The sequence below is a fragment of the Chenopodium quinoa genome, unplaced genomic scaffold (genome assembly GCF_001683475.1).
Source record: "Chenopodium quinoa cultivar QQ74 unplaced genomic scaffold, ASM168347v1, whole genome shotgun sequence".
In the NCBI taxonomy this organism is placed as follows: Eukaryota; Viridiplantae; Streptophyta; class Magnoliopsida; order Caryophyllales; family Amaranthaceae; genus Chenopodium; species Chenopodium quinoa.
The window spans coordinates 1,580,995-1,653,083 of record NW_018744284.1 but is presented as its reverse complement, the minus strand read 5'-3'; the positions used below and the strand labels follow the sequence as shown (position 1 = coordinate 1,653,083).

Below are 72,089 nucleotides of genomic sequence, written 5' to 3'. Positions count from 1 at the left end.
AGGGACCTGATAAGTAAAAAGGCAGGCTCCCACAAGGGTCAGTCGGCCAAAAATCCATCTCCTTCTGGGAAGAAGCCTACTCCGTCAGGGAGGAAGCCTTCTCCCTCTGGGAAGAAGCCGATGAAAGACTGGGTTTCAAATCCTCATCCAAAACCACATGGACCGGATTGGCCCATGATGGACCTCTCAAAATTTCGCTTCCCCGAAGCGGGGAAGAAGAAGCCCATCCGGCAAGTACATCCGGATGGGTCAAAAAGAACGTTCTCTAATGCTGGGATGTTCCTCCAGCAAAAGAGGAGTCAACAAATGTCTGAGTCGGCTTCAACGTTGACATTCACAGACAGTCTCCCTAATACCTCAATGGGGTATACGGAGACGAACCGAGAGAGTCAGTCCGGCGGCATGTCCGCCCGAACTGGCCCTCAGATTATCCAGCTAGCTCCGTATGTGCCCCAACAGCCATACTTGCCGTATGGATCTCCTTATACATAACCGGTCCTCTGTGGGGGTCAGGCGGCGCAAAATGTCCAACCTATGGACTGGCAGCTTCGACTGCTAAACCTTGGGGAACAGCCTTCGGCTTTCTCTAGGGAGATAACCGAGGCGGCTCAGCCGGCCAAGGTCAAGAACGTGTTGGTTGGTGCCTATGACGGTACCATCAACCCGGAAGATCACCTTATGGCGTACACCAACCTCATGTACTTGCAGGGGTTGGATGATGCCGCCTAGTGCAGATGCTTTCCGGCAACATTGAAGGGCATAGCCCAACGATGGTTTGGTAACCTGCCAGCTGGTTGCGTCAACAACTTTAAGACACTGGCATACCTGTTCGTGTCTAACTTCTCTATGAACATCCCGGCCAAGAAGACAAGTCTCGATCTGGGGGCTATACAGCAGGGAGATAGAGAAGGGCTGTGATCCTATGTCAGGCGGTTCAATCTGATGAGAATTCAGATTCAGGGACTGTCTGATGAAGTTGCTTACACAGACTTCTTCAAGGGCCGAAAAGACGGGTCGACCTTCAAGTTCGACCTAGTCAGAAAGAGGGTGGCAACCCTTCAGGAAGCCTTGATGGAAGCCGAAGCCTACATACAGGCAACGGAGCTCTATGCCGTCAAGCAGCCGTCGGACCCAAAAAAGTCCGACAAAAGGGACAGCCGGCCAGCTCAGCCGGTCAAATAAGAAGAGAGTAAAAAGAGAAAAGAAGTCTGGGTGGCTGACCACTCTGGCCAGTCATCCCAGAAGAAAAAGAAAGAGTTGAGACCGTACGTCCCTAAGTACGAGTTCAACAAGGGTTGCTCCTCCATCCTCATGGAGGTCAAAGACCGGTTGTCTATAGAGAAACCGGCTGCAATGAAGAGTCCCATCAAAAGTCGGGACAAGTCTAAGTTCTGCCACTTTCACGAGGACATAGGCCATGACACCAATGGTTGCTATAGCCTCAGGCGGCTACTGGACTGCCTGGCTGATGAGGGGGTTTTAAAGTCCTACCTTGTGAAGCCCAAGGGCAATCCTCGGGTAAACAATAAACATCCGTCCAAGAAGCCAGACAACCTTGCTATAAGCTCTGAAACTGATGAGGAGCAAATCATGACCATAGCAGGCGGCTTCGCCGGCGGTGGTCCAACTATCCGGGGCAAAAAAGATAACATCCGGAAGCTGGAGGTCAACTCAGTGGATGAGGGCCAGGCGTCAAAAGACACCTTCCCTGAGGTCATCATCTCAGAGAAAGACTGGGGCAAGGTCAGGCGGCCTCATGATGACCCCATAGTCATCGAGTGCAAAGTTGCCAACTAGCGAGTAGGCCGGATCCTCATTGATACCGGGAGCTCGTCTGACCTTATTAGCTGTAGGTGCTTGACAAAGCTCAAGTACAAACCTAGCAGCATGCACAAGGCCTCCCACCCCTTGGTCGGTTTTGGGGGAGGAGTGGTGCATCCGGTGGGAAGGATTGACCTACCCAACCGGCTAGGTGAAAAGGGGAAAGGGCGACATATGGTCGTCAAATTTCTGGTGGTCGAAGAATTGACCGCCTATAACCTGATTTTTGGGCCGTCCTACCCTCAACGAGCCCAAGGCAGTCATCATCCCGTCTTTCATGTTGCTGAAATTCGAGAGGGATGATGGGTTAGTAGGCTCCCTAAGCGGGGATCAGAAGGCGGCGAGAGAATGCTATCTCTCAGACGTCAAACCCACTGTGGTTGCAGCTTGCCAAAGTGGGAAGTTTGCTGACCTTGACGACGACCTTGATGACTGTCAAGAAGCCACCCCTGCTCCCAAGGCAGCCGACAAAAAGAGAAAGGCGGACCACTTAGTGGTCGTCAAGAAAGAAAAACAACAGCAATCACTGATCGGGGAACGGTCAGATGCTCTCCGTCCCCAGCCGGCTGGTGAAAGTATCGATATTGTTCTGGACGACAGTCAGCCAGAACGAACTGTGAAGGTGGGGACGGTTGCCTTTGAAAAGTTGGGTGCAGACTTGCACCAACTGTTGAAAGAATTCAAAGACATTTTTGCCTTTGAAGTGGAGGAGGCGCCAGGCGTAAGCCCGGATCTTGCTGCCCACAAACTCGCCGTGGATCCTAAGAGGAAGCCGGTTAGGCAAAAGAAAAGAAATCACGGTGAGGAAAGGTCTTAGGCGGCTGCCGCCGAGGTCAAGAAGTTGATGGATGCTGGGTTCATTCGGCAATGTTACTACCCGGATTAGGTACCCAACGTTGTTCTGATGAAAAAGCCGAATGGAACCTGGCGGATGTGTGTTGATTACACAGATCTGAACAAGGCATGTCCAAAGGATAGTTATCCACTTCCAAAGATCGACAGTCTGGTCGACTCTACAGCTGGTCATGCCTTGATGAGTTTTATGGACGCCTACTCAGGCTTCCATCAGATACCCTTGTGGAAAAAAGATCAAGAAAAGACGGCATTCGTCACTGATCAAGGGCTATTCTGCTATACGGTGATGTCGTTTGGATTGAAGAATGCGCCTGCTACCTTCCAGCGTATGATTAACACCGTCTTCATTAATCAAATTAGGAGGAACGTAGAGGCGTACATCGATGACATGATAGTCAAATCCAAGCTGCAAAAATCACCTTGCTGACCTTCGAGAAACCTTCACCACCCTCAGGCGGCATAAAGTCATGCTTAATCCAAAAAGTGCGTCTTTGGTGTTGAGTTTGGGAAGTTTCTCGGGTATTTGATTGATCAAAGGGGAATAGAGGCCAACCCAGAAAAGGTACAGGCGGTAATTGACATAAAGTCACCCCGCACTATCAAGGAAGTCCAAAAATTAACCGGTTGCCTGGCGGCATTGGGGAGATTCCTCAGCCGATCGGGCGACAAATGCCTTTATTTCTTTCAAGCAATAAAAAAGAAAACAAGATTTGAATGGGGGGAGAATGCTGAGGCGGCGTTTCAAAAGCTAAAAGAGCACCTTCACTCCTTACCCCGGCCGGTCAGTCCTTTAGCTGGGGAGGTTCTCTACATGTACTTGGTCGTCTCAGATCACGCCCTCAGTGCCGTTCTCCTGGCGGAAAGAGACGGCAATCAGCTCCTAGTGTACTTCATTAGCCATGTGCTCAGAAATGCTGAACTACGGTACCCCCTGGTTGAAAATTTTGGCCTTGCCTTTTTCATGGCCATAAAGAAGTTGAAACCATACTTCCTGGCACATCCAGTGGTGGTCTACACAGACCAACCCCTCAAGCGGCCAATGACAACCTTGGAGTCATCCGGTAGGATGCTAAAATGGGCTATTGAGATGCAGAGCTTAGAAATAACCTTCGAACCGAGAAAGGCAGTGAAGGGTCAGGCGTTTGCTGATTTCATTGTTGAAATGACAAGGCTGGATCAGCCGGAAAACATTGATCAAGTTTGGAACGTATACGTAGACGGGAGCTCTACAATGAAAGGTTGTGGTGCAGGCATAATTTGCAAGTCTCCGGAAGGGGATACGTATGAATATGCACTACGGTTTAAGTTTCAAGCCTCAAACAATGAGGCGGAGTATGAGGCCCTGCTAGCCAGAATCCACATGTGTAAGGCAACAGGGGCAAGGAAAGTTGACGCCTGTTCGGATTCTCAGTTGATCGTCAGCCAATACCATGGTGACTACGAGGCCACCCATCCGACAATGATCAAGTATCTGCAGGCGGTCAAAGATGAGGCCGGGACACTTGACTAATTTCACCTAAGTCAAGTGCCCAGGTCAGAAAATAATCAGGCGGATGCCCTGTCTAAGTTGGCATCATCTGCCACTTGTGATGCGCCTAGGTCAGTCTTTTGGGAAGTAATGGAAAAAAGAAGCATTGAACATGATCCCATTGGAATTCTTGACCGAAGCTCTACCTGGATGGACCCCATCCGGAATTATTTGGTAGACGGCACCTTGCCGGATGCCCCTTCAGAAGCGGCAGCATTGAAAAAGCGAGCTTTAAGCTTCGAGATCTACAAAGGGGAGCTCTTCAGAAAGGGTTACCTCCAACCGTTGCTGAAGTGTGTTAACCCTGAAAGGGGGAAAGAGGTTCTAGAGGATTTGCACTAGGGCTTTTGTGCATCACATATAGGCGGTAGAACTCTAGCAAAAAGGGCCAGGCGACAAGGCTACTTTTGGCCCACTCTTGAGGCAGACGCCATGGAAATGGTGAAGAAGTGTGACAAGTGCCAGAGATTTGGTCGGCTCATACGTCGTCTGGCTACTGACCTGACGACAATCTACAACCCGGTTCCATTTGCAAAGTGGGCCATGGACATCTTAGGTCCTTATACGCCTGTTTCAGGCGGAAGAAGATACATTTTGGTGACTGTAGATTACTTCACCAAATGGGTAGAAGCAGAGGCGGTCAAAGACATTAAGACAAAGGACGTCATGTCCTTCATTTGGAGAAACATTTCACCCGGTTTGGGGTTCCTATGTCTATGGTTTTTGACAATGGCCCTCAGTTTGAGACGCCTACCCTCAAGAGTTGGTTGGGAGATCAAGGGATCTCACATTGCTTTGCATCCGTTGGCCGCCCCCAGGCAAATGGTTAGGTTGAAGCCTTTAATAATCTCATCTCACACGATATTAAGAAGAAAATTGAAAGGGTTGGCGGTCTATGGGCAGATGAGTTGCCTCATGTCCTATGGGCCATCAGAACAACTAAAAAAGGGGAAACTGGTGAAACCCCGTTTCTCATGACACACGACACTAAAGCCGTCCTGCCAATTGAACTTTATGATCCAACACTCCAAATCATGCTCTATGATGAAGAGGCAAATTGGGAGGTCATGCGTCTAGCATTGGATACCCTCCCGGAGCGCAGGGGCAACGCCGCCTTACGTCATGAGATATATCACCTGAGAATGACTAGAGCCTACAATAAAAGAGTGCATAAGCGGCCTTGAAAGTGGGAGATTTTGTGCTACGAAAAATGGAGGCAACCGGCAGGGCCAATGAGCAAGGGAAGCTAACTCCTAATTGGGAAGGCCCCTACCGTATTTTTGACGAAGTTAGAGGCAGCACCTACCGCCTGGAAACTTCAGACGGCAGGCAGCTAGCCATAACTTGGAACGTAGATAACTTGAAAAAGTACTACTTCTAATGTAGGGTTTCGTAGTGACCCGACACTACGCAGAAGGAAACCCACCAAGACCTGCCCATTAATTAAAACAATTAACAAGCATATTAAACTTAATTTAACAAGATTAAGAACAAGAATTATACCTTTGACACGTGCTTCGCTCCCAAAGAGCTCTTACTTCAAAATCCCGAAAACACGAGATCTCAGACGGATCGTACCCTCGACCCGACCCGAGCGTCCTAAGTCTTGAAGGTTAGTCAAGACCCGGACAAAATAACTATGAGTTTTACGAATCAAAGGTTTACTCTTTCTTAGAGTTTCCTTTTTAATTCCACTCAAGGATGTATTCTCAAAATCCCAACTAAGTGGGTATTTATAGAGAATGGGGACTTGAAACCCCTTTTCATGATCAATGTGGGATCATGTGCAATTGCAATAATTTATTTAATTCCAAAATAAATAATTAGGCAAAAGCAATCACAAGGAAACAAGTGGCAAGAGGAGAGAATGGGTTAGGTGAGGACCATATCCCATGGGGGGACCACTGCCTTGCTCCCCAAGGGAAGCTTAGAGGCTTTGGTCCCCACCTCTCCTAAACCGCCACTCACAAGGCAGCTGGGCTGGCTGCCACCTGGTACTGCCAGCATGCCTAGCCAGCTAGCACCAAGCTGCCTAGCAGCTCCCTCTCATGCATGGTGCTGGTGCGTGCTAGCGCTGGTGTTGGTGCGTGCCAGTGCTAGGCGCTGGTGCGTGCTGGCGCTGGTGCTGACCCTCGCATCCCACGCACCACACGCATCATTGCTGCACCCTTCGCACATGCTCGCACACCCAGCCAGCTAGCATCACTCGCCCATGCTCGCACAGCTACGCGCATCCAGGCCAGCACGCACTAGCGTTGTGCTTGGTGCGTGGCCTGCGATGGTGCCTAGCACACACGCAAGGCCAGTGCTTCCTGCCAGCTAGTTGTGCTTGGTGCGTGGCTTGCGATGGTGCCTAGCACACACGCAAGGCCAATGCTGCCTGCCAGCTTGCTGTGCTATGGTGCACACGCACACGCACACACGCATGTGCCTAGCACTACGATGGTGTTGTGCGTGGTGCTAGAGGGGCTGCGATAGTGCTCACGCTTATGCACACACACATGGGTGTTGTGCTTGGTGCGATAGGGCTGCGATGGTGCCTAGCATCATGCTAGGGCTACGATAGCGCCTAGGCATGATGCTAGGGCTGCGATAGTGCTTAGCACACCATGGTGCGCCTAGCACACACATGGTGCGGCTAGGCTTGCGATGAGCTAGCCTAGCCTAGCTACGGTTACGCTCATACTTGTTGCTTGTGATTTTGGGACACTCGGTCTCGACGCCCTAGGCTCGATATCCAACGTCTGTATTCATAAAACTCTGCTGACTCATTAAATCCTTTCGGATTAATTCGTCGTCTCGGATCGGTGATTTGATTGGGTTCGACCCGAAGGGTTCAGTTAAGATTAACCTGTAACATCAATTGTACATTGATATTACTGATCGGAAGCGGCCTCCACCTAGGCATTCCGATCACTTGACCTTACAGAAGAATTAGCTCCGTAATAATTCTGAACCCTCTATCGGAAGAATACACTTGTTGGAAGGACACCATTCCTTTCATCTAAGACTTGTAATCTTTTGTAAATAGAGTATTAATGAAAAAATGCTTTATTTAATTTTTGTTTTGTACAAATCCCCGGTTATGTAATACACAACCGGGCCAAATTTGAGGCCAAAGGCCAGATTTTCTTAATAATTGTACATTGTAGTTTGTTTGTGTAACACACAACCGGGCTAAATTTGAGGCCAAAGGCCAGATTTTCTTAATTATTGTATATTGTAGTCTTGTTTGTGCAATGCACAACCGGGCAAAATTTGAGGCCAAAGGCCAAATTTTATCTTAAACAAACCGCCTGCTTCAACATGAGCAGGCATCCGGCGACGTCCCGTTGGGTGAAATCGTCGAAGAGAACATCTCCTATTTGGGTGGTACATTATTCTATCAAAACGTACAAGCGGCTAAAAACTAACCGTCCAGGTTAAAACAGTCGCTTGAGTATGCAATTGAAATCGAGATACCTCATGTTGCTCCCAAGTGGCACAAACGGTTCCCGAAATCTCGATCAGAAATACCCAGCTTGTGCTCAACAGCATCACAGCCGGTCTTTCGCCAATCACATCACTTAAAGAGAAAGGTTGAGACGCAGCCGCTTGATACTCCAAAGTAGCACCAGCGGCCACTTAAAGGCGTCAGCCGGTTATTAAGCCAATACCATTTAATTGACTCTAACCCAACCGTATGTCGTCCAAAAGTGGCAGAGCCGGTACTTATGGTCTGGATCAGGTAAAACCGGTTCTCACCTAAAGGTATCACAACCGGTCAAAGACTGGTTACCCGAAGGGTATCAAACAGTTGGATAAGCGATGGGCATGAGGAAATTCCATCTTCCATCTCTACTTAGCCAATTTAGCGACTCTCAATATGGTCAAGAAACCGCATGTTGATTCCTCGGATGCTCGTTTAGACGATTGCGTGCTTAAAGTAGGACAACTACCACGCACACAACTGTCTAGGGGCAAGGAAGCTCACACATCCGGGATATTGCATACAAACCAGAAATGCAAAAAATTGAAGATGCGAAAAATTGAAGCAAACAACGAAAATTGAAATTGACACAGTAAATAGAAATAAAGCCGACTCAGCCGGCAAATGTACAAATTGGCTTATAGCCAAAAGAAAATTGTTAACTAGACCCATGTCCGGGAAAGAAAAGATACATGTAAATACACGACACGCAGGCCGGAGAGTTAAATAAAATAAGCTTAAGATTGAGCCGGGTCCATGGCGGCGGCTTCAGGAGCAGGAGCGGCAGGGGTCTCTTCAACTTAGGCCGCCTCATTTTCAGCTTGGGCTTCTTCATCCCCGTCGGCGCCCATTTCCGCCTGCATAGCCTCGATTTAACCTCTTGGCCCATACCTCATACGGCTCTGGAGCCGGCTGGTTTGTTTCCTGGGCCAAAATGGCAAGATCTGCGTATTTGTAGGTTAGTTCCTAGACAGCATAGTCCGCCTCCGGATGTACCAGGGACCAAGCCATTTGCATACAGTTTTCGCAGTCTTGCTCATTCTCCTCAATGAGCCGGCTCTGTTCAGCTTCCAAGGTGGATTGGAAGTTCTGGTTGGCGGAAGCTGCCTCCTTCTTCAGGCGGATGTTCTCCGTCAGCAGCGAGGAGTTCTCTTTCTTGGTTACCTCCAAAAGCTTGAGGGAATCCGCCGCCTTCTTCACCTCCTCTTCAGCATTTTCTTTCTCCGCCTTGAGGTTGTGAATCTTTGTATGGGCTTCACTGAGGGACTTTTGAAGCTCTTTGATGGAGCCCGCCTGTTGCACGATTATGCTTTTAGTTTCTAAGTCATGCACAATCATGGAATATTGAGCAACGTTATGGGACTCAGATGCATCTCGCTTAGCCCGTCTTACCTCCTCCTGTTTCCTAGCATAGGCTCTCTTCAGCCCTTCCACGCGCAGCATGGACTGCAAAGGCACAGACGGTGTTGATCCCTGAGATTGCCTCCTTATCCTCTTTTGGAATGGACTTCAGCATGGCCTGGGCGTACTGTTGCACATCCGGCCAGCGAGGGGAGAGATCTGCACCAGAAAGAGACGGTGAGAAAGTTACATACGTCCCTCTTATTGACTGCCGGCTGCCAGTAGAGTCTTCTGGCTGGAGCTGGGAGTGTGACTTGACCCGTATGGGCTTGCCAAGCAAAGAGGGGTTGAAGGGTTTTATTGTACCTTGAGAGATAGGTTGAGAGCCTTGATGGCCCTCAACCGGCACAAAAGCGCCTGAAGCCCTAAGCGGCGCAACCTCCCTGGATGCCTCTGGGACATCCGACTGCCTGGAGGCTAGATTAAACCCCAGGCCAGTGTTTTTGACTGTTTTTCCCCCAACAGTCAGACGGCTGGCGCCCGCCTGAGTGGAGGTTTTGCGTGACTTATTTGACACGGCTATCTCCTCTCCTGGCCGGGGCCAGATCAGCTTGGTCAGAGAGCGAGGTGCCTTGCTCCCCTCCTGAGTAAAAAAGACAAGTATAATGATCAGCCGGTATATACTTCAAAAATACAAAAAACTAGGGAAAGGGCGCATGTACCTTGTTTTTTGCTGCCTGGGCAACTTTTTTCTTCTCAGCATTCTCCTTGCGGATTTCGGCGGCTGATTTGGCAGGCATCTTGTGTGGGGGCATCATTGCCAAAGCGTTTACTGTAGAAAAGAAACCGTCTGATTAGAGAAAGATGATAAAGAATGTTAAAAGCATAGCTAAAGCGGCATAATAGAGCCGGGTGCTCCTGCAACCTACGTTTTTTAAACTGGGTGCTTAACCCGCAGGCGGATAAGAAAGCCTCATCTCGCAGGTACTCATATTTGGGTACCCAATTCTTGGGCACGCTTATTAGTTCACCGGTTGAGAGGGCGGTTGTGGTGAGTTCAAAGAACCCCGCCTCTATTATCCTCTCATAGTCCTCATCCGGGACTCGGGGCATCTTACATTTTTGCCCAAGAAGCTCGGGCTTCCGGTTGTAGGTCCTGAACTCCCGGTTCTCCTCTTTGGTGGGAGCAGAAACCAGATAGAACCGGTTCTTCCAGTCTGACCACTTGGACGGTTTGTCCAATGTCATTAAGTACTGGGGATAGGTGGTCAGAGTGTACCAGGCTCTCCACCCGCCTGGGCTCAGGCTTAAATAATGCATATGGACGAAGGCCTCCCAGCCGGCGTTTAGGCCCTGCATCTCGCAGGCGGCAATATAGCCCAAAATGTTAACCCAAGAATTAGGGGTTAACTGCCATATGCCTAGGCCATATCCTCTTAGGATGGCCTTAATGGTGTTATGAAGAGGGAAGCGGAGACCGGTTAGAAAGGTTGCCTCGTAGCAGCCAAAATACCCATTTGCATTGCGTTGGTTGTCTTCCCGGACAATCGTCTCCATCTCAGGCGGTACCCGAATTCTTTACCCCTCTCCTAGAGGCCGCATGAGGATAAATTTTCCTAAGTTCCTCTCCATGCTAGCCTAGTCCTTAGCAGAGACGGCGATTAGGAGGGGATCACCCTTATTATTCCAAGTTGGTCTCTCTTCCTCCTCGCTATCTACAACCGGTGTAAGATAGCTGCTGCTACTGCCTTTAGAGCCGAATGTAGAGGCGGTTTCTTCGCTGCTCTCGTTTCTAGAGGATTCTTTCTCCTCCTCAGCTCCAGCGATAGAGGCGGCATCTTCACCGCCTCCATTATTGGAGGATTTTTCCTCATCAGCTCCAGAGATAGAGGCGGTATCTTCGCCGCCTCCATTATCGGACCCCAGGATTCCATCACTAGGGGTGCTTGGGGTACCTCTTGGGGATTCCCTTGACATCTCAACCTGATATGTTTCAGGCGGCAATTCTTCGGAGCTTTCTCCCTTATACTCCGGATCTACAGCCGTTTTTCTAGTACGAGCTATTGCGTCCTGCACAGAGACAGAGACAGTCGGATTAAGAGATGAACAAGGGGAATCCCAGTACCCAGAGGCGACTTCCCTAGTCCTAGACTCAGCCGTACCACGAAACCGGTTGACCTCTAAATCGTGGTGTGTCGTGTGTGTGTTGGGTGAATCCATTATTCTCTAACAATCTATACAGCCGGGAAAAACTCAAAAAGTTGCAAGGGGCAGAGACGGTACCTTGAAGTAGTAAAAAGCTTGCTAGCAGTCGGATCTTTGAGTTGTGGCTTGAAGATACCCCAGACGGTATCCCTTTGAAGAACAACTAAAACTTGTAGAAGACTTCACCGTTTTCCCTAAAATGTGGCTTGAAGATACCACAAGCGGAAGATTCCGGCTGTGTATGATTTGAAGACTAAAAAACAAAACAAACAGTCAGGCTTTTTTAAAGAAAATCGCTCAAAGATACCCCAGGCGGTATAAGACCGGCTGAAGGTTTATTGGAAACAATTTATGAAGTAAATTACTCGAAGATACCCCAGACGGTATAAGACCGGCTGAGGGTTTATTGAAAGCAATTATTAAGAAAACTGCTCAATAGCGCCTCAGACGGCACAAGTCCGGCTGTGGGTCTAATGAATGCAAGTATTGAAGAAAATTGCTCAAAGACGCCCCAGACGGTATAATACCGGCTGTGGGTCTGTTGGATGTAATTTTTGAAGACTACTCAAAGATGCCCCAGGTGGTATAAGACCGGCTGTGGGTCTATTGAATGCAATTTATGAAAGGAATTGCTTAAAAGATGCCCCAGACGGTGTAAGACCGGCTGTGGCTCTACTTGAAATCAAGAAGAAATTGACTAAGTCAGACGGTACCTTAGTGAGACGATCAAAACTCAACCGATAACCGGACGTATCTGAATCAAAGGAGTTGTTTGGATGCAAGAGCAGCCGGGATCAGAGTTCTCTCTTTTTCTCTCAAGGAAATTCTCTCAAAATTTTGCAGAAGTGTGGAATGAGAGGAGGGGGGTTCCTATTTATAAGGAAACTCTGAAGGCGAACCGTCGCCTCCTCTTTTCAAATTCGAATTCAAAAAAAAAAGGAGGAAAGGAGACGAACCGTCGCCTTCCCAGAGCATGACACGGGTCACAGGTGCCACGTGACACCTGTGAGGGGCAAATGTTTGGGGTGAAATTACCCATGCCACGTGGCCCAATAGCAAGCTGACACGTGTCAACCCCCAAGAGGCCCAATGGGATCCAATCGGATGATGACACGTGGCAGAGTAATCCTAATAGGGGAACAGTTCTTCCTTTACTATAAATAGAGGAAATTCCTCATTTATTACGATTCATGCACAGTCATAAATACAAAATATAAATACCGAGCAATATTAATTGCAGAATCTCCCGGAATCCGAGAGACTATTTACTTTCCGCATCCTTACTCACTCAGACGTGTTCTAACTTTATCGTTGGAGGCGGAACTCCAACCAACCGGAGTCTCCGTGCTTTTGCAGGTACAGGCAGTCGGCTACCAGTTTTGGTGTTGTAACTCTCCCGCAGGACACATCAGAAAACCCCAAAACACTAGTTATTTTTAGTTTTCTTATATTATTATAGTTTAAATCCAATGGTAATCATAGTACGTACTTATATAATTAGCTAATATGAAGTCAATATATAGCCTTACTTCCATCAATGGATGTCTTATGGCTATTAAGTAAGGTATTTTATAACTTAATTAAGTTAGTTTTTAAGTCATTACTTCTCTATTTCAAAAAAAAAATTAATCATCTTATTAATATGATAATATTATCTTATTTAAGGTAGGTTAAAAGTATTACGGCTTGTATTTATCATTAGTTAAGGTTATTCATACGGCTTGTATTTATCTTCCTATGTTAAAAATATGGTAATATTAGTAGGGGTACATGACTTGTATTAATACCTCTTATTCATACAGCTTGTATTAATCATAACTTAATGTGATATTATGTTATTATGGTAGTAACTGAAGGATTTATGTCTTCGTCAAGTGCAATTACTAGATATATAATGGTTCAAATTATGAATATAATTAAGTTCGTTCTTTTGGGTCGTCGTTATATCATCGCTATAGGTACTAACGATCTTTGGGCTTGTAAAATAATCTAAAGCCCAACTGAACGGATCCTATAAGGTCACACAAAGGGCCTAGATTGAGCATAAGAGGAAGAGGCCCATGATGGGCTCACTCCCTCTAGGTGGCCGGCTACATGGAATTGAAGAGTGTAGAGGATTTTTGGCTTTGCTCCTAGTCTAATTATAATAAGATTATAAATAGACTAGGTGCCTAGGTTTTTCCAAAGACAGTATTATTGTTAACCCGAGTTAGCAAACACGAGACCAAACCCTCTCAAACTCTCTCTCTCTCTCTCTCTCTCTCACGACACACTCTCTCTCTCCTTGCGCCGGCTTAGTGTACGGTGGTGGTTGTGGTTCGTGGTGGTGCTGGTTGTCCGCAAAGGTGGTGATCGTGGTGTTTCCCCTTCACTCGACCAATCTAGTATTGGTGGACGGCTCATTCGAAACTCGTGGACTAAGTAGAGGAGCAATGCTTGGGGCTCTATTCTCTCCCTAATTGATAGTCAATCGCAACATGGAAATCACGCGTCAAAGGTATGATTTATGTGATTCTTTATGTGTTATGCTTGTAGATCCTGTTTAGGTGCGAACGAATATGATTTGTGAAATTCCGCAATATAGTACCTCAAAACCCTACAGTGGTATCAGTTAGCCTCTTGCATTTACGCATATTGATCATAATACTTTGATGTCCACAAATTTTAATTCAATTAAGAGGAAGAATAATTTAATTATGGGCCAATTATTATTTTAAATGTGATTTAACACATAGAATCGTTAAATGTGATTTAATTTGCTCGAATTTAGCCTGATTTTGGACCGATTTTGCCCTAATTATGTTCGAAAATTTCGAACACCCTATCCCTAGATCCGAAAATTCAAAACCGTAAATCCTAAAATTTTGATTTTTTGTTCTGGTTTTTTGAATAATTTCGATTGTTTTATGCTTCATGAATTTAATCTATTTAATTTCATGTATAAATTGTGAATTTTGCATAATCAATGTATTTAATTTAAGAATTAAATTAAATTGGAGATTATTTTTCATGAAGAACCCTATAAATTAAAATTAGATTGGGAATTTAATATTAATTGGATGAATTAGCATAAAATTTATATTTTAATTTATCATGGACCACATTAATTTTATTTAACGAAAGTTGCTAATTAAAATTTAAATAATAAAAAAAAAGGTTTAAAGGCTGATTTCAAGCGGCAACTGCAGTAGGGTGGCACAGCCACGGTGGCTACCACCGGTGGTGGTCCAAGAGGGAGGACAGGGGAAAGGGTGCAAGGGTCCATTAGCAAAATAGCAGCAGCAGCGCTGTGCAAGTGTTGTGCGCCACTATTGCCGCTGTTGCTGCACCGCTGCTTCGACAGCGTACACCGTGGGCTGGCCACACCACGGTGGCTGGTGCAAGGCTGTTTTCAAAAAAAAAAAATTATTATTTAGTTTTAAAATTCAAAATAAAATCAGATTTAATTTCGGAGATAAATTCAAAACTTAAAGTTGTATTTTGATAAGTTTTTAAAATTAAGGTTGTTAATTTTGATAAGTTTGTTAGGATATTTTGAGCAAAAGATTCCATATGGATAATAATTGATTTAATAATGAGATTATCCCATAGTTATTTTAGGAGATAATTGATTTAAAATTTTGTGATTGGCTAGTATTTAGAATAGAATCTCCTAAGTTTGTTAGGATAATATCTAAAGATAAATATGATTATCTTTTAAGATTAAAATAAGATTTAATTTTTAAAATATATGATATTTTATTTATGGTCATGAATAATATACGACATTATCTAATTATATGATAAACTATGAGATATTTTAGGACTATGTTGCCTTAATTATGAACATTCGACGTTGTAGTTGGGCAATCATGTTTATGTGATTTTATTATGTGGCAATTTTATAATATAATATATGATATTGTGTTGCTATATAATGACTAGATGACCTAGGATATTACTAAATATGATATGCGCATCGTGATGTATTTTTGTAATCTAAGTACGGTCTGCGTACCGTGAAGTAGTATCTTTGTAATTTTATTTATTTTATTTAAGTAGTAAATAGAATAAAGTAGAATTACAGGTTACAGTTTATGAAGAGGGTGTGCCCATCATTGGGGATCCTCTTCCTCTATGCTCATGGCCCTTTAAAGCCTAGGACTTTACACTTTTTTTTTAAGGTGTGTTAGGATTTGAATTCCTGACTGTTTGGGGGACCTTGAATTAGAATTGATTATATCGTTACGTTTTTTTTTGTGAGAAACTAATAAGGAGTCTCCAATGAGTTTTAGGAAAACTCATAAACCTCGTTCATGCCTTTCTCTCAAGTAGAGTTCAAGGGATATTTAGTATGAATCATAAGTTTACCCATGCCTAAATTGGTCTACTTGTACCAGAAATGAGTTCGGGAGCGAGGGTACTAAAGTAACGTTCCCTTTAGGGGGGAATCACTATTCTAGCTCAAGTGCGGCCTCTACTAGCTCTTCCTTTTTTACAATTTCATCACCAAACAATATATGCAACGTGATATCTAAAACTAAGTTAGTTGATTTTATTTACCAGCGTTGATCACATAAAGATTACATAGCAACATAACGAATGTCGTTATTCTTTGTTATTCAAATTCATGAAAAGAACAAGAAATAAACAATATTCGCCTTGACTTAAGTGATAAAACAACAATTAATTATTCCAATTCTAGTCTTTATTAACGCAAGATACTATGTGAAATTATTTAATTAAAAGTTTGTTTAAAGTGATCAAACAACACTAATTAATCAATTAAAGTTATTTTGGACAAGAAAAGTAATTTGATTTGTCTAAGTGCTTGGGAATTTACCACTTTTCCTTGCTAGATCTTTGATTAGAACATTATGGACTCCTTCTTGTTCGGGAACCTCCACTGTAAGAACAAAACAATTAAAGGGTGAGTGTTTAGGACAAGAGGGATGATTATTGCATAAGTTCACAAAGTTACTGCTGACTTTTTAGGCTAATTTATGTGTGTTCAAAGCTTGTATTGAACCTCTATTTATAGGGAATGGGTGAGTTTAGGGTTTCAGACATTCTGCCGCAGCAAGTGGCGCGCGCAACTCAGGAGGTTGTGCGCGGCTGCTGCGTGCAAGTGATTTGGTTGCGCTACTAAAAGCAGCGCAACCTCTGGTCTTGCGCGTGGCTTTATGGTAAGATTCGATTCAGTATATTTTTGAAATTTTGAATCTTCCGCAAGCGCATCTCTAGGGGTTACGCTGGGTGCAGTGTCACGCGCAACCTTGTGAGTTACATGCGCCAGGCCAGCGCGACTCCTTGAGTTGCGTGCAGTTTTTCCTACGCCAGCCCTAGATTTTAACCTTGGTGCTTCTTAATCTGTCAAAATTAGGTTTAATATCGGGATTAGGCCTAATTTCTGACCGGGCTTAGTATTAACGAGCTTTGGTTCATTTCGTTTGGGTCAAGCTAGTTAGTTTATGTGTTTAGGCCTTAATCGGTAGTCCATAAGCATTCCTTACTCCAATCCAGCACAAAGATGGAATTATTATCGTCATAGCACTTCCAGTCGGGACAGGGGACCAAAAGTAGATGTCTATAGTTAATCCAAGAAGCCCATGACGTGGAGGCCCAAAGGAGCAAGATTGATGGAGATCCATGAAGATACAAGTGGGAGCATTTACTTTATTAGTTTTCTTAGGATTAAGGGTCATACTATGTCTTGTTTCTGCATTAGTAGATTATGCATGCTAGTTTTTATCAATGTTGTTAATGATGCGCTAGAGTTCACTAAATTAATCACTACATAATAAATCTAGGTGTCGGGAATATTGAGATTGCTTTTCCAATTAAAAACCCAACAACCATTTGATAATTAATGATGGGTCATGCCAAAGTTGGGTGTCATTTTTATATCTTATTGGGTGTCATTTTTATATCTTAGGTAACTTAGGGTAAATCAAGTTTTACAATTTTAATTGGTTGTGCTCAAAAAGATTACTTTAAGAGTTTAGAATCTTGAAGTAAAGGGTGATAATTAAACATGAGATGGTTAATTATTTAACCAAGAGTTGCAATCAGTAAAGAGTTTAATTTACTCACCTTGAAAATGTAATGGTTGATGGTAGGGCCAAAGTCTGGTCAATTATTACACAAATAAAGGATCTTGAAATAACTTAATTCATCAATTGGGACAAATCAATATTGAATAAAGTGTGAAAGTTGCCTATGGTTTTAAATTTAGGTTCTTTAAAGATAAACATAGTTGAATTTTGCATTTATTAAATAAGTGATATATATTCTAGTTTTATGATTATATTTTCTCCTCGATTGAAATAACCGAAAATCCCCAAAGAAACCTCCCCCACCATCGAAAACCCTATCTGCTAGGGTTTCAGGGTAAGGGAGGAGTGGTTTGGGGTTTTTGGGAGTGGGGGATTAGGTTTGAAGGGGAGGAGCGATTTGCAATTTGGGGTTTTTGGGAGTGAGGGAATGGGAGGGGGTTTTGGGGAGGGGTAAAAACGATGAGGAATGAGCGGTGGGCTGGCAGTGGGGGTGGGGTTAAGGTGGGCCGGTGGGGGAAGGGCTGGGGTTAGGTGTTTACTGGTTTTTTTTTTAATTTTTTTTTAATTTTTATTGTTTTTAATTTTTTGGACCAATCAAGACTTAACACGTGTCAAGTAACTTGATATAATATGCCATTGACTTTTGTTGACCGGTTTGGAATTATTCCACAATAATCCAAAGTTGGAATTATTAAAAGAAAATGGAGTAAAATTGGATTATTAATATCATTTTTTTTTTTGGGTTGATGTAAAAATCTATAACTTTATACTAAAGGCGAACTTTGAGATGACACGTGTCATCTTCTAATTAAAAATTTTCCCACCTAATTTTTTTTTTCCAAATATAAACTTCTATATTTGACATCAAATTTCTTCCATGTATGTTCTACCAATATATATTTTCATATCTTTCTTACCATTTTTATTGGGCATTATTAAAGTAGTAATTTTCTATAAGACTTTAAATTATTCTACTTTGTCTAATTATATGCATATGTTGTACTTTGTCTAATTATATACATATGTTGTACTTTGTATTATATTTTCAAGAATAAACCCACCAACAATTTTAGATGAAAAGTAAAATAAATGATGTTGTAAGAATCTATACTTTTATTAACATTGCACCTGATTTTGTAAATGTAATACAAATATGCAATCCATAATAACTAATCAAATTATATATTTATACATAACAACGTATTTTTTTGTTTTTTTTTTTTGACAGGAAGCAAAAGCCTTTTATTATACTTCACCTTGGCTTAAATCAACCAAAACAAACTCCGTTACATCACTTGGATATTCCTCTAACCATACTCTAAGATTAGAGAAACGATTACATACTTTTGCTAGACGTTTAATATTATAGGAATATTAGATAAAATTACCCATTGACGATTATAACCATAAGATTCATGACAATAGTACTAATAAAATAAAAATTAAACTCTCCACCATTCACTAAAAATGAAACAAATAATCAATTAAATTACCCACGTGCCTATCAAAGTGTAGGACTAAAAGTGTATCACACGAGTAATGACCTTGATTTTATTGTTATAATGTATTGTATATAATGAAGATTATTTTATTATGTCCAGTAATGTAATTCATTTTTAACATTAATTATTGTAGTAATAACTAATTTAAACGTTGTAGTTTGTAATAAAATATTGTAAAAACCGTGCATTGTACGGGACTTATACTAGTTAAGGCCCTGTTCACTTCACCTTAAAAAAATAATATTATGTAAAAATAATTTCAGTTCATTAAAAATAAGTTCAGTTCAGTAAAAATCAGTAAATGCAAAGAAGAAATATAATAGAGATTCAGTAAAAATAATTTTAGTACAACAAAAATAATTTTAGTTCATTAAAAATAATTTTAGTTCAGCAAAAATAAGGTAAAGTGAACGCGGCTTAATACCATGTCAAAATTGACATTGTTTGACAAAGAACAAACGACAGAAAGGTGGGAAAAGTAAAACCAAAGTATATTCTTATCCATCAATATTCGACTTCAACTTTCGTGTAACACAGAAAAGCATATTCTAACATCTACCATTCTAAATTTCTACCTCATAAATTTCTGCTTTTCGTGCAATTTTTTCTTCACACCTCTATTTCTTCATTCATCTTCAGCTACCTTATTTTCCCTCTTTCTCAAAATTCACGAACCCTAATTAACGACATACTAAAATCAGGGACAAATTCCTCTCAATTTCTTCGTTTAATCATGGCTACCTCTGACATTTTCCAGAAAGACAAAGATTTGCTTCTTTATACCTCCATTTTCGGAGATGATGAAGGTTTGACACCGATTTTCCCGAATTTTTTTCATAATTTTTTTAGCTTAATTATTATTTGTTATTCGCGGATTTCACTTGCTGAAGATTAAATTTGTGATGATTTTGTTTTCATTTTTTTTTAATTTTTTGAATAATTTTTGTTGTTGTTGCAGGAGATACAGTTAAATCTCGGGGCGCTTTGATTGAGAAGAAGATCGAAATGCTCGAGGGCCTAGCTTCCAGTGTAATTTTCCTTTCGTTTTTCGTGCTATGATTTTCTGTTTATTCATGAACTGCATTTTATGCGAGTTAAATTGTCAAATGTTACTATTGTTTTTTCACTTAAATATTTTCTGTTGATATGGAAGCCGAAGCCTGTCATTATGTTTTCCGTGATGGCTATTTTATGTATTCGGCGTATAGAAAGCCGCAAAGGGATGAGGTAGACGGGTTGGGTTCCCGTTCTTGATGGTTGTATATTTTCTTTAGCTCATAACTAATATCTCTGATACTCTGATGGTTATGTGTATCCTAAAGTAATCTATCATCTTCCCAGTTGTTCTAAAATAGTTTTATTCCATATTTTGTGGCAAAACTTCATTCTAACAAGTGTGTATCTTTGCTATTTTTCGTATCAAAAAAGGATTATCTAAATTTTCTTTCCATTCTTCTATCTTCATGTGGGTGGTAGTCTAGATTTCATTAACTTTTGTTCTTGATTTTCATCAGTAAATGCAGAAAGGCAGCATGTGCTGTAGCTAAAAAGTTTTTGATAACATCCTTATGTCATAAATGAAGGTTCTTGGGTGTTTGATAAGGGCCTAGATGCCCTTAGGTCCCCAAATTGGTCCATCCCATGTCTTGTGAATGTTGTTGATGAGGTATTCAAGGTTCTATGATAAGAGGTGTAGCTGGAATAATTTGTGTTCTTTTGCCCCATGAATTTTATTGCTCTTGTTTGGTGAATTGAATTTAGCAGTTGCTATTGCTTATGGTGGAAATTGTGTAGTGAATTCACATTAAGACATGGTTGTCATCATCAATTAAAAGAGTGATAAATTAACGTCACTATTGTAAAGTAAATGACTATTTTGTATGTTGTTAATGATTAGTCTATGTTAGTTAAGTAATGCCTTTTTTATTTTAAAATAATACATAATCGAGTATCATCTAGTACTAAAATTCAATCGACTGTGCTCAAGTGATAAAGCATTCATTATACTTATTAAGAAGAAAATACTCAAATAAATAAACAACAATACATCAATGTATCTAATATGCACAATATAAAAACAAGAGTTGCACTATATCAATATAAGCATAAACAACTAACGTTAGATCGTTCTTCTCAATACCACAATTAATAATAATTTGTGCATAAGGATTATACAAATCGCCCTATTAATTGGGTAGAAAGATCAACCACATATTAAAAGGAATAATCCATTGTAAATACCACCAACATCCTCCGTATCATGACTTAAACACTTCAACAACCTGTCCACCTCGTCCTTTGTAGTAGGAAAAACACTAGCAGCATAACTTGCACATATGAAGATATAATTAAAACTAAATCGCTAGGGTTATCATCCATAGACGAAGAAGGCGGCTTTGGTTAAATCACTGTGATGGCGTATCTAAAACAAGAGACCTAAACTGGTATTTCTTTTGCCTTTGGTCAAAGGTATACCGTACAGGTAGAGTCTAAGGAGTCTAGGTATATTGAATGGGGATTTTGATGTCGACCGAGAATGAAAGGATTATGATGCATGCTTCATGGCTTGTGGGAAAGATTAAGACTTTAGGATTTTGGTATATCATATAGGAAAGACTTCAAACGGGGAGAGGATTGATTGGGTCATGTAAATATATAGATTGGATGATTTAATGTTTGCTAATAAAGGCGTGATTTCGAATTCTTTGAAATGAGTGATTTAGGTCAAAGAATGGAGAAGACTATGGGGCTCGTTCTAGTGAGATAGTTAGTGCTAAATAGAGATCTCAAACTTGTGTAGCATGATATTGGTAGCGGCACAAAGAGATTATCAGTGGAGAGGAGCACTTGGCGTATCCACGTATAACCCATATCATGCTACACAAGTCCATAATCTATGTCTCATAGGTGCTATCTCATTGTTTTTCCATGAAATGAGCCCCGTAGTTTTCTCCATTCTTCGGCCTAATTCACTACTTCAAAGAATCCCAAGGTATGCTTTTATCAGCAAGTATTTTATCATCCAATTTATATTTGAACATGACCTACTCAGTTCCTCTCTCTTCGGAGCCTTTTGTCGTGGCTTCTCCAAGCAATATCGTCATCTTTATGGGTACTCCATTAGATACTATTGCTTCCATGGGTACTCCATATTGCAATGTTTGTATGGATGTACCAAATGATATTTCTTGTGCCAAATGATGACAAGGTTATATAGGAGTTGCTAGTGCCTTTGAGGACGAAGTATACAAGTTGTTGAAGTGTTGTTATACCGATAATGCGAAGGGTGTTGGTGATATTTGTAAAATCACAGCCTTTAGAGGATTTGGCTGATCTTTCTGCAATTTGTCTAATCCTTCTACCCAATTTATTTACTTGGGCAATTTAGGTAAATCTCTGCGATGGCGTATCTAGAACAAGAGATCTAAATTGGTATTTCTTTTGCCTTTGGTCAAAGGTATACCCTACAAATAGAGTTTAGGGAGTCTAGGTATGTTGAATGGGGATTTTGATGTCGACTAAGATGATAGGATTATGATGTATGCTAGGGGTTAGCATGGATCGAATATCCGAGAAGGCGAAAACTGTGAATTCCAGCTTCCGATATCCGATCCGAAATACTATACAATTTTGGATCGAATATAATATCCAAAAATTTTGGATCAGATATACCATCTGATATCCGAAATACTATATAATTAATTTTAATTTTGGATTTTTTTTAAGGCAATAATATATATTTTTTAAGAAAATGTAATTACCACCCAATTTTTTTGGATAATTTGGACCGGATATCCGTTATCCAATATTCGAACGCCGACTTATTTCGGATATATTTAGGATATCAGATATCCGAAAATCGATATCCAAATAGGGATCCAACATGATATCCTAAATTATTGGATTGGATGCTGATGGGATCTTTGGATAGTTTTGCTCTAACCCTAAATTTATGCTTCATGGCTTGTGGGAAAGATTAAGACTTTGGGACTTTGGTATTTTATATAGGAAAGGCTTCTAAGGGGGAGAGGAGCGATTGGGTTATGCAATTGGATGACAAAATGCTTGCCGATAAAGGTGTGCTTTAGTGTATGCTAAATAGAGATTTCAGACTTGTGCAGCGTGATATGGGTAGCAGCACAAAGAGAGCACTTGGCGTACCTCTTACAAAGTTATGACTGAAACTAAACCGTTGAAACTGTTTTCAACACAAGTATAAGCGTATCATGCTACATAATTCCATATTCTATATTTGGCACGCGCTATTTTACTCTTTTTCCACGAAACGAACCCCGTATTTTTCTCCATTCTTCGGCCTAATTCACTATTTCAAAGAATCCCAAGGCATGCTTTTATCAGCAAGTATTTTATCATCCAATTTATATTTGAACATGACCTACTCGGTTCCCTCTTTCTTCGGAGCCTTTTGTCGTGGCTTCTCTAAGCAATACTGCCGTCCTTATGGGTACTCCATACGATACTATTGCTTCCATGGGTACTCCATATTGCAATGTTTGTGTGGATGTGCCAAATGATGACGTGGGTAGGAATTGCTAGTGCCTTTTCTTCTATTGAGGACGAGGTAGACAAGTTGTTGAAGTGTTGTTTTACTGAAAATGTGAAGGGTGTTAGTGATATTTGTGAAATCTGAGCCTTTAGGAGTTGTTTGATCCTTCTATCCGACTGGGGCAATTTGTCTGATCCTTTTGACTGGGGCAATTTGTCTGATCCTTCTACCCAGTATATTGACTGTTCCGATCTGTCTGAGGCAATGAACCATTCCGAACTACCTATCCGTTACACATACAGCAGGAGGCAGAGAGGACAAGGACAAAACTAGCGGCATGGGAACACCACCAACCCACAATCCTCACAAGCATTAACTTAAGCTACTGCAGTCTGCTATCTTTGGCTTATTAGCTTACTTTGTTATTTGCTTTTAGGAAGAGGACAAGAAGTAGTAAATGTAACAATTAAGGCTTTTGCCATGTCATGTTGGTAAGAAGAGTAGTATAAGTAGTAGCATCCATAGGAGAGAGGATTCATTCAGAAAATTGTGTATTGGAACCCTTGGAGACTAATGGCCTAAAGTCATTAACTTGTTCTTGATAACCTTTTGGTTAACATTCTATCTATCAATCAACTGTCCTTTTTCATAATTCGAGCTTATTTCCTGCACATTATCCTTTGAAAGCACTGTCCGTTGCATCTGATCCTTCTGTTTGCTGGGGTGATTGTTTCTTTGAGATTATCGTTCTAATGTTTTTTATTTTTATTTATTTATTTATTTATTTTTTATGACAGCATCGTTCTAATAAAATTTAGTTATGCTCAGATTGATTATTTTCGACTAGCTGTTACTGTGTATTGTGCATATGAAATAAATTGCTTTATTGCTGTGGATTTGTTTGTGTATTTCTTCTTTGTTAAGTATAATAAATGGAACTTTATCAATTGAGAATGCCCTATTATATTTTAGTACTTTTTATACCCGAATGTTCGGTTATTTTTAATTTAAACTTGAGAAGGCATTACTCAGCTAATAATAATCATTAATAGATGGAGTTGAAATTTATTTTACAATTTTGATGTTGAATTATCTCTCTTTTAATAATTTGTGCTTCCGTTGAATGTAATTCAAAAATTATTGTTTGAAGTCAGTAGATTTAATCATTCCTACCTCTAGATTTGTTGTATCATTATCCTTCTTCTCCTCATCTTTTTTTGCTATATCCGTTTCAGGCATCTAAGCCTTAGTTCTGTTTAGGAAAGAAGAATTTTGGATATTGGGGGCAATTATGTAAACAAATGGTCTACTTGCCAACACTAGAACTTAGTTGCCCCACTTATTCAAATACCCCCAAGATACTTTACACTCTTGAAGTTGAATCTTTTTGAATTACAATAGTGTCACTTGCTTTGACTAGGGTTTGACTCATAATAGTATCTGAATTGGGTGGTTGGGCTATGCATTTACTATATTCATCCTTTTATCAATCCTTTTTAATATCTAATTGAATACTTCAATTTTTTACGTACTTATTTTATATGGTCATATGTATATCGCTATATCTGATCTGACTGTCTGGTACATGATGTATGCCCCTTTCCAATGTGCTGAATACCAAATTACAAAGTAAAAGGGGAGGTATAGATTAAGAGCTGAGGAAAAGGGATGTTATTGTATGCCCCATTAGACCTTGGTCTAAAAATCATGTGAGATGTGTCTTTTATTGGTTTGTACATTATAGGGATTATGATCTTCAATATGTTGTAGTCTCGAATAGCATATTGCTTTTCCTAAACTGTTAAAATGTTTTAGTTGAACATAGTTACTAAACTTACTGAATGTACTGTGTTACTGTCACACCTAGGCAATTTAAGTGCCCCTTGTAGGGGCTTTATGCTTAGTGACTATCAATCTAAATTCTCTTATTGCCCTCTCGCTTTTTCCTTTCAAATATGATGCAGGTTGGCAATCGACGGTCACGAAGATTATTGAATGACCGACTTCTAATGGAGCTCGTCCCTCGTCTAAATGCTGAAGAAGTTAGGGGATTGTTTGCTCCACCACCCTGGGGTAAGTTGCTTCATATTGAGAAATTTGTTTTAATACAGGGAGTTTCACTCGGTGCCCTTGGTATTTAGTAAAATTCATTAGGGTACCCTTGACAAATTTGGAATTCACAAGGTACCTTTAAAGCCTTTGAGGTATTGTAGGATTTCATTTTGAGACAAATCCTAAAAAACTTTAACTTAATTTGTGGTTGTTTGAAGTCTGGTTACTCTTAAGAACTACAAATATCATCTAAATAACTTCGTTAGGTTTTAACTCATAATAGTGTGGTTATTTATGGTTCTTGATATTATGTAGGACTTGTATGTAAACATTAGTTGATCAGCTTATGAGTAACATTTCCCCCATTGATGGTTTTATTTCTTGTTATTGATGTATAGCTTGTTTCAGGTGAGGAGGTTCCATTATCATCATTTTGCATGGCAAATGTGGGGGATTGGGACAAAGTTAGGAACACAGACATGGATAAAGAGGTCATTTGCTTTCTTTCTCATCACCACCCTTTCTCGCTTCTTTTATAAACATTCATCTAAGGTAATTAGATTGTGCCTTAACATTGAAGTTTCAGAAATTTTGAGGATCCTTTTTTGTCATTTTGAATGTTCTGGTTTGGGTATCCAGATATTGACAATAGTATGTGATTACTTGCATCAATTGCCTATTATATTGTTACTCTTGTGGGTCCTCGTAATTATGAATAATCAGGACTGGATTTCACAAAAAGCGTTGTTCGCAAAAATATTTAGTTTCCTAAACGAAAAAAGCTGGAAATCCAAAAGCAATACTGAACTAGTTTTAAATAGACAATGTTTTGAAACTTATTGTCATCAACCAACATTGTATTCATGAAAATGAAATTGTAATTTAATAATAGTGTGGAGTATCACTTTATATTTTTTGTCGTACCACGTGCATTTAATGCCTACGAATATATGCATTAATATATTGATAACAATAAATTTTGCTTTGTGGACCATTGAGAACTTGTCAATGATTAAATATTCTGCTAGGCATTCTTATATAGTTAGATGTGTTTACCTCTTATTTATTATTCTTGTATAAAATTGAAGTATGGGAAGGTAAGATTTTTTGAGTTACAAAGTTGATTTATCAGGTTTAGTTTGAAATGAAACCAGACATTAATACAATATGTAAGAGTGCAAAATGAATTGTATTTATATATTATATTTTGCTGAATATTAGTACAAATTATATTCAGTTGATTAGCAAATTTTGAAGCAAGGTATACTGTTTTTGGAAAAAAAGTAAGCTATTATTTTCTGAATAATTGGCAAGGGGACTAGTTTTAGTTGGCAAAAATCTTCTACTTATGGGAGAAATGCCCTCTTCCCTGTGGAATGGTCTCTTAAGGGAAGACACTGTTCTCCAAGACCAAAGGAAGATATAATGAAGTCATTGGATAATGCGAAATCTCTGTGATGCATTCTCAATATCACAAGCTTTTAAACTTGGAGGATCAGTTACAGTCAGAAGTCAGTAATAGTCATTGTTTCAGCCAATTTGTATATGAAATTAGAACTGATGCCTATGTACTGTGGGTAAATGCTAAATTATTGTTTATATCATATTTGAGCAGCACTTGTTTCCAAACTTTGCAACCTCAAATAAATATAGCAATTTCAACAACTTTTTTTTGCTTTGTAGGCTAAAATGTTGAAGGCTGTAAGACCAATTTCTCAGAAGCATAACAGCCCTATTGATGCTGATAAAATGGCAGTCATGAATGCATGGCATAGAATTGATTGTCGAACTAGGGAAGCTTTTCGACGTAGCTATCTACCAGAACTCATTCAGGGCTATGAGGTATATTTGTATGCCAAACAATTTATTTTATGTTTCTCTATGGAAGTTTTGTGCTTATATATTCCCCATATGTTTATGATTTTGCCCATTTATTGATGAGATTAAAGCTTGAACTTCGTTTTAACTACATAACCTACCCTATGAATAAAAATTGAGTGGTAAAGTGCAGTTTGGCTGGTTAGCTTTCAGATTGGGTTGAGCTCACTCAATTTTTTTTAGAATTAGCTATCTAGTGTCCTTTTTTTTATATTTTTTATTTTATTATTATTTCTTTTCTGCTGATGTGCTTTGGTAGAGGCTCTCCTAATTTCCTAAGCATATGTGCCTTGTAAACCTAAGGTATCCTTAGGAACATGATATTACATGTAAAAGTGTCTGATTGGCAATCAACCGACTCTGCTTGTTCTCTTTGCTCAAGTGTTCTATCATTTTTGGTGCATATTTTTAGAGTGATATGTGGTGAACATTATTGTAGCATCTTAATTGACATAAAATCTGTTCCATTATATCTACTTCTACTTTGTGGATCATCATATTGATTATGATCATTTGTATAAAGTCAAATTCTGAGATTTTCTCTTTTGGGTACATGTTCTGAGGTGGTCTGTTAATCACAAGTTATATGCTTTGGGAAGTAAATTATGTTTTTCTACTGGGACATCCGTTCTAAAGGCTAAAGAGCAAGGAGACAACTCTGTGAGGCCATCAAGAACATCATACCTCTGGTTTTGTTAATGTTTCTTTATGGCAGGGTAATTACTGATAAAATCCTTATATTGGTGAAATTTTCCAAGTGCAGTCAATTTTTTTCTTCTTTTTCGTTTTATTTTATTTTACTTTTTTGTTTATTGAATTTTGATTCTCCTTGTTCCTAATTAGAAGATTTAGACCTATATTGATTCCATATCGACTTATAGTTGTTTCTGAAGCTTGGTATAGCAGTAAAGTTCTCTGCTTGTTTTAGTTCCTTCATCTCGCAGCTAAGCCATGAGCATTTTATTTGCAAATTTGTTATTGTTGCTATGCTTCCCCAACCTTTCGCAGCCCCCACATACGTCAATTCGTGCTCCTTGTCTTGCAAATTTCTGATGCTATCATCTCTTCTCTTCCAGAATCGCATACGCTCATTTATTGGGAATGACAATGGTTCAGAAGATCTGTTGCTTCAAGTCCAAGATCCGTTTCACAGGTTGTTGCTTCATGGTGTGTGTGAGGTAATAGCTTCCCTCTTTTTTTTTTTCCGGCAGATTTGGAGCTTGTTTATAAGTACTTCTTGGGTATCTAAAAGGTATAGAGGTTTAAGCAGGAGTTGGGAAGTGAAGATGGTATTTTTATAATCTGTAATCTGGATTAGGGTTGTATAGTTTTGCGGGCAAACTAAAAATATGATCTAAATTTGAGGGATGTTATATAAAATCTGAGATAACTGATATATGCAAGTCATGAAGTAAATGAGAATGTGCACAATCACTGAAGGTTTGTTTAAGTGATGAGAGATCCACTTGGTTAATTGAAAGTCCCAAAGTTCTTGTCCCACCACAGGCTCATGTGGGAAGCTTGCCTCCCCCTCCCTCCTTACAAATTGAGCTTACTCATGGACATGCTTAAATACCTGAGATAGGTGTACAGAGGCACAGACCCCATATGCACCCATCTCCCAAAAATTGGCAGCGATATTGTACTTTTAAAGTTTTATGAACAGAAGAGGGAAAAAGAGGATTTACTGTCTTTTCTTAGAACAATATATGAACAGAAGAGGGAAAAGAGGATTTTCTGTATGGCACCTCCATGATTTTGAACGTTTATCTTTGGTAGACCAAAGAGATTTCAAATTACGTAGTAAATATCGAGTAGCTTCTGTATTTCCTTGTATTACGTCTTCCTTTTTCTGTAAGATGTTAATATTAAGCTTTTGAGTAAAATAGTAACCTCGCCATTGCAATTTTGTTGTGGAACAGTTCTATGATTTGATATCAGTTACAGAGACACAAAGTAGAGGCTCAAAAGTGGTGAAGACCACAAAGATAAAGAAGAAAAAATCAGGTCCCTTGGAGATACCTAGCCTTACACTGTCCCATTTCCTGAAAATGTCCAAAGAAGGGATTTGGTGACCCTGTGAGAGGCGAAATATCTTGTAATTTGCAGAATTGTTGCTATTTCCGGATATGTGAACTCTGTTGCTTAGTCGGAAACTCTTATATTTCTGACTGTCGATTTATTTCAAGGATGTTAGGGAATGGCTGTATATGTAAATAATTAGTAACAATTTATTTTCAATCATTAATAATTTACTTTTAAAAAATAACATCTTTAGTGGTTAAGAGTCTTAAGACTTATGTATAAACATCAAGTTACAAGATCAAAATTTGTACAAAGCGTGTTCTAATTTTTTATTGTATGTGAATGACAAGAAATAAAACTTCTAAAGGGGAAGTTGCCGTATTACACCAAGACTTGTTTAGTATAGATGTTCTAACTTCCAACATTAGATACTATTTTAAAAATTTCTTTATCCTATATATTTTCTTTTTTTTAGAAAGTTTGACTCACTTTTCATTTTAAATAGTTTCAAAACAATTGACTTACTTTTACAACCTTATTTTTAAAATCTCTTTTACTACATTAGTAACAATCAGGTGAAACACACCCTTAATAACTTGCCCTCTGAGTCACTTGACCCATCCCTCCCCCACCATCTACGCACAAAATATTTGTACATTCATTACACTTATTTTATCCACCTATTTCTTACATTCATCATCCAATTTTGACTTCATGTCTCTTACCATTTTCAATTTTTTCTTACATGCATTGTTTCTATAAATTTACACCTAAGGGAAAGCAAAACAAAACTCTTTTTATCTTGCCCATTAGCACAAATGTGTTTAAGTATTTTGGTATCATCTTGGGTAAGAGTCTGTTCAATTCTCCTTATAATAATAATATTAAAAAAAATAAAAAAAAATCAGCTCATTAAAAACTAATGAAGATATCATTTCACTTCAGTAAAAATAAGGTGAACTAAACAAGTTTCTAGGGTGAACTTTGCTTTTCCTTAAAAAAAAGTACTTTATATATTAGCATCACCTAATATCTAATTAATCAGCTTCTAACAACTCTACCTAATATCTTATACAATACTACAATGATAAACATTTCACACTTTTCAATCATTATTGGTTATTAAATTTACAAGAATTGTATATTAAACTTGTAGTCACCTAATTGTTAGCCATACTTTACAATTTAATTCGATAATATAAAGAATAACTTGATAATGATTCGAAATCAAAATGGATTGAGCTATAATTAATCTAATGTCGAACATAACTTGACCTTAAATATAAATGGAAGTTGAGGTGACTCAAATTGAATTCATCCAAATACTCAAATTGATCAAATTTCGAATAATCAAACTGCAATGATTTTTGTGAATTAGATCCATTACTGAATACAATCTCTCCTTTGATTTAATCGAAATATTAGCCAAAATTGACTCAATATTAAACTTAATGACCTAAAGTCGACCCAACTCAATATTACTTGAATGAACCTATTTAAGAACACGACTCAAGTTTATCTAACTTAGATATGACCCAATCCAAATATAACTTAATTGATTACGAAACTGAATTGATTGGCCAATTAACCATATTGGTATAAAAATTAGCACCCTTGTGACATATTGGTATAAAAATTAACGTCAGCGTCATGTTGGTATAAAATTTAGCAAGCGACGACAGATTGGTATAAAAGTTAACCAAGTAGCGACATATTGGTATAAAACTTAATAAATAACGACATATTGGTATAAAAATTAGCGAATGACGACATTTAACCCTTTTTTTAACCAAAATAATAAGCTTGTATTGTACACACGATTTATTCTTATTCTTGTAACTTTATTCATTTTTTTAAAAAAAAACTTTCTTTGCTTCAAATATTCATTGAATATCTTTCAGACACTATTAAAAGACAAAATATAAGCCAAAGAACAAAACAAAGAAGGGATAAAAGAGGAAATATGCATGAGAATATAAAGGAATAATTAAGATTATACGTACTAAGAATTAGTAATTAAGAAAAATTACAAGATAAGCTTTGATTATATATATTCGGTATTACATTAAACTTTCAATTTTTGCAATATGCAATATTTTACACATAAATGTGCTCCCAACTTCTTTATTATTACAACCAACATGTCAATTTCAACTTTTGAGACATTGAAATAATATGAATTTATCTCTTTTTTCATTTATTGAGAATTTTACCTAAGCTTAATTTATTTATTTATTTTTCTATTTTTGTTATCATCATTTGCCGATAATCTTAGGTATATGGGCTTTGAGGAGAGTATTATTTGTCATTAAATGAGTATTAACAAAAATAAAAATATTTCAAAAATTAAAACTAAAATAATAATAATTAAGCACTTGCTCCGGCAAGAAAAATAGGGTTAAATGTCACATCCGATCATTTTTATACCAATTTGTCACTGTTTGTTAATTTTTATACCAATTCGCTGCCGGTGCTAATTTTTATACTAATATCACCAAGGTGCTAACTTTTATACTAATGTGGTCAATTGGCCTGAATTGCTTAGATCTTAATACAACTTTAACCTCAACTCAAATTATCCCAATCTCGCTCAAGTTGGATGAACTCAATTTGGAAATAAACCGACTTGTAATCGGTCAACTTGAACCCACCCTGTGACCCGAATTGACAACAAAAACGATTATTTTGGAAACAATGAATTTAAATGGATATCCAGAGAAATCGTTGGTAAGACCATAACAGTGTCGTTAGGAAACAAAATAAATATAGAATTTGAATTATTTTCTCCACTTGGTATTAAAGGGGAAGCAAATACTCAGTTGTTATCGTAGACTTTTCATCACTCGTCCTTTGTGGGCATGTTTGTTGGTATTGACTGAATTTTCTTCAATCTTTAAATTCCTGATCTCAATTCCAAACTGCTTTAACGAAACAAAGCAAACCCAAAAATGGGGATATCCAAAAAGCCAGTCAAATACGCTGTGGTAAGCAAAATGAAGCAAACTGTTGTACATTCTTTGTTTTTTCATGTGATTATCGAGTTAACTAACTGATATTTTATATTGAATTGGGTTTATCAGATTGATGCATTTACTGATTCAGAGTTCAAGGGTAATCCTGCTGCTGTTTGTTTACTAGAAGAAGAAAGAGAAAGTGATGGCTTCAATCAATTGCAGCTGAATTCAACATTTCTGAAACTAGTTATATTATTCCTCTTCCTGTTTCTGACTCCCCACATCCCAGATTTCATCTCCGTTGGTTTACTCCTGTTACTGAGGTTAGACTTTTTGCCTTTTCCACCTCATTTCTGTATTTTTTTGTTGGGTTTTAATCTATTGCTTTTTGTATTATTTTAGTTGTTCGGTTCATCTTTGATGTTATTCACATACTTCACTTTGACTTACTATACAAATTGATAGTTTCTCCGTTTTATTACCTATGCACTATTGACTATTTGTATACTTCACTTTGACTAACTTTGATGATCGATAGGTAAAGGAAAGATATTGTCACGTACTCACGTGTAATCTTGTTTAATGCGCTGACTAATTTTGATGATTAATGATTAAGGAGGGATATAGTAACGTATTGATTGAAATAATGTTTTGACAAGTGTGAAACAAGAAGTGTTGCAAGTAGGGAAAAAATAGTTTGTTGTTAGAGCATGGTATGTACCAGCTACCAAGTACCAACGACAATCATATGTTTTATTTTTAATACTTCATTGGTTCATTTGGTGACTTGGAGCTCCTTAAACGAGCCAATAAGTTAAACATAGTCTTGAATTGGTTGCACCATGTATATGGTACAACTGTTTGTACAGTAGAAATTCTTTTGTCGTATGCCCGTGGGAATGTTCATAATTGTTATGAACCATAATGTTTTGTTAATTTCTTAGTAAGAGTTTCAGTCGTTTGCAACTTAATTCGCAAATAAGAGAGATTAAAAAAGAAAAAATTGGTAGGATATTAGAAAATTTGAATGACTATACGGAATAATCACTTTTGGCCCATGTAGCCGACCTCACTTATGGGATTAAGACTTTGATTGATTGATTGATTAACTGACTTTTATAACTCTGCCCCAGCCCCAAGCAAGGATAAAGGAGGAGGAGGAGGAGGAGGAGGAGGAGAAGGAGAAGGAGGAGAAGAAGAAGGAGAAGGAGAAGAAGAAGAAGGAGGAGAAGAAGAAGAAGGAGGAGAAGAAGAAGGATGACTTTGATCTGAATTTCACTATAAGATGAGATTGTGGAAAATGCTTGTTGATTTTTTTCTTAGTGGCTCAGTTAAAATTTTGTGATGGTGGAATATATTTTGGGTCCTAGAAACTATGAACTTGTTAGTTTCTTTTGAAATTAGTGGGCAAATGCATTTTTGGTTCAAATTCATTGTGCTTTTGTAGTGTGTATTTACTGAGATAAAGGTAGGACAAAAATCATTACTCCGTAGAATATAAAGATTATTTAATGTCTAAATGTAACAACTAATGTCAAGACTCTGAAGAAAAAGTATTATGGAGATAACTTGCTTCTTGAATGGTTTTTCACTATGATGTTCTACAGAATTGAAAAAAAGAAAAGGGTCATTTGAGAGCTGAAAGCACTTGTAAACAAAATTGTGGTCTGCTGGTCCAAAGTGTGCTAACGGAACTGATCTATAATAACTGTTTGCTGAACTTTGCAGGTAGAACTCTGTGGCCACGCAACCTTAGCAGCTGCGCACTTTTGTTTCACCTCCGGTTTGGTAAAGGAGAATACAGTAGAATTTTCAACACTGTCTGGCATCTTGACAGCCCAGAAAGTAATTGAACCAAAAGAGTCTGCCTCACTTATGTCTGATAAAGTTGAAGTGGAACAACGGTTCTTGATTGAATTAGATTTCCCAGCTATTACAACATCTGAATGCAATTTGAATGAGACCTCGTTTATATCAAAAGTATTAAGCCCTGCTTCTGTGATCGACATGAAGAAGACTGCTTCAGATGATCTCTTTGTATGTCAAATTCTGTTTTCCCAATATAATTATAATAGGGGCCGGGTAGTCTTTTTTTGATCAGTATGTCAAAACATTGCATCCTCTGCTTGTCAAGGTGGCTGGAGTGATATTTTTTGCAATGTTTGGATTTCTCTTATTGGAAAGGAAAATGATTAACTTCTTAGTGTTGCTTAGGTCGTCTTGCCATCTGCAAAAGCTGTTACAGATATACAAGTTGACCTTGAGGAAATCAAAAAATGCCCTGGTCGGGGGTTGATCATATGTGCAGCTGCGCCATCTGAATCTGGGTTTGATTTTATTAGTCGATTCTTCTGCCCAAAGTATGGCATCGATGAGGTAGTATGCTTTCAAGTTTGTGTGTTTTCATTCAGAAAGAGTTCATGTTTCAGAATTTTTTAATGCGTTGTGTTAGCTTATGTGTTCGACTTTTTTTCAATATCAGTTACTTTGTATATCCTGTCTCTTCTATGATTTTGGGCTGGAGTCCTTCACTGTAAAATTTTTATAGAATTGTACAGAATAAGTGGTATCCGTAGTTCATCAAGAAAAAGGTAATCTAAGAATAATTACTGCAGCTAACAGAATTCACTTGTAATCCAGGATCCAGTTTGTGGTAGTGCGCATTGTGCTTTAGCATACTATTGGTCCAAGAAGATGGGGAAGTCTGATTTTACTGCATACGCGGTATACATCCTACAATCCTAGCTCTACCACACCACTACCCCACCCCCCACCCCTTTTTTTTTCTTGCCTTAATTGTGATCGCCATATTCTCCATCTTACTATCTGTAACAGGCATCATCTCGGAGTGGGGTTGTGAAGCTGCACATAGATGAGCAAAAGAACAGAGTTAAACTCAGGGGAAACGCTGTTACTGTGATGGAAGGCTCTGTTGTAGTGTAAACTTGAACCGTCTGTCAGTTGAATCTGATTATGAATGAATACGCTATTTGATGGCATGTATTGGAAATGGTTTACTTTCTAAAGCAATAAGATTCAAAAGCCAATATTGATAACTACAATGGACTACATTAAGATTCAATATTCACAAGAAGTTGACTAATTTTGATAGCGCAACTTTACACCAAAAGGATACACAAAATACCTTTTTAATCATACAACAGCATATGAAGTATGATCAGTTACCCACTTTTCGTTAGTCATACTTTTCAATGTAATCGGATAATATAAAGAATAACCTGATAATGACTAGAGTTCAAAATGGTCTAGACTACAATTAATCTAATGTCAAACTTAACTCATCCTTGAATAAATGTGAAAGCATATACGAAAGTTGAAGTGACTCAAATTGAATTTAACTCGATAATGAAAATGATCGGATTTTGAATATAACTTAAACGGTTAAACCGATATGATAATACGAAGTATGATCTAAGCTAAAATTGACTCAATATCAAACATGACTAACCCAGCAATTTCTCCATTTTAATTGATTGTTTTCTCTTTTCCCTTCTACTATTAAAAATCATTGGTAAGACTATAACAGTTTCTTAAGACTTTTAAGAGTAACAAATTTGAATTAGAATTGTTTTCTCAACTACTATTCAGGTGTTGAACGAGATAAAAAAGAAGCAAAAATTCATTCGATTGTTATTGTAGACTTTTTAAATTGTTGATATTTTTACTGAATTTTCTTCAATCTTTAAAGTGCTGATCTCACTTCCAAGAAACCCAAAATGGGGTGAACCAAAAAGCCAGTCAAATATGCTGTGGTAAGAACTATGAAGCAAACTGATGTACCTTCTTTGTTTTTTCATGTGATTAAAGAGTTAACTAACTGACTTTTGATATTGAATTGGGTTAATCAGGTTAATGCATTTACTGATTCGGAGTTTAAGGGTGATCCTGCTGCTGTTTGTTTACTAGAAGAGGAAAGAGAGAGTGAGTGGCTTCAATCAATTGCTGCTGAATTCAACATTTCTGAAACTAGTTATCTTATTCCTCTTCCTGTTTCTGATTCCTCACATCCTAGATTTCATCTCCGTTGGTTTACTCCAGTTACTGAGGTTAGACTTTCCGTCTCTCTCATCTCATTTTATGTACTAGTATTTTATGCACGCGATGTGTGGGTGAGTTAAATTGACTAACGAATTAGAGCTCTATTGTTATAGTTAAGGAAAGATATACTCATGTGGAATCTTGTTTCATTGGCCAACTAACTTTGATGATTACTCTTTCCGTTCTAATTTGATAGTTCCATTTTGGCTTTTCATAGTCAAACTTTTAAAACTTTGACCAAAAACTCACATTAATACATATAAAAATATAGTCATGTAATATATTGTTAGATTCATCTTAGATGTGTAGATTTATAATATCAATTTTTTTAAAAAACTTTTGTTAATATACTCCCTCCGTTTCTTATTTCTTGCAACATTTGCCATTTTTGGTTGCTTCACATTTCTTGCAACAAGTTTTTTTTTTCCTTTTATAGTAAGTTTTTTAAGGGTAATTTACCATATTACCCTTACTATAATCTGATAATGGCTATTTTCACACTTACCTAAAGCTAATTAATCTCTTAATCTGTTATCATCATTTAATCCTTCCCACCAAAAATCATCTAACCCTAACTCTCCCTATTTATCCAATCATCAACTTGAAGATCAACATTGTTCATCTTCCCAACTACTGCATTCATTGCCATCTCTCCACTGATGGGCGTTAGAACGGTCGCACATTCCACACTCATTCAAACACATTTATAAACAAACACCTCACAAACCAAGCACAATGATAAGTAAAAGTTCGGTCTACAAGGAACGGGGTATAATTGCTAAAGATCTTAACACTCAAGCTAATTCGAAGTCTTTTGTTGAAAGGGGTGTTCGTCAAGTAGACAACAAACTATTGTTCTATATCAAGTAATTAAAAGCGCTAGGGAATGGGATCCACTCGACCATGGCAATTAGGCAAATTGGGAGTAAAAGAGACAAGAGATAGCAAGGACTATATGTAAGACCAACCTCATGCAATTAGGAAAACAAGTCACACTACTAAACTTAGATCCCTCATTAGTTTAGCAATAAGAGATACATAATCAAATTGCAATAAGTAATGACATAATTAATCTACATTCCATGTCAAACTAAGCATAACATGCCATCAAGCTCCTAATTCAAGGGTAGCTAATCCTATCATGAAGAACTAACAAGCAATCTCATACAATCAATTTAATCACAAATCAAACATCAATATTTCTCCCAAATTTACTTAACTAACCATCAGGTTGAGCTTCACCCAACCCCTATCAAAGAGGACTACTCACAACTCATTTCAAGTGACATGCAAACCAAGATTAGGGTTCTAACTAGTTCAATAATTGGGGGAAAGTGATTAACCAATGATAGAACTAACATCCAACAACAAATTATCAAGAACTAAAAAGATTTAAATGACATGAAATAACAAAATGAAATCAGAAATTAAATAGAGAAAAGTGAAAGAAGTTACTAATTGAAGCTTCAAATGTTGAGCACAAATGTTGAATCTTGAGAATACTCTTTGAAACTTGCTACTACAATGATTAATTTGAGGATTTCTAAGCTAATATACCAAAGATGATTGTTCTAAACTAAGAGAAAGTTGCTAAGAACTATGCTACTGCTGTCTGTTTTAAAATGACCTAAAGGGGTAGTATTAATACTCCCCGAATTACATAGGTTAATTCATCAAAAGAAAACGGATTTCCAGCTAGCACCGCCCGCTACTCAGCTCGGAGCGCCCGCTCCTGAAATTTGAACGCCCACTCCTCTTGGCTTCAGATAGAGGCAGATTCGATGATGACAGCGAGGGGCGCCCGCTCCTACAAGAGTGCGTGCCCGCTCCCCTGTTCTTCAGTAGATGGCAGATTCAAGTTGTTGGGGAGGAGCGCCCGCTCCAAGGAGGGTGCACGCCCGCTCCTCCCTGCTTCATGATTGAGGCAGATTCTAGCACAGCAGCAGGAGCGCCCGCTCCAGATCGGGAGCACGCCCGCTCCTCACAGGGGCGGAGCTCCCGCTCCTACGTAGTTGCGCGCCCGCTCCTTCTATTCCAGAAGGTTGGCAGATTCTTGAGTCCTTGAAGGAGCGGCCTCTCCCTTCATCACTTTCTGCCTCTATTCTCAATCCATAAACTTCCTTGCTTTGCCTCACTTCACCTATACCTGCAAATTAAGTATACAAACACACAAGGAGGGGGTAAAGCCAAAATGCAACATTTATATACAAAATGGGGTTAGAAAGAGGGGAAAAGATTACAAAATCGGGTTAAATCACCACAATAAGTGGTCAAATAAACCACTTATCATCCACCTACCTTTATTAACTCCATGGCCACTATTCTCTCTCCTTTGCATATAAATTTCGTGCTCTTTTTTTTTCTGGGTCCTTCGTAACGCTAATTCTTCTTCTCATCTCTCCTGTTACGCATCCTCACCAATTTCACCATTTCACCTTTTCAATTCTTAGATCTGTACCACAATCTTTGCCAAAATGAGTTCCTCTAACCCTAACGACGCTTCCCTGTTCTCCTATGAGAATCTCCCAAAAGAAGAACAGAAAGACGACCTTGCTCCTGGGGCCACTAGGTACTTCTGTGAACGAGAAACTGGGAAAATCAAACCTATTTGTCGCGCTAGGTTGAGGCCTCTCTCTTGTAGGGTTGTTCGTGGTGCTAAGCTTACTGAATACATTTCCTCAGATGATGAGGCTAAGGCGAAGGCAGATCTGGTGATAAGAACCTTAAGAAGGGTGTTGAGGTGATAGATCTAGTAGGGGAGGTTGCTAGAGAGGCATCTGGGAAGGTTGTTGTGGCTGGGTCTAATGCTGATGGCCCTATTGAGTCCCTTGCAACTGTTGAGGTTACTGTTGTTGCCTCAAAGGTGGTTAATTCGAAGCAGCAAAAGAAGGGCTCTCTTGCGGGGATGAAAAGGGCCAAATCTGGGTTACCTGTTGATCTGGAGAATGTCGACGAAGGCTATCTTGCTTTTCTTAGGGAATCTCACCCAGAATGGTTTGCTGACAAGTGACCTTGCAGCGTATAACTCTTCTAACCCTTATTTTATTAAATTTGAATTGATTTTTGTTCATGTTTTAGCTGTCTCTTGTGGTTTGAGTCCCTAAAATTGAAGTCAGGTTCTATCAGTTGATGTTGTTAGTCAGTATGCAATTATGATATTGAGTCCCTCAATTATACGCTTACATAATACTATTATGATTTGTTGCATAATTATGATGAATATCAGTAATTCAATCTGATTAAATGTGGTTGAATAGATGCACCTAAGTTGAGCTTGTTATTTGCAGCCTTCATTTGTTTCAAAATTGGCCAGGGGAATGTCATGTTGATGAATAATGATCAATTTGCTTGATTGATGTTATTATGGTTTGAATCTATTGACCAATCCAGAATTGAGTCCCTATAATGTTCTCAATGACATTTAATAGAGAAAACAAACATGTGTGATGGTGGAAATGGGCATTTATTTGGTTTGTGACTGAGTCCCCCCAACTTCCTATACCTTGTTCTATTTTTGATCAAATGATGAAGGGACTAATTTGAATCATAATTGCTAGTGGTTGATTTGCTCCACTTTAGTTCTTTTGAACTTGGCGTAGAGGTTACATCATACAATAATTTTTTGATATAAGCATACCCTTTTTGATGGTTTCATCCCATTTGTTTTCAAAACCTTACATTCATGTGACATACCAATACGTGTAAAGAGTTTACAAAAGCTTTCTTCAATGTTTTAGTTACATTGATTTCAAAAGTAGGACCCCCCTAATTACATGACTGCCTCACATATGTTCAATAAGGATGATACAAAATACACATAACCCTAGCATAAAAAACATAACAACTTCAAAATAAACTACTGATTAAATAGCAAAATCTTCTTACCATGGTCTTTATAGTACTTCTAAGGTTATGTGTGGTAGTCAATGTGTGTAGTTGAAGGTCCCCTTCACCCTTTCTTCAGTCAGCATCTACTTCCATGTATGCTTATTCCCCTGTTGCTTGTGATGTTGGGATAAACATAGTGTCCAGATAAGTCACAGCTTGGTGTATAAGTTCCCTTGGAACATGGAGATGCTTTGGTAGAACCCCTAATCTGTCCAGCTTTTTCTTCTTCATATGTGGAGGTGGGAAGTTATTTCCACCTTGCTTTTTGAGAATTTGGATCATAACTGACTGTAGTGTTAGCCAATTGTGCTTATTGGCCCTTGGCTCAAAAGCATTGTATGCATTGATGACTTCCTTAATTAAGTCATCCAAATTGTTGGGGAAGGATTGGTATTGTAGGGATTAAATGACTTTGAATAACCCTAGGTCTAAGACATTCAAGTGTGCTGGCTGGTACACCATTTCAATGTTGAAACCATTTACATGACAAGTAGCATTGAATTCCTCATCTTTTGGAATCTGATGAGGCCTTGCATTATCCCATTGGATTTTGATATTTTTTGGTAAATTGTGTGGCCATTGTTGATGTATTGCTGGAATGATGTGTTCCATCAACATGTTTCTGATTGCATCTTTGTTCACATTCTGCACAACCTTTGTTTCCATTGTTCCTGCATCTCTGTTCTTGCTTTTTTTCTTTGCCATCTGTTCTGTGACAAATGGAAATATTCCATACTTGCCATCATGCAACAAAGTCCCATTCCTTGCATACAATGGTTTCCTTATCATAGCCATGAACATTGCCTTCACTTTAAATCTCTTTGATTGTTGGCACCTGTGGGGATCTTCCTCTTTGGGTAGCAGATAAAACCTTCTTGTTTCTGGGTTCAAATAAAACCATTTTTCATCTATATGAATAACTTGTTGTATATCTACAAATTTTGGGTCCCTATGAGATGGAACTGGATTGATGTGACTTAATACCCACTTCAACCTTGCAACTTTGTGGTTGGAAGTTAAAGCTCGGTGGTTTGTACTTGTGTGAGTCATCAGTCTTCCCTTCTTCCTTAATACGTGAATTGTAGAATGTGAAACATTCAGTGCTCCAGTATAGCTTCTCTTTGTTGTCCTCTTATATAGGGGGACAGATTGTAACCACTCATCAGAATATTCTTTGGGTTTAGGCCTTGTTCTGCCAAGTTTCTTTTACCTGACATCAATGACATTCCCGTGGGCAATTTGTTTCTTAATGTCTGCATGTAACCTTGACATTGTTGATCCGTGAATGTTGAATTTCCTTGCTTGTTGGGATAAAAACCCCCTTGGAATTTAACCCCCTTGCATCTGTAATAGAATTGCATCTACAATTTGCCTTTTCTGCTCCATGGTAAGGTCTCTCCTTTTCTCTCCTTCTTGGTTGGCTTGCTGGTTGTTTAAAATCTGTGAGTATGCCCATTCTACATCATATTCCTGATTTGAATCAGTGCTTGTCTCTGTAGAATCACTCCAATTATGATATTCTTCTTCCCCCAAATCCAAAAATATCTTCCACATCAATATCCATTGGCAGATGCTAACTTGTTTACTTAGGTCTGAAGTTGGTGATGAAGTGGAGGATGCAACTTTTTGGACAACTCGAACTGAACCAGCCTTTTGAAGGTGTGAAGATGATGATGCTGCCCCTAATTTAGCACTAATTAGATTTAGGAAGGTAGTTTGTAGGTGTTTATGGTAGGATTAGAAGGTAATTAGTGCTAACTTTTGATGTTGAAGATGATATGTATTCATTAGGAGGTAGAGAAAGTTGTGTAAAAATTTGGATAACAATGGTTGTCTTTTGAACCTTTTAACCCTCTTTTACAATTGAAAAGTAAAAGGAGGGAAAAAATTTGGAATGAAAAAGTTGGTTTTAAAAATTTGGTGAAAATTTGGGAGGGAAAAGTACACCCTCCCAAAATCAGATCATGTGAAATTTTAAAAAAAAAATTGGTGGACCCAACAAACTTCCCTCCTTTTTAAAACTTAATCATGCAATTAAAGTTGCTTTACCCCCTTAAAAGTTTTGACTTGGGAAGTGTGCACCCCCTCTTTGTTGCAAGAAATAAGAAACGGAGGGAGTATAAGTAAAGATATTGATGGTCAAATGAGTATATTATAGACCGTGTAAAATCAAAATGGGACTATCAATTGAAATGGAGGGAGTAATAGTTAAGGAAAGATTTAGTCACGTGAATCTTGTTTAGTTCGCCTCAATCTATATTTTCATTTAAACTTTTATGATTTTTACATACTAGTTCCGGTAATTAAATATGTATTTGTGAGTGAAACTTTGAATGAAAAGTGTTGCAAGTAGAGGAAAAGAAAAGGAAGTATTAGAGCATTGTATGTACGAAGTACCATCCTCGCTCTTTTTTTTTTCATTTGATTGGACCTTCTCAAAACGAGCCATTAAGTTAAAGCATATTCATGATCGGTTGCACTATGTATATGGTACAACTGATTGTACAATAGAAGTTCTTTTGTTATACCCGTGGGAACGTTCATAATTGTTATGAACCATAATGCTTTGTTAAATCTTTTGGCAAGAGTTTCAGTCAATCGCAATTAAATTTGAAAATAATGGAGAAAAAAATGGTTGGATGTTAGAATGATGCCTTTGATCAGAATTTCTTTAAAAGATGAGATTGTGGAAACTGCTTGTTGATCTTTTTTCCTAGTGGCTCATCAAAATTTTGTGATGGTGCATATATTTTGTTTCCTAGAAACTATGAACTTGTTAGCTTCTTGTAAAATGAGTGTGCAAATGCATTTTTGGTTCCTTAGATCTGAATTTATTATGCTTTTGTAGTGTGTACTCTAGGGAGACAAAGACAGGACAAAAGTAATTCGAATATGAAGATTATCTAATATCTAACTCCAATATAACAACTATTGTGAAGATTCTGAAGAAATAGTGTTATTGTATAGGATAACCTGCTTCATGAATGTTTTTCACTATGATGTTCTACATTGAAAAAAAAAACGGGTCATTTAAGAGCTGGAAGCACTTGTAACCAACATTGTGGTCGGCTGGTTCAAAGTGTGCTGATAGAACTGATCTACAATACTTATTTGCTGAACTTTGCAGGTAGAACTCTGTGGCCATGCAACCTTAGCAGCTGCACACTTTTGTTTCACATCCGGTTTGGTAAAGGAGAATACAATTGAATTTTTAACACTGTCTGGCATCTTGACAGCCCAGAAAGTGATTGAACCAAAAGAGTCTGCCTCACTTGTGTCTGATAAAGGTGAAGTGGAACAACCATTATTGATTGAGTTAGATTTTCCTGCTATTGCAACATCTGAATGCAGTTTAGATGAGACTTCGTCTATATCAAAAGTATTAAGTCCTGCTTCTGTGATCGACATGAAGAAGACTGCTTCAGAAGATCTCTTTGTATGTCCAATTCTGTTAATTTTCTCAATATAATTATAATAGGGGTAGTCCCATTTTGATCAGTATGTCAAAACATTGCATCCTCTGCTTGTCAAGGAGGCGGGAGTGAAATTTTTGCTATGTTTGGATTTCTCTTATTATTAGAAAGAAAAATGATTAACTTCTTAGTATTGTTTAGGTTGTCTTGCCATCTGCAATAGCCGTTACAGATACACAAGTTGACTTTGAGGAACTTAAAAAATGCCCTGGTCGAGGGTTGGTCATATGTGCTGCTGCGCAATCTGAATCTGGGTTCGATTTTGTTAGTCGATGCTTCTACCCAAAAAATGGCATCAATGAGGCAATATGCTTTCAAATTTGTGTGTTTTATTTCAGAAAGAGTTCATGCTTCTGAATTTTTCAATGTGTTGTGTTAGCTTATATGTATTGAGTTTTCTAATATCAGTTACTTGGTATATCCTGTCTCCGCTGTGACAAGTGTTTGAGTTTTCCAATATCTGAATAAGTAGTAGTCGTAGACTCGTAGTTCATCAAGTAAAAGGTAATCTAATAATAATTACTGCAGCTAACAGAATTTGCTTGTAATCTAGGATCCAGTTACTGGTAGTGCGCATTGTGCTTTAGCATACTATTGGTCCAAGAAGACAGGGAAGTCTGATTTTACTGCATACGCGGTATACATCCTACAACCCTAGCTCTAACACCCCCCCCCCTCCCCCCTTACTTGCCTTAATAGTAATCGCCATATTCTCCATCTTACTATCTGACTCTATCTTACTATTTGTAACAGGCATCATCTCGGAGTGGAGTATTGAAGTTGCACATAGATGAGCAGAAGAATAGAGTTAAACTCGGGGGAAAAGCTGTTACTGTGATGGAAGGCTCTATTGTAGTGTAAACTTGAAGGTGTCTGTCAGTTGAGCTGGATTATGAATGGCAGCTACTTGATGGCATTTGTATTGGAGATGTTTTATTTTCTTAAGCAATAAGATTCATAAGTTCTTGTGTCCACATGAGGTGTTGTGTGAAGGAATCATGGTTCCTTGATTATTTGAACATGTTGTATTGGAAATGTTGTATTTGAACATGTTTACATCAAAGGCATAGGTCTTGCTATATCCTATGCCTTTGATGGTTTTATGATTTGGTTTTTTTTTTTTTGTAATGAGTGGTGGACAACCAAACTCCTATCATAGGAGGGGTGGAGATTGAACCCAAGTCATTCCTGGGGGAGATGGAGGGACAAACCGTCCCTTCACTTCATGATCCTCACCAAAAAAAAATGTTGATGTAGACAAGATTTGATTCCAAAATTTTGATATTATCCCTAAACTAAGCTATTTAATATACACTTTGATTGTTTCATGTCAACTTGGCTTATTTTGGATATTATCCCTAAACTAAGGTACTTAATATCCACTTTGATTCACAACTTCGTTACCAAATAGTGCATATGAAAACTATCACACCACATTAAAAATAATGGAAATGAGGGTTAGCAAATTAAACAGCTTCCATTTATAAACATTTAGTACATCATTATTGAGATTGTATTGGTGTAACCCAAGTGACCAAACTCATACTCCAAACGTGAAATTAAAATTATTACATGTAGTTTGAAAGAAAAACAATAAAGAACTAAACCCAAGCCTAGATTGAACCAAATCAAAGAGTAAGAAATTATGTTGCATTTGATACGACCCTATCACAATTGCATTTTGAGCCTTCTTCCCTCCATTCACAAATGCTAGGCATGCCACATCGTTGGATATTGGTGCCATCGAGTTTGCTCCAAAAATGGTCCAGTTACCTCCTGTGGTTAGTTGCAGATCCACCTGAGGAACAGGCAATCCAACTCTTGTAGATCCCAAATTGCTAGTATTCAAGCATAGATCAAAAGGAGCAACCTTTTGAACTCGAGGAATCCCACGAGTAGCCTTCGCAAATTGTCTAAGTAAAGCCTTATAAATGTAGCTTTTGAGCGTAGTGTAGGGTGTGATCGTACTAAGCTTCACTAGGTTGTCAGATAAATGCATTCTCTCGATGAATTTGACAGCTTGTCCATTGATCGAAATACCCTTGAACCCAATATAGTGACCCAAAGCGTCCCTTGGGTGCTTTAAAAGTGGGGTGTAACTCAATAGTTGGGTGACATCCCTTCCAGGAGGGAGTAGCAAGTAAAAGGGACCTTCTCCAAAGAAGATAACTCCTTGATCCCCAAGGCACATCCCAAACTTTTTGGGCACTTTCGAATTAGAAAACTGTGATGCAAGAGAGAGAGATCCATTAGAAAGGCTAGCAAAGCCAGAAGAGCCTTTAGGAAGGGACTTTATGAGAGACTTGGGGAACATGACAAGAAGAACTTGTAGGTTGCTTTAGCAAAGGGATTGTGGCCATCAGTGAGCGCGATTGAAACATCAGTATAGGTTAAGTGAGATGAGGCATATGAATTGCTAATTGGGTTTGAAGGTGAGGTCAAACATGAAGATGTAGACGTGTGAAAGGACAAGGGGGTTGGTTTGGCCTCGCACTAGTGCATTGCTTTGCATGGCATGGAACCCTGGGGGATGCTTTCGGACAATGGTGCCATGAGAATGGCGACTCAAGGTCTATCACAAGTTTCTCTTTTTGGTTGAGAGTAATAATGTAGAGAAAAGTGGAAGAGTTTACTTGGGTTATGGGAGCAACTAATGCTTTGAATGATTGAGCTCCATGAACTCGAGCTGTAAGAGCGAGCAAAAGAGCGACTAGGTGAAGGATTTGAGCCATACTCTAGAAAGAAATGATCTTGAAGATGACCCAAATGGTGGGAATATAAATAAGGTGTTTCAATGTATCATAAATATAGTTCTTGTAATACTAGACTAATAATGTATGTAGCACCTATTAACCAGTAAATTACAAGTTTTTAAGACAATTTTAAGTGTTGACTTCTGATATTTAATGCAGAATTAAGAGTGCACACATAATGTGCACGTGCTGATTAACTGGATAACCCAAAATTTACGCCATTAACAATGTGCTAGCTCACTTAATTGATAATTTAAATACGTAATTGTATGCGTAACGAGAAACTTGGGAAATAACAGGTCTAGTAATAATATCATACCAATAGACATGAATTGTTTAATTTCTACAGAATTAGCTACTGCCGTTTACTTCTTAACAAGTACACTCTTTGCAACATCTATTGATACTAAGGTGCTTAAGTTGAGATGAAATTCATAGCTCAGCCAACAAGGCAGAAAAGGTCAAAACATAATCTGCGGCTGCACCCTTGTCACTGATGAACTTTCTTGGTCACATAAGATCTGTTTACAAGGACCAAAAGAACAAAGGTCTAACCAGCCTGCCACAACTCTAACGACCACGGCCCCTTCCACGACCACGGCCTCTGCCTCTTCCGCGTCCCACAGGTCGCCCTAAATTTTTGTCAAAAGGAACATTAATACAGCCCAACAGAAATGTTGTAGGTTCAGTCAATACTAATATATTAACGACCTCACCCCTCTCCCACCAAAAATAAAGGAAAAAAATAAGACATACCAGCAGCTGCCTTCTTAGGCTTGACTCTTGGAGCCTCCTCCACAAGTAGGGTTTCAAGGTTCAAGCTGTCAGGAAGAATATAATATCGAATGTTGTTCCCACGAACACTCAAGTGATCCATAGTTACTGGGTTTTTCCCCTTGGGTGTGAGTTTGACAGTCTTTAAATGTGTGTTCATGCTAATATCAACACCTACAAATCAGCAGTGGCAAATAAGGTCAGCGCATGGTGTAGGGACAAAGATGAGAAAGACTCATTAATCAAAGTAGATTACCAAGCAGTTACAGATTAAAATGTGCAAACAAAGACTAGTGGTCAGAGTAAGACAAAAGTTTCCATATTTTCTATAGCTATCTACAATTGCAAAAACCACTAATAACTTGGCTACCAACAATTTTCTCTCAGTTCAGCTCAGTATACAAAATGAAATTATGATTTCAGCCAAGAAAACTCAATTCACATATTTGTTGAAAAGAAATGATGCTACACACAGTTGATAAAGAGCTACTGTCTCTGGTGACAAGAACAAAAACAAGATACACACCTAAAAGGCTTAAAAAACAGAGTATGACCCCTTTCACTGGCTACATGGGATCAGCTACATGAACCAAGACTTTATCTCATTTACTCATTTACCCATCAACCATCATCCTCTAGGTATATATAATTAAGATAAAAGAGGCTCAGACATGCAAGGTAGAATAAGTATTCTCATTAAAAAAAAAAAGGTATTGGACTTGGGTATCAATGGTCTTCATTGACCATATGGGGGAATGCCTGTAGCGTTGGAAAATACGTTCAGATTGCAAATATAATATGATACGCAATTTGCTTTACATGAATTCTGTATATGTAACAGCGTAATTACATATCACTAGTTCAGTCTTTTAATCTTAGTAAATACATGAAACTCATTTGATTCTTGCACATTTTTTCAAAAGAGAAAAAATTTGACTAACTGAACAGAAAGGAAAATCATTACTCACTTAACCACTTTAGCACACTATATAAACAATAACCAATACAAATAAAGCCTGCGTGCCCACTATACTATCCACTTCATATCAAAAAGAGCACACAAGAATAATTTTTTGACTAAACATATTATTTGATTTGAAAATGACCCTATTTACTCAACTATCAAACAATAAAGATAAGAGGAGACCCAGCCTCAAATGCATCCCTACTTCTTCCTAATAATGTAAAATATACAGAAGATATGGAAAGCAACCAGGTAGAAGAGTGGTTAGCCATTGTCACTACCACTGTACGTCCAACATAGTATCTAATTGCAAAAGGAATACCATATTCTTCTAGGACATGATCATGTTATATAAAGGTGACGGTCAGAATCCAGGCAACATAACTTGCCTATTGTAAATCACTGCATGTCTCTCTTCAATCAGTCTAGTCACTTACCAATTTCCCCCTATAAATGTACTAGATCATGAACATATGTAAGTTGGTTCAGCGGTAAGATCCAGAACAAGCAGCCTCAAACAACATTCTCAGGGAAAGACGTAAAGATGAATTTGGTAAACATAGATTTGAGGCATTGAACAAAAACCCATCAACACTTCTACATGCAGTTGTGTTATCTGCAGTTCTGTACTTCTGACACATCAATAAGGTGCCAAAGACAACTTTGCGGGGTTCCTAAGCATTAGAAGTTTTATGTTTGGTTCAGGTAAGACAGTATATGGACACTTACTCTGTTAGTTATTAGGAATCCTTAACTTTGAGATAATGATCAAAGCATGTGATATACTGATTAAATATTTCTTATACCCCAGAGTTGCTCATTCAATAAAGCTATGCGAGCTTGTATTTTACATTGTCCCAAGGATTATGCCCCAAGGATTGAGCAACAAACAGATACTGTTTAAACTTTGGGGGGGGGGGTGACTATTAAGTAATTTTTGCAGAAGCCCTCCATAAGGCATAGGATAAAGTATTGTCAAGCACTCTAGCTACGCAAATCTAAGGGCTCGTTTAATTGAATGTAGGAATTACAAATTCCTTGGAAGTTTAATTCCCATGTAATTGAATTTCCTAGGAAATTCTAAAAAGTTAAACATAATTGGTTAACCATGGGAAGTTCCACTCCCCTAGGTCTCCCTAGGTAATTTCCACTTCCCATGAATTTGTCAACCAAACACCACAAAAGAATTTCAATTTCCCATATTTTTTTCGTCAAACAAACGACACCTAAGTAACTAGTAAGAATATGATGCTCATGAATAAACACTCTCAGTAGAAGGAATCAAGGTAAAATTATTAAAACGAACACCAAAGGAAAAGCAGAGTATACATGAATTTAGAGGCATAGAGAAGCTCTAATGAGAATGTGAAAAACATATAAACGTAGAGGTTACAGAACAACAGGTAGAGCAAAGAACTTATGGAAGGAAATGAATCAATATCAGGCTCTAGGGCTCTCTAAGGAAGCTACCCAGTCCCTCATAACAGACCCAAAAAGCCAAGGATCCTGTATAATAATATTCAGAAGCAAGGAAATATGAACACAGGCACACAGGTGGGATTTTAATTGATTGATTATTTCACTCATAAAGGATTGTGATATTCAATAATCAGTAAATTAGTTTGACACAGTTTTAGGCATGATACTCAAAAACTTGGGCATAAACCAACAGAGCAACAATCTTTATGAATTTTTGGTTGCTAATAAGTGTAAAAATTAAACAATAATATAAAAGACATACTGTGACACTCATATGGCAAAATTCAAACTAGTCTTTTTCTCCTTTTCTTCATATACAAAATTACCAACTGCTGAACTGTCAGAAATATCAAAGCCCTATGTCAACAGTTAATATTGATAGCTATAATGGACTACATTAAGATTAAATATTACATAGAAGTTGACTAATTTTAATAGCACAACTTTACACCAAGAGGATACACAAAATACCTTTTAGATAATACAATAGCATTCATATATTATTCTGTACACATGTACCTCATTTTTCAGTTACCCACTTTCACCTGCTCATATAATGTTTGAACTCATGCCAGCAACTGTTTCCATGCTAAGTCCAAAGCATTATCATTTCCAACAGCTCCCCCTACCTCTCTCGAAGTTCAAATTAAGCATCCTAGCTGTGGTTTTTCAGACATCTAGTTCATAAATCACCCCGCTCCCACCAAAAAAGGCTTGAGCATTTAAATATTCGTAATTTTGATACTTTATTTTAATCACTTGTGTTTCTGAAAGTAGCCTTTCTTCTAAATTAGATTATTTGTTGAACACATTCTTACTAGGTGACAATAGTTCTGTATATGTACAAGAAACAAGCTGGAACAGATAATTCTTATACACACCCCAGTGAAAGTCTGCCTAACAGAAACGCATAGCAAAATCTAACTAGACCACTACCTTACAAGTAAAGTGGGATGAAGCAAAAAATTAGCTGTTTAAACTATGGGGGATCATTTGCAAGCTGCACATACAAAATTTTCTATGTTAAGCAGCTAGTTCTGAATATGAAAATCGAAGTTGGAGTTGGAACAAAGACAGTAGATTTCAATACTTCCTCATCTAAGTTGTTTCCTTTTCTGGATGAAGAGTTATAAACTTGTTTTAGTTTGTAGTGTACTATATTGACTTTGGAAAAAGCTAGTATGTTGCACACCTTTCATTTGGAGGGAGGAGGGATATCACTCTGACAACAATAGTACTTCACTACTTCCACCCCCCCCCCCAAAAAAATACCCTAACCACACACCCCCTCCCCAAATTTATTTATTTTTTTTATAAAAGAGAACAAAACAAAAGAAAAGTGAGAAAAGAGCTTTAACCATAGCTTGATTTCCTAAATCATAACTAAAAATATTTCCAGATGTACCCAAATATGATACAATAACAGGAAACAGTATGCTGTCAGACTATCCACAGCCTGACAGTACCCATAATAATGAGATCATGAACACAGAACAAATATTTGCCTTCCAAATGCCAATCACGGAATTCTAAACTTGTTAAAGTCATTAAACAAACACTCACTCAAACTAGTAAACAAAGCAAGTGCTTTAGTTCATCTAAGAACAAATGGGAATGGGAAAGCCATAACTTGCACTTAGACACCTAAATTGACAAAATCAAATGAATTCACAAATCTAGCAAGTAAATGTTTTTTCAAACACCCAAAATATGCTTTCCATATCATATTAATTCAGCAATGTACAAACAGATCCATGCCATTGATGTTTTGACACATAATACCTTACTTATTCTACAGAAATTCAACCACACTTGCAACAAACCATCAATTACTCCCCCAAGCATTTTATTTCAAACTAAACTACACATTGACAGCGTACTTATTCTTAAGAAACATGTAATACTATACTATCACCCCCTAATTTCAAACTACTACACAACAACACAGCCCTTCAAGCTTGATCTATAAGCCTCTAATTAGAATACCTAACTCAGCTTGGAAGCATAATGCACTCAACCAAGATCATAAAGGCAAATCATTCTCAATTGAAAATCACCACGAACATAGAACATTCACATTGATTGTGAGCAACTACACATCAATGCCACACAAACAACCCCAAAAAATAGAGACCGTAATTTTTTGTTAAGCAGCATGAATTCACTGAATCCATCAAATACGGCGCAGAACATTGATTTCTAGAAGTAAATTATAAATAATGCAAACAAAAAATCACTTGAAACAATTAACAAAAACCCTAATTCATCGATTTAAGAGACAAAGAAAAAGGGAGAAAAACCTGTGATAGTTCCATGAACTACAGTGCCATTCTTGAGCTCAATGGAAACCGTTTCATTGTTCAATTTCATCAAAAACCTGTTCCGTTTTCAAATTATACAACAACAAATTCCAACGATTAATACCTAAAAAAGTATTCAAAAATTGCAAACGAAGAACAAGAAATACATTGAAAAATCAACAAAAAGAGAGAAGAAGAGATTACCTGACGAGCTTCATGGTGTTGATGAGAGAGAGGAGAGGAAGAAATAGGGTTTAAGGTGAAAATGGAGTCCAAGAGCGGGAGAGGGACTACGACTAGGGTTCAACTATTGAGTTATGGTTTAAACGACGCGCTTTGGTTTTGTTAATGAAGAGAGAAATGTGAAGCATATGATACCACAGTGGGCTCGATACTGGGCTTGCCTGGTTAATCCTTTCTTAAGCTTAGGCTTGTTGCTTTGTTTTAGTCCTCCCTCATTTTAGGGTGTGTCCATTATTCAGATTAAAATCGAAATCCAATTCAATCCAAATTTTATTATTAATTCAGATCGGATCTAAATTTTAAATCGAATTGACTTTGTTCGAATCCAAAAAAATCAAAATAACTGAAATATAAAAGCCTTATTTTATATAATAAGTATTATTAATATTAATCATGTTAAATTATGTTTATGATTATATTAATATTAATCATGTAAACTTATGTTTTCAATACTTGTATTAATCGTGTATAACTATATTTTCAAGAATTGAATTTTATTATTGCATTTTTATTTTTATAATCGCATTAGGCCCAAAAAATTAGCAAAGTATTTTAATTCGGATTGGATCCAAATAACTGAATTATAATTCGGATTGGATTTGGTGAGGAATTCGGATCGGATTAGATTGATAATTGAAAACCGAAATTTATTTCGGATCGGATTGGATTAGGACTAAATCCAAACCGAAAACTGAATGGAGACCCCCACCTCAATTCCCAATCATTCTCTATTAGTATGTACTCGTTGTGGCAATGCACGAGATGTAGTATAAAAAGTTGTGAAAAGGGAAATTATCTAACAGAATAGATCATTTCTTGCTATGGAGCATGTCAATTTGCGAACACAAAATTAAATCCTTTTTTTTCTTATTGTGAAAATATCTTGTTGCTTGATTGATATTGACTGAAGATTTTTTTTTTTTTTTTTATCTACTAAAAGTTTTTTTTCTTGCTTGATTGATAGGTTGCTAAAAGTGTTATAAATCAATAAGCATATTGATGGACTCTAACTCGATATAATATTTGCCACCTCCTCGTGATACCCTAAGTTGTTATAATCAATTACCATTATGGCACGTTATAATAAATTACCATTATAATAAATTACTGTTATAACGTGCCTAACGGTAATTGATTTAAACGGTACACCTAACTTGTTATAATCAATTATTGTTATAATGAATATTTGCCACCTCCTAGTTATACCCTAAGAACACTCTTACCAAAGAAGAAAAAAATCCCCTCCTCTCTCTCTCTCTCTCTCTCTCTTTCTCTCTCTCTCTCTCTGCCTTTCCCTCTCCTCCACATTTTATTTCTAAAGAAAGAATTTTTTTCATCCCACCAACAACAAACCCAAAAATTCCCTCACCACTCTCTTTCTTACTTTTTACTATACCCTACCATATCCTTTCTGTTACTTATTTTCAATTTTCATTTTATTAATTACTAAATCCATAATTTTTTCTACCCATATACTTGTCGATAAACAAATGTAATTTATTAATATTATGTCTTTAATTATTACAAACTAATTAAATAATAATGATTATTTTAACTTAGTTATGAATTAGTGAAAGAATTACTTGAAGAATTAAATTACGAATAATTTGCAAAATATGTAAGAAAGACACAAGTAATAAAAATAGAAATGCATTACAAAAAAAAAAGTGAAAGAAGATTGTGGTAAATGATAATAAAAGCGTCATTTAAAAAATAATGGAAGTAAAACAACAGCATAGCATCCTTCTCTCCAAGTATTTTTTAATGTCGATAGGACGTCGTGTTTGAAACTGAAAAGTCTCGTCATTATTTATGGTACCACTTTGTACTCGCTTCACCTCTACAACGCAGACGCGAAATTGGACGATTTGTTTCATAATATCTTCTTGTTAATTCAGCATTCGTATAAGTATCTCGTTCATTCTCTACTATCATGTTATAATACAAGCCTTCATAATGTCAGTATAACACCCCAATAATTCTCTCTTTAAACCTATGAATACCTTTAAATAAATACAAGAGAATTACTGACGTGTTACCGCCACGTGTTCAAACATTAAGACTAATTCATAATTTAGCAATGGAAAAACTAACTCAACTATAATAAAGTTTCAAAACCAATAAGCAAAACCAAATTAAGTCTTACAAGTTGGAACCATCAAGACCCTTATTCAAAACCCAGTTAATAAAGTAGTAAATAAATCAAATCAGAGTTTAAATAAGTTCAAAGCTTATGCAAAGAAATAAACTACGAGCAATAACCAACTCTCCACTCAAAATCCCACCACCTTGATGCAAGTCCAAACTATGCAAACACCTGTGATAAGTCTGCTCCCCAATATTACAAGTGTAAAGATTGGATCATTATAGGGTCATTGAATGGCGAAGGCCATGATCGAGAAAAAGACACACAAAAGCACGCAATCAGCAACGGTGAGTACACACAAGCTACGAAGTATAACAATAGAATTCCTAGCATGCTACTAATAATCAATAAACACACAACATTTTAATTATTGACTCACACATGATTCAACTATTAACATTACTAAGAGTTCTCTAATTAATACTGATTATTTTATAATTCATTTTATTTATTGGATTAAGCATTAGACAAGGTTGTCTCCCCATGCTCCAATTTGGAACACCAATAAAAATAAATAATAAAAAAAAACCCATGTCCTTTCGAAAACATCAATAAACATCTAATGGCAGACGGGCGCGACTCCGTGGCCATAGCTATATGAGATCTCATCTAACTTCTTATAGTTTTAAAAAGTATTTGAAAACAAGAGACTCGTAGATCAGACGACTTCTAGAAAAGTGCATGGCTAATACCCCGTGTACTCCAACCCTTGTTTGTCATTACTCTAGATGTGCACAATTCGAGAGTTTTATTTCTCATCCATCTTTCACTTTACGTGAGTTACAGGTTTGAACTTGGTGGTGACTCATTTACAAAAGCAATACAATCAACCAAACATTAATCATTCACACAAATTCATATTTCCAATTTCATTCTTAAATTATTAGTGACAAACAACATTTAGTTTTGAATCCTTAAAACTACCTCGGTGTGTAGATACCTTAAGTGCATTAGACACCTCAAATTCTCACCCTCGTCTTATAAGACTTCAATTCTTCCTTTACTCATTCCATTTCAATAATCATGAACAAGTAATAATAATATTTTAATCCACATGCTCATGTACTTTTGCCTCCAAGTTCTTCTTGCAAGTTAATGCATATAAAATTACTTACAAGATAACTCAACATACATAAGGTTATAAGTCATGCACATACAAGCATAAATACCAAAGAGATTTATTACCGAACAATTTCAATCAGCCTCAAGTTCCCTAATCATGATTCTAAGTTTTTCAAATCCTTAAACATGCTTCTAAAGTCAAGGTTTTTCGTATCCTTGTAAGTACCTTGAGTAAACAAATTGGTTGGCCACTTTAGAAACTAGAAATCGCCTTCTACGAAGTCCTCTCCTAGACCAAACAACAATAATTCAATCAATACCCAAGCAATTAAATTTACAGCATACTAACTTACTTTAAAACCTTCAAAATCCAATTAAACAACACTTTAAAACCTTCCCTTTAATTAAAATTAAAAGCTTATGTATAGTTCTTTAAGTTTCCTTCATGAAAACCATAAAATACACCCTTATACATAAAATTACAGCAAGTTTAAAGCTTTATAAAAATCTGAAAATTTACTTTATACATGAAATCTTAAAATCATAGTAATCTTTGAAACTACCTACATTATAGATTAAGCTAGTAAGCTTTAAACCCAAAAATTCACCAATTTCATGTAATTAGAGGCTTCAAAATAATAAATAAAAATCTGAAAATTTACTCTTAATTCAATACTTCATACTCACAAAATAGCCCCAATTATTTGTAGAAACTAGAATCATGAAAAGATGACATTACTACAAGTAAAACCCAAAATTAAGACTTTAGCAAATCTGTAAATTAATTTATAATCAAGATAATTGAATTTAAACATAATTTACACATAATATGATTAAGTAACTTGACCAACACGCTTTTAAGCCCTAAAACTACGAAAATCAAGTTTTAAACCCTTATTTTCTTGATTAAATAAATCTAAAATTTTAGTCACTAAATTAAACATAGTATAATTCATAAATTTGTAGTTTTTTACAATTCATATACATACTTAAACCATAATAATAACAATTAAAAATAAAAACTTATTAAAGCTTGAAACTTGAAATAATTTAACAAAACAAAAGAAAAAGAAAGAAGGAAGGAAGGAAGGAAGGAGAGAATGAAGGAGGGCGAATTGGTTGTCGTGTTGGGCGGCAGTGGTGCGCTGTGGTCGCCGGAGGAGGGTGGCGCCGGCGGTGGCTGAGCAGCGGCAAAAGGCGGGAGATTTTTTTTTTTTTGTTTGATCGTGAAAGCAACAAGGGAAAGCAGTAGAAAAGAAAAGAAAATAATGTGGGTGAGGGGAAAAATTGAGGGTTTTGGGGTTTCTATGTAAGTATGTGGGCTTGGTTTCCCAATTTAATTAGGAGTAGGAATTGTAGTTTGGGCTTGAATAAGAGTTTAAGCTTTCTTTACTTAAAATTAGGCTACTAACACTATTGACAAAATATATTGGTGACTAGAAAGAGAGTTTTTGAAATAAATTAATGCTTATTAGCTTAATAGAGTTCAATTAAATTTTACATAAAATAATTTATATAAAGAAATAGAAATAAAATATTTGTATAAATAATAAAGAAATATATTATAATTTGCTCTAAAAATATGGGGGATTACCGTCAGCTAGCACATCTTCATTGTAAGCAAGAGCTGGTTGTCATACGATTGTGAACCTCGCTTGTAGGACACCGAATGCACGTTCAACATCTTTACGTGCAGCAGCTTACCGTTCTACAAAAAGCATATGCTTATGAGTTTGAGGATTGCTAAATCCTTGCACAAAAGTAGCCCAACTCGGATATATACTATCAGCTAGGTAGTAAGCCATGTTGTATTCATGGCCATTGACAGTAAACTTCACTGGAGGTGCACGACCTTTAAAAACATCAGTAAAAATTGGTGAACATTAAAGTACATTAAGGTCACAAAAAGAACCTAGAATACCAAAAAAAAAAAAAGAATGTCATATCCATAGATCTTTAACTGTAACTATTTACAAAATGAGGGTTGCGTTCTATTCGTCCGCAATATTGACCTTTCCATGCAATTGGGAAATTCTTACACTCCCAATTAGAGGTGTCCACCGTGCGAGTCGTGCGAGCTGGGTTAGGGTTAGGCGGGTCGCGGGTTGGGGTTTCATGACACACGGCACGACACACGTAGGGTAGGGTGGGCCGGGTCGTGGGTTGGGTCGGAGAAGTTGGACACACCAGGGTTAGGTTCGTGGGTTAGACGAGTCGTGGGTGGGTCGAGCTAGGTTCGTGGGTTAGACGGGTCGTGGGTGGGTCGAGCTGGGTTCGTGGGTTAGACGGGTCGTGGGTGGGTCGAGTTGGGTTCGTGGGTTAGACGGGTCAAGGTGGGTTAGTGGGTTAGGGTGGGTCGAATGGTGGGTTAGTGGGTTAGGGTCGGGTGGGTTTGTGGGTTAGGGTCAGGTGGGTTCGTGGGTTAGGGTCGGGTGGGTTCGTGGGTTAGGGTCGGGTGGGTTGTGTGGTGTTTTAATTTTTACAAAATTAACAATTTGATGACTTGCTCAGTTGCTCTTAATTAAGATGCCTACGTATCCTTATATTATAAAATAAGGAATCAAAGCCAACGTAGTTCTTATATTGTACTTCTTTTGGAATTTGGGGGGAGGGGGGCTTGGACCTATCTTTAGAAAACTAAAATTTAATTTTGCAATTAAATTGTAATTTTCGAAAAATAAGTTGCCTACGTATCCCGAAAGAATAAAAGCCCACGTAGTTCTTATATTGTACTTCTTTTGGAATTTGGGGGGGGGGGGGCTTGGACCTATCTTTAGAAAACTAAAATTTAATTTTGCAATTAAATTGTAATTTTCGAAAAATAAGTTGCCTACATATCCCGAAAGAATCAAAGCCCACGTAGTTCTTAGCGTACCTGATTTAGACTTTTCTAGCCACCCATGTTTGTTGCATCATCATCCCCGGAAGCTGCATCATCCGTTGACGACTCCAATATCATCACAGGATCATCTTCATCGTCTTCGTCTTCCTTTAAACCTTGAGTTCTTCTTTCAGCTTGATCCTAATCTTTCTTACAAACACAAATTTGAATGCTTTCCGGAGTTAAGCGAGATCTTTTTCCATCTAACACTCTTCTACCTACACTAAAAGCAGACTCGGAAGCAACGGATGAAGCGGGAACTGCAAGTATATCTTTTGCAATCCTCGCCAATATAGGAAAACTCTTTTTATGATCTTGCCACCATTTTATAATTTGAAAGTTGTTGTTAGTCTCATGTTGATATGATAAATAATCATTAATAGCAAGTGTTGAAGAAGATGATGATGAGAATGATGTAGATGCTTTGTGTTTTTTTTCATAACTTTATCAAGAAAACCAAATCTAGAATCGGAAGTGTTAGTAGAAGTTGGTGTTGCTAAATCAAAACCATAAATAGATGCATAATGATCATAAAGTTCTCCCAAAACAAATTTGCATTTGTTAATATATTCACTAACATCATAATCGATACTTAAACTCGTATGATAGAATTCTAAAAGATTTTCCAAACCTTCAGCTTTGACACCGGTGTCAAGAATAGCAGCAATTCCATAAATGATTGGAAATTTACTAAAATAAGTATGCCACTTACGTTTCATGATATCAAGAACGGAACGAAGTCCATCAATCATCATATGCTCTTCGATGGCGTGAACAACTTTAACACACTCAATTATGACTAAATGAATGTTAGGCTCATAAATATAAGAGAAAATATGAGTTGAACTATCAAAAGCTTGTAAAACATCACAAATAAAAGAAGCATTAGTCCAATGACTTTCGGTTATTAACTCAGTAGGATCAACACGAGTCTCATTGTAAAGTTGGGCTAAAATATCATGATACTTTATAGCATCATTCAACAACTTGAAAGTAGAATTTCCAACGGGTAGGAGTATTAATAGACCATTGTCTTTTCTTAAGACCTCTCTCTTTACACATAGCTATGTACTTTCTTCTAACTAACTTAGTAATCCTAATCCATTTTACAACTGTTCTAATTAGGTTTAGCAATTGTTGCAACTCAGCGAGACCCTCTTGAACAGACAAATTCAAAATATGAGCACAACATCTAACATGCAAGAGACTACCACCCAACAACAAATGCAACTCGGAGTCATTTTTCATATAGTCAATACACTTTGTGTTTGCAGTTGCATTATCAAGAGACAAAGAAAAAACTTTATTATTCAAGTGAAATTCTTTTAAACAATCCAAAATACGAACTTTGATGTTAAAACCGGTATGCCTTTCTTCCATAGCTTGAAAACATAGTATACGTTTTTGAATAAACCAATCATCATCTACCCAATGAGCAGTAATGCAAAGATAAGGTTCGCCAAAACTAGAAGTCCATGCATCACTTGTAAAACTAACACGACCATCAAAAGTACGAAATAATTCGATCAAACCACTCCTATACTTATAATAAGAAGTTTGTGTATAACGTCTTAGGGTATTTCGGGGGACACGAGTAAATGCAGGTTGTAATGCAACTTTATTAAAATGCTCAACGTTTGCATTTTCACCGTAACTAAAAGGGTATTCATTAGCAATAACTAAAGTACTCATTGCTTCAATCATTCTATCTTTATTATAAATGAAAGGTGTACCTCCGCCGGGTTGGTTCATGTATCCACCCAATTGTGTTTGGACGCCACCCACCGAAGGACGGGGGCCATTTTCGAACAAGTCGTGTTTATTTTGCAAATGCCGACTCAAGGTTCTGGTTCCATCTCCCGTTTTCCAATTATATGACTTGACAGTTGCACCTAACGCCTTGCAAACTAGGCATGTACACGTGAACCTCTTTGGTTGACCGGGTTGCCATCCCGGGGGTGTGACCTCAACTCGTTCAAAATGTTTCCACACCCAAGAATATTGTGCTCGAACTCTACTTTCACCCCCACCACCTTTCATAAATCAAATTATTGAAATTAATTTTAAACGCTATTCATGAAAATAAGCTTTTAAATTTTAAATATTTTAATTACAATTATTTAAACGCATTTTTCATGGTAATTAACTTATTGTAAATCATAGAAAATTGGAAACTAAACTAACTTTATAATCATTAATAATATTTTTTTAAAATATTCATAACAATAAAAATTTATAGAAATTACCTTGAGATGAATGTAGAGATGTTGGTTGCGATGGAGGTGGCTTAGTTGAACTCGATGATTGGTGGGAGAAATGTTGTGGTGGAGGCGTTTGAATATTTTGCCTATCTCCTGAACCATAATCTCCATATTCATTGACAAATTGGTTTAAATTTTCCGTATTAATTTCATACGAAAAATTTGCACCACCACTCCTTTGGCCACCACTTCGACCACCACTTTGACTTCTTCCCATTCCTCCTCTTGAGCACTTTTTTTTTTTTTGTGATTACTAATTATAATATGGAGAAGAACTTTTTTTTTTTTTAGAATCTTAAGAATACTAATAAATTAAGGAGATTTTTTTTAACAAAAATCAAACTCTATATAACACTTGAGAATTTGAGAACAATTAAGAATTTTTGAGTAAGAGAGAAAGAAAGATTGAGTTGTGTGGAAATTTGAGTGAAATGGAATTGGTATTTATAGGGAAAATTGAAGGGATGATCATACACTCAAAAAAATAGCCGTTACATACAAAAAACTAGCCATTTTTTTTAAAAATGGATGTTGGGCCGTGCGGGTTGTGCGGGTTGGGTGAGTTAGGTCGTGCGGGTTGGGCGAGTTGGGTCGTGCGGGTTGGGCAAGTTGGGTCGTTCAGGTTGGTGGGCCATGCGGGCTGGGTTGTGCGAGGTGGGTCGGGTTAGGTGGGTTCACGGGCTAGGTGTGTCGAATTAAATGGGTCAAAACGGGTTGTGCGAGTTGGGTCGAATCAAACGGGTTAAACCGAGCTGGGTTGAAATGGGTTGTGTTGAAAATTTTGGACCACGACACAACCCGGGTTAAATCCGAGTTGTGTCGGGCTGTGCCGGGTTGAAACCGGGTCGAACCCACGTGACCCACCAGCCGTGCGGGTTAGGGTGGGCTGGGTCCAACCCGGCCCACTGGCCACCTCTACTCCCAATGCATATAATCAATACTGCCAATCATGTCTGGAAAACTTCGTTAGTCATTTCAGTAAAGGATCTTTCGTAGGTCTCCGTCCGTCAGACTTCGTAAATATTCAGCTTCAAATTCCTTGATTACCCCTTCACATAATTTCTTTAGAAATTTCCGTGCAGTTGTTTGACCCATATGTAGATACTCGTCAACTGCAACGGGATGCCACCCCATACGCTAACATTTTCATTGCCGCAGTGCATTTTTGGATTCCGAATAACCCTAACTTCCTAGCTCCATTTCGTCTTTAATGGAAAAACTCAGCATTTTCCACAATCTTATTCACGATATTACAAAACATAGGCCTCTTCATTCGAAACCTCCGGCGAAATTAACTCTCATTATATACTAGAGGATACGCAAAGTATTCTTTGAACAATTGGCTATGCCCTTGTTCATGATTTTTATCCATTTGAACCCCAACATGAGCATTTCTATTATTACGTTGGTTTTGAGGTGGAGTTGTTGGATACAATATATAGATGGTAAATGATTATTGACAATGTAACGCCCCCAACTTACTCTCCAATAACAATAGTAATAGTACAACTTTAGGGAGTAACTTGGGGATACTACCGCCTCGTATTATGTAAGGCTTAACAGAGATTTGCAGCGGAAGAAAAATACTAAACATTTCTTATTAATAATAATAGTAGTTTAAACATTTCCGGAATAACTGAATACTTATACTAAGCTTTAAACTAGGTGATCATTGCCCATCGTCCCCAATAATGCAGCATTTAGTTCACGTCGCCCGGTCACCATCACCTAACTACTCATCATTAATGATAAGTAGGGCCAAGCCAAAACAAAACAAAAATACGTATTAGCCAAAATGCTAAGTACATACAAATGCTAGACATGTAAAATCAAATTAGTTAATTAAACATATTTTCGAAAAGTTTCAACTTCAATAAATCATAATTTATCCAAATCATTTATGAATAGGAATTATTTGATATTAAAACATATCAAAAGAATCAATTTCCGAATTCAACAACTTTCCAAAGATAGTTCTGAATAGGATGGATCAATCCACATTTTCACAAATCATTTTCCCATCTAAGTGTGCACACACCCAATCTAGTAACTCCTTTACATAGAGCTATCAAGGGGAAAGATTAGATCATACACAGTCCATTGCCTTCAACTTACTCTGCATAATGGGATTTAATAATCCAAAGATCCAAGGAATAAATCCTAATAAATAAACTTTCCAATATCCCATATACGGGATGATTCAAATAAAATTTCCTTTCCAAACACTTAGATCAGTGTAAATTTATGAACAACCATATAAAATATTTTGAACATTTCAAACAATTAAAACATGCTTCACCAAAATATATTTCATAATCGTTCAAACATTGTTCGTAAACATTCAACGTATAAATCAATTTGCATAAAATCACTTTATAAAAGATCTAGCCACGTGTACGTACCTTGATCCTTGCAAACAAGCACGAAGTTTCTAATTACGAACTTGAAATTCCTACTACAATAAACACAAATTCCTAATAAAAAACTCTTCAACCCATAAACACAAGTACTTAAAATATAGACCCTTGACTTAGTTGTGCACGAGAAATTAGTTTAACTCTTGTAATACTTATACTTTCAAAGCTCAAGAAACCCTTATAATATTAAGAGAGTTAGTAGTAGTAATAATAATAATAATAATAATAATAATAATAATAACAACAACAACAACAACAAAAATAGGAGTAGTACGTAGAAATGTGGTAGCACAACAAGAGATAGTTGTAGTAATACTATTAATTATATATGATAATAATAAAATAAGTATTAGTAGTAGTATATAGTAGTATGTAGCAGCAGTAAGTAGAGTAGTAGTACTATAGTGATATCTGTTTCGGGGTTTTCGGGTGTCCTGTGGGAGAGTTACAATTTCGAGACTGGGACCGGACGCCTGTACCCGCAAAACAAACGGATGCTCCGGATGATTGGAGATCCGCCTCCAACGGTCAAGTTAGTACTTGATTAAGGAGTAATTAATGCGGAAAATAATGTAATTTAGTCTCTCTAGGTGAGAGTGTTTAATGTGCGTAATCCCCCTTAATGAGGATTAATGGGCATATTTATATGCCTTGGGATGCGTGCCAATACTAGGTTTAGGTTAAACCTAAGGCTGACTGGGCTTCCCACAAAGATTGGGCCTTGTTGGCTAATTTATCCATTTGGCATGGATGGACACGCGTCGCGTCACAATTGGTCCATGGAGGACGTATCTCTGGTTGACACGTGGAAGGCTCCTATTGGCCTTCGTGAAGGACACGTGGCGGAACCTGGCTGGTCCACGTGTCAGATGCTGATTGGTGGATAAAAATCCCCTAATCATTTGCCCCTCACAGGTGGCACGTGACTGGTCTCGTGTTACCTGTGACTGTCGCACCGTAACAGGCGACGCCTGCTACGGGTGTCACTTGGTGAAAGGCCGAGAGATTTTCCCGCCCAAATTTTGAATTTGGGAGTGACCCTTCGCCTTCTCATTTTGCCTATATAAGGGTGTGCTGACTTCAGTCATTTTCACACTTGAGAACTTTTGAAGAGAACATTCGGACCCCTGAACTTGCTCTGACATTCCGGACTCTTTCTGCCTACAGCCTGCTCTGACAAGCCGGCTACTCAGAATTTTCAGAACTTCGTTAACTTCACTCGTTTAGGTAACCGTCGGTTCTCTCACTCTTTTAATTTTTCTTTATTTTTTCCCTTTTTGAAATGGCACCACGGAAGCACACGACACGACCTAGATTAGTGATCAGCCGGTCACCGGGGACGGCTGAATCTAGGACTAGGAGTGTCGCCTGCCCTTTTTCGAACCAGTCTTTGCCCTTTATACAAAGTCCGACTGTCTCTGTGTCTATGCAGAACATAATGGCCAGAACAAAAAGAACTGCTAGGATCTCAAACTCAGACGGCTCCTCCTACCGGATGCCGATTAGTGAAACATCTGACCAGGCGCCAGATGCTAAAGTGAACCAAGGCGGCTTGACCGCCGACAGCTCTGAGGGAGGGGTCAAGGTGGTCCCTTCCCACTTTACAGTTGACATGTCTACATTTTCTCCCGCTCCTATTGATGGAGAGGAGGCGGGCCCCTCTGGGAGAGGAGAGGAGTCGTCCTCTTCAGGCTCGTCAGAGGACGAGTCCGAGTCTAGTTCTTCTGGTCATACTTCTCTAGACACATAAGAGAAAAACAACCGCCTACAAGAGGCGAGGCTTTCTCACGCAGTTGAGAAGGGGGACAATTGGGCGGAGCCGTCCGCCTCTTATAGAGAGCAAAATACCCCTTACTACTGCACTGTCCCAAAGGGCCGGATCAAGGCCATGTAAGAGAAGGTGGGAAGCTTTATTGCGAACCACCCAATGGGCCCCGGCTTTTTAGTTTTTGTGCCGGATCCAGAAGACACAGTCGTCTGGCCGGCTGGTGCTAGTTATGATAGCGCCTGCTTTGGCTGCTATGAGGCGGCCATCAGGGCTGGGCTGCGCTTCCCATTACATCCGGCTGTTCAGCGGATATTGGATGGGTATGAGTTGGGGTTATGGCAGTTAGCCCCAAACTCCTGGTTCAACGTTCTCGGCTATGTGGCCGGGTGCGAACTGCACGGGGTGGAGCCAAACTTCGAGGCTTTCGCCCGCATGAACTACCTCAGCCGAACCCCTAAGGCAGGCGGTACCGGCTGGTATCAATTGACGAGCCACAGAGGCTACCTCATGACAAGAGGTAAAGAAAATAAGTGGAAGGATTGGCGAAGCACCTTCCTTATTATTGAAAGTTCAAACACAGAGCTGAACAAGCGCTTTAACAGGTGGAACAGGGATCCGCCTCTTCTTGCAGACGGCCGTAGCATGCCGCCTGTTCCTCCAAAGGCTAAGAAAGAGATCTTGGACAAAGGACTCTTCAAAGTAGAGTCGAGGGTCGACTCTACTACAGGGGTGCGAGAGCAAGTACCCCTGCACTGCGTCCCGAGCTTCAAATGGCTCTATGACGAGTACTTTTTGGCCGCCTGTGGCCTCAGCAGTCGGTGTTCAAGAGGTAGCCGGCCTGTCGAATACTCCCTTTTTCCATGCATTACTTACTATAACTTTTTATTAACTTTGGTATTTGTCCTTGCAGTGGACGCCATGAGTAAGATCACCGCTTCCAAGACTGTGGCGGCTATGTTGCGAGCCTCTATCTTGCAAAAATCTTCAACCGACTCTCCCAACAAGGAGGCGCCCTTGGTAAGTTCCAAGCCTTTCACACACTCCTTTTTGAAGTTGGGTTTATGCGGATACTAACCATGAAGGAGGCGCCCTTGGTAAGTTCCAAGCCGGACTCCAAGACCCGGAGGACGACTGTTGCGAGCTCTCCTGGTACGACCAGGAAAAATGCGGCGGTGGAGAAACAGCCGTCCACCCCCTCTCAAACTCCAATCAGGCCGCCTAGAAGTATGGAACTGTCCTTGTGAATTCAGACTTGCTTCCTTTTTACCAGGTCTAACATGCTTGTTTATGCTTGATGCAGCCGGCCCTCAGGAACTGGACCTGGTCGAGGTGGCCAAGTCTATGATCAAAGCCGTCCCTCCGGCTGAGAGAGAGGCGGTTAGGGGTGTCGGCACCCTTGACCTAGACGGTATCACAGGGGTCCTTTTTGTTTGAAAACTGACGCCTGTTTCCTTTAAATCAGGCTCTGCTCCGAGTGAACGGCCTTCGCAAGCCGATTGATAGGAAGAACAAAGAGGTAAAGGCTGCTAAAGCTATGGCCGCCTCTGAATGTGATAAGGCAATGTTTCAAATTGCCCAAAATGAGATTTTGACAACTGATATTCTTTATTATCAGGCGCAGGCTACCTCTGCTATTCGGACTCAGTTGGAGGCGGCCCAAAAGAGGAATACTGAGCTGGAGGCGACCATCAACAACCTCAAGGCCGAGCTGAGACCTCTTCCCAAAAAATGAGCTCATACGACACCTTGGAGAAATCCTTGGCGAGCGTTAAGGAGCGCCTGGCGACTTAGGAAAAGAGCCTGACTGAGGAGCTCTCGGCAAAGGCCGAACAGGAAAAGAAGGAGCTGGTCCGAGAGATGATGGAAGACTCGGCTCAAATCCAGCGCCTGACCTGGGGCCGCCTCTTCCCAATGCCGACTTTGCCTCATGGGAGAAAACATACCGCCAGTGCTCCGAGAGATATAATCAAGAGATCCTGGCGGCTGCTGAAGACGAGGCAATGGAGGATGAGGATCCGATAGTGGCCATAGTGCCGATTGGGGTGGATGCATCGAAAAAGGATGTAGGTGAGGCCGAGTCTAGCAAAAAGAATGCTGACCAGGCGGCAGCTGCTATTGTTGAAGATCTGCCCCCATCTTAAGCTTTTTGTCTTCTTTTTTCTACGGCCTGCGTGCCGTTTGTTTCTGTTTACCCGGCCAGGGGGCCGGGGTTCTGAATATTTTGCCGGTCTTAATGGCCGGCTTTTTTGTATTTTTTACCCGGCCAAGGGGCCGGGGTTTTGAATATTTATGCCGGTCTCTTTATGGCCGGCTGTTAATATAACTTAGGCGACCATTATTTTAGGTCGCCTTTTTTGCCAAAATGCTTCGAATTTGTGCTTTTATTTTACTAAGTATCGAAACTCTAATATCCAGTTGCATACTATACCAACTGTTTTGCTTGGCCGATAGTTGCAGACATGTAAGAGGTAGTCACGCTGCCTATGCCCCTGGGCGACTGGTTGTCTATTTCCAGGCTTGGCGATCAGTCGGCCATTTATCCAACCGGTATCTGACTCATTTTGAAGACTGGATCCCCTTTAGGCAGGCGGTCCTGTTGTTTTTAATATTAATCAAGTAGAAAAGTGGTTCTCTACCTGCTATGGTTTTAAGCGAGAGAAACTAGGCGGTCTAGGCCGGCTAGCCCCTGCTGAGTTAACTTAGTAAGAACAGGCGATATATGAACACCTTTTAGTTTCGCACCAAGTTTTTTTAAAAAGTGACTAAGCATGATTGTTACTTAGTCGCGAAATGACTGAGTAGTAGAGGTATCAAGCGGTGGGTACCAATTGTTCCCCTTTATTCGCCAATGTTTGTTGGATATTAACTCATAAGGTACCGACTGTTCTTATTCCAAGTAGTTCAGTTGGTTAATTGACACGGATGGTTACCGCAAACACTTGTTGGACTTGATTATTCTGTTAAGTGAGAGGTATCCTTGTTTGAGAAACGGCTACATGGTTGTCTTGGTTAGACAGTCGTATAGGTGCCGTGTAATGATTTTAGAACAATGTTCCACCCAAAAGGGAGCTGCTCTCTGCGACGAATTTCATCCGGATGGATGCCGCCGGACGCCTGCTATGATGTTGGGACATGTCGAATTAGTTTAAGATTTGGATCAGTTGGCCTGGCGCCTGGTCTGATCATTTCGGCCATGAGCCTTTGATAGTTCTTGGTGAACTGTGTTATGAGAGAGTAGCCGGTTGTATGGAACAAGCGGCATGCCCCTCTTAAGTAAGAATAAAACATGGAGAGTAGCCGACTGTTTGTCAGTAGACATGCCTCTCTTAGTACAAAATTAAATGAAACAGCAAACTTTTATTAAATAGCTCTTGGCTATTTACATCATTCAAAAATAATATTTCTTAAGATTATCTACATTCCAGGCTCGAGGCAACGGTTGGCCGTCTGGTGTTTCCAGCCGGTAGGTGCCGTCCCTGACCTCTTCATAGATTCGGTAGGGTCCTTCCCAGTTGGGAGTTAATTTGCCAGACTCATTAGCCCTACCGACTGCTTCCATTTTTCTTAGTACAAAGTCCCCCACTTTGAGTGGACGCCTGTGTACTTTTTTGTTGTATGATCTGGTCATTCTCAGGCGGTAAATTTCATGGCGCAAGACGGCATTGCCCCTCCTTTCTAGGAGTGAGTCTAATGCCAGACGCATGGATTCCCAGTTCGCCTCTTCGTCGTATAACATTACTCGAAGAGTCGGCTCGTAGTGTTCAATTGGAAGAACAGCTTCCGCACCATAGGTTAGGAGGAATGGAGTCTCTCCAGTCACCCCTTTTTCAGTCGTCCTAATGGCCCAGAGAACATGTGGTAGTTCATCCGCCCATAGGCCGCCTGCTCGTTCAATCTTTTTCTTGAGACCGTCTGAGATGATTTTGTTAAAGGCTTCTACCTGGCCGTTTGCTTGTGGACGGCCGACTGATGCAAAGTGATGCGAGATGACTTGGTCACCTAACCATCTTTTGAGAACAGGCGTCTCAAATTGGGGACCATTATCAAAAACCATAGACATGGGAACTCCGAACCGAGTGATTATATTTTTCCAGATGAATGCAATTACATCCTTCGTCTTGATTCCCTTTACAGCCTCCGCCTCTACCCATTTTGTGAAGTAGTCGACTGCAACAAGAATGTACTTCCTCCCGCCTGTAGCAGGGGTATAAGGACCCAGAATATCCATGCCCCACTTAGCGAACGGTAGTGGGCTATGAATGGTAGTGAGGTCAGTAGCCGGACGGTGAATTAGTTTGCCAAACTTTTGACACTTGTCACATTTTTTCACCATCTCCATTGCATCTGCTTCTAAAGTAGGCCAGAAGTAGCCCTGCCGCCTTGTCCGTTGGGCAAGCGACCTGCCGCCTACATGGGAAGAGCAGTAACCAGAGTGGAGATCTTCTAGGATCTCTCGTCCTTTTTCTGGAGTAACACACTTCAAGAAGGGTTGCAGATACCCTCTTTTGTGAAGTTCTCCCTTTATCATTTCAAAGATGGCTACCCGTTTTTTCAGTGCAGCCGCCTGGTGATGATCATCCGGCAAGGTGCCGTCTGTCAGGTATGCCCTGATTACAATGGGGTCTTCCTCGATGCTTCTTTTCTCCATTACTTCCCAGAAAACAGTTCGTGGAGTATCACAGGAGGCTGAGGATGCTAATTTTGAAAGAGCATCCGCCTGGTTGTTTTCTGATCTCGGCACTTGAGTCAGATGAAAATCTTCAAGGGATCCGACTGCTTGTCGTACCGCCTGTAAATACTTGATCATTGCCGGATGGTTGCTTCGTATTCACCATTGTACTGACTCACTATCAATTGTGAATCAGAACATGCGTCTATCTTTCTTGCCCCTGCCGCCTTGTACATGCGGATTATGGCTAGTAAAGCTTCATATTCTGCCTCGTTGTTCGAGGCCTGAAAATTGAAGCGTAGAGCGTACTCGTACCTGTCGCCCTCTGGTGACTGACATATGACGCCTGCTCCACAACCATTTGTAGTAGAGCTCCCGTCCAACATATACCTTCCAGACTTGGTCTGGAACTTGAGAATCAGGAGGACGAGTCATTTCAACAATAAAATCAGCAAAGGCTTGCCCCTTCACTGCTTTCCGAGGCTCGAATGTGACTTCGAGGCTCTGAATTTCTATGGCCCACTTGATCATCCGGCCTGACGACTCCATGGTGGTCAGTGGCCGCTTGATAGGTTGATCTGTATAAACGACGACTGCATGTGCTAAAAAGTAGGGCTTCAATTTTTTAACAGCCATGAAGAGTGCGAGACCAAATTTCTCCACTAAGGGATACCTCAACTCGGCATTTTTCAGCACATGACTGACAAAGTAGACCGGGAGCTGGCAGCCGTCTCTTTCAGCAAGAAGAACAATGCTTAACGAATGATCAGAGACGACCAGGTACATGTAAAGTACTTCTTTGGGCAAAGGGCTGACCAGCCTCGACAAGGAATGTAAATGCACTTTTAATTTTTGGAAGGCCGCCTCAGCATCCGGCCCCCATTCAAACCTTGCCTTTTTCTTAATGGCCTGGAAGAAGTATAAGCATTTGTCGCCTGATCGACTTAGAAATCTTCCCAAGGCCGCCAGACAACCTGTTAACTTCTGAACCTCTCGGACGGTACGAGGCGACTGCATGTCGATGACCACCTGCACCTTCTCAGGGTTCGCCTCTATTCCTCTCTGATTGATAAGGAATCCGAGAAATTTCCCAGACTCAACCCCAAATACACATTTCTTGGGATTGAGCATGACATGGTGCCGCCTGAGTGTGGCGAAAGTTTCTCGGAGGTCCGACAGATGATCTATCTGAAGCTTAGACTTAACAATCATATCATCAATGTATGCCTCGACGTTCCTCCCAATCTGATCAAAGAACATAGTATTTATCATTCGCTGGAAGGTGGCCGGGGCATTCTTCAGACTAAACGGCATGACCGTGTAACAATATAACCCTTGATCAGTGACGAAGGCCGACTTCTCCTGATCTTTCTTCCACAGAGGAATTTGATGGAAACCAGAGTAGGCGTCCATAAAGCTCATCAGAGCATGTCCGGCTGTTGAGTCGGCCAGATTATCAATTTTAGTTAGAGGGTAACTGTCTTTGGGACACGCCTTGTTTAGGTCCGTGTAGTCCACACACATTCGCCAGGTACCATTCGACTTTTTAACAAGCACTACATTTGCAACCCAGTCTGGGAAGTAACATTGTCGGATGAACCCTGCATCAAGTAATTTCTTAACTTCGGCGGCTGCCGCCTGACTTCTTTCTTCGCCATGGTTCCGCTTTTTCTGCCTTACCGGCTTCTTTTTCAGATCCACAGCCAGTTTATGTACCGCCAGGTCAGGACTGATGCCTGGCATTTCATGGACTTCGAATGCAAAGATGTCTTTGTATTCTTCCAAAAGTTGATGAAAGTCTTTACCCAGAACTCTCAGAGCAGTCGTCCCAACCTTGACTGTTCAGTCAGGGCACAAGTCGTCTAGGATCAGGTCCGTATGCTCACCCGCCGGCTGAGGGCAGAATTCATCTGACCGCTCCTCTGCCAATGATTGTTATTTTTTCACCTTTCTTGCGGCCCCCATCTGGGCAGCCTTTCTTTTCTTGCCGCCTACTTCTTGAGTAGGCGCTCTCTCCTTGACATTATCAAGGTCTGTTTTTCCACCACTTGACCCAGCGGCCATGACAGTGGGCTTGATATCCGATAGATAGCACTCTCGGGCCATCTTCTGATCTCCCCTTAGGGAGCCGACTTTTCCATCGTCCCTCTCGAATTTGAGCAACATAAGAGACGGGATAATAACAGCCTTAGAATTATTCAGGGTTGGTCGTCCCAGAATCATGTTGTAGGCCGAGAGTTCCTCAACTACCAGGAACCGGACCACCATGTGTCGAACTTCCCCTTTTTCACCCAGGCGGATGGGTAAATCCACTCGTCCCACTGGATGGACGACTCCTCCTCCAAACCCTACTAGAGGGTGAGATACCGGATGTATGCAATCAGTCTGATATTTGAGCTTTGACAGACATTTGCTACTGATAAGATCTGAGGAGATGCCGGTATCTATGAGGATTCGGCCAACTCTCTGGTTGACCACTTTACATTCAATAACAATCGGGTCGTCATGCGGCCCCCTTACCCCTCCTAAATCTTCTTCAGTGATGACAATTTCAGGAAATGAATATTTGGAGGGCCGTTCTTGGTGAACGGAATTGACGTCTAGCCGCCTGATATTGTCTTTGTTGCCCCTAATAGTGGGGCCGCCTCCTGAGAAGCCGCCTACAATGGTGTAGACGACTGCATCATCTGTATCAGAGCTGTCGGCCTGTTGATTCTTTTTGGCCGACTACTTTTTCGAGGAAGTGTTCCCCTTAGATTTCTTGACATAAGAGTCAAGAT

The 72,089-nt window shown here is 38.9% G+C and overlaps 1 protein-coding gene and 2 pseudogenes across 1 annotated transcript; 2 read left to right on the top strand and 1 right to left on the bottom strand.

Annotated features, from left to right (window-relative positions):
- Window positions 1-19,276: 19,276 nt before the first annotated feature.
- Window positions 19,277-35,229, top strand: LOC110694967 (annotated as a pseudogene).
- Window positions 35,230-35,353: 124 nt separating this feature from the next.
- Window positions 35,354-44,566, top strand: LOC110694968 (annotated as a pseudogene).
- Window positions 44,567-46,590: 2,024 nt separating this feature from the next.
- LOC110694965 (small nuclear ribonucleoprotein SmD1a) lies at window positions 46,591-52,224 on the bottom strand. Its single transcript, XM_021872153.1, has 4 exons — window positions 52,067-52,224; window positions 51,863-51,939; window positions 47,102-47,293; window positions 46,591-46,977 (listed from the first exon to the last, which is right to left on the bottom strand). The coding sequence occupies exons 1-4, from the start codon at window positions 52,078-52,080 to the stop codon at window positions 46,916-46,918; spliced, it is 345 nt and encodes a 114-aa protein (XP_021727845.1). The 5' UTR covers window positions 52,081-52,224; the 3' UTR covers window positions 46,591-46,915.
- Between the last annotated feature and the right edge of the window lie 19,865 nt (window positions 52,225-72,089).

Excerpts from the sequence above, each read along its gene's own strand:
- LOC110694965 (XM_021872153.1), bottom strand. Across the intron at positions 47,294-51,862 it reads AGTTCATGGAACTATCACAG|GTGTTGATATTAGCATGAAC; the intron begins GTTTTTCTCCCT and ends GCTGATTTGTAG. Across the intron at positions 46,978-47,101 it reads GCCTAAGAAGGCAGCTGCTG|GGCGACCTGTGGGACGCGGA; the intron begins GTATGTCTTATT and ends ACAAAAATTTAG.